This window comes from Pistacia vera, unplaced genomic scaffold (genome assembly GCF_008641045.1).
Source record: "Pistacia vera cultivar Batoury unplaced genomic scaffold, PisVer_v2 Contig246, whole genome shotgun sequence".
NCBI classification, from domain to species: domain Eukaryota; kingdom Viridiplantae; phylum Streptophyta; class Magnoliopsida; order Sapindales; family Anacardiaceae; genus Pistacia; species Pistacia vera.
Window position 1 is genome coordinate 855,817 of NW_022196053.1, and position 60,948 is coordinate 916,764.

The 60,948-nt window shown below is 32.5% G+C and overlaps 3 protein-coding genes and 1 pseudogene across 5 annotated transcripts; 1 reads left to right on the forward strand and 3 right to left on the reverse strand.

The window, feature by feature from the left end:
- The first annotated feature begins 17,494 nt into the window (after window positions 1-17,494).
- On the forward strand, window positions 17,495-23,220 carry LOC116131925 (ankyrin repeat protein SKIP35-like). 2 transcript variants are annotated; one of them, XM_031417593.1, is made up of 4 exons: window positions 17,495-17,551; window positions 17,827-18,928; window positions 20,947-21,379; window positions 22,106-23,220. In XM_031417593.1, exons 2-4 carry the CDS (start codon window positions 18,315-18,317, stop codon window positions 22,910-22,912), a joined length of 1,854 nt encoding a protein of 617 aa, XP_031273453.1. In that variant the 5' UTR covers window positions 17,495-17,551; window positions 17,827-18,314; the 3' UTR covers window positions 22,913-23,220. The 2 variants fall into 2 exon arrangements, with proteins under 2 accessions (XP_031273453.1, XP_031273451.1); XM_031417591.1 differs by having other exon boundaries at window positions 17,508-17,611.
- An 18,482-nt stretch (window positions 23,221-41,702) lies between these two features.
- On the reverse strand, window positions 41,703-60,427 carry LOC116131916 (desiccation-related protein At2g46140-like). The gene is made up of 3 exons (XM_031417570.1): window positions 60,328-60,427; window positions 58,351-59,297; window positions 41,703-42,038 (listed from the first exon to the last, which is right to left on the reverse strand). Exons 2-3 carry the CDS (start codon window positions 59,293-59,295, stop codon window positions 42,033-42,035), a joined length of 951 nt encoding a protein of 316 aa, XP_031273430.1. The 5' UTR covers window positions 59,296-59,297; window positions 60,328-60,427; the 3' UTR covers window positions 41,703-42,032.
- On the reverse strand, window positions 43,029-43,978 carry LOC116131968 (annotated as a pseudogene).
- Window positions 49,972-52,671, reverse strand: LOC116131915 (RAP domain-containing protein, chloroplastic-like). 2 transcript variants are annotated; one of them, XM_031417568.1, is made up of 4 exons: window positions 52,515-52,671; window positions 50,534-52,370; window positions 50,349-50,431; window positions 49,972-50,204 (listed from the first exon to the last, which is right to left on the reverse strand). In XM_031417568.1, exons 2-4 carry the CDS (start codon window positions 52,344-52,346, stop codon window positions 50,112-50,114), a joined length of 1,989 nt encoding a protein of 662 aa, XP_031273428.1. In that variant the 5' UTR covers window positions 52,347-52,370; window positions 52,515-52,671; the 3' UTR covers window positions 49,972-50,111. The 2 variants fall into 2 exon arrangements, with proteins under 2 accessions (XP_031273428.1, XP_031273429.1); XM_031417569.1 differs by having other exon boundaries at window positions 49,973-50,204; window positions 50,534-52,230.
- Window positions 60,428-60,948: the final 521 nt, after the last annotated feature.

Here is a 60,948-nt window from a genome sequence, read left to right on the forward strand (position 1 = left end):
TTGTTACACACTTGACAGACAAGTTTGTTCTTGCCATTACCTCAACCTCTACCTCTATAATAGGCTATGAAACCAAGATGTCTAGGATTGAACATGTTAGCACCATAAGTAGGACAAGGTTGACCAGTTGGACCAGAAGAATGATTTTGAGAAACTAGCACTACATAATGTTGCTAGTAATGTGGATTTCCAAGAAAGACTAATGAAGGAACGAAATTGTTAAAGAAACTAGAGGCTTTCAAACCATTCTAATTAGAACTATCACTATTAGCTTGATCATCAAGATTATTAGTTGATGCTATGTTTGCAGAGCTATTGTAAAGATCGATGGAATTGAACTTTTCAAGCTTGATTTCATATTTTTGCAATAAAAATTGCTCCTCTTGTAATGTGATAGAATCAACTTTTGATTCAAGTCTAGATGTAAGATTCACAACAACGGCATCATATTCAGGTTCTAAGCCATCTAATATATATTGCAGCAAATCCTCATCAGACACAATCAGACCACTAGCTAAAAAACTTTCACAAATTCTTTCATTTCCTTGATGCACTCACCAATACTAAGATTACATTTATGAGTAGTTTGAAAAAGATTCTTAAGATGTAAAGCTGTAGCCTTAGAATCTGTAACAAACTCATTCTCTAAAGCAAACCAACTTTCAGTTGAATAATGATATTTTGACACATTACCAAACATGCTCTCAAATATGAAGGCCAGAAACCAGCTAATAATAAACTTATCAATTCGTTTCCACATGACATAATTAGGTTTTATTTTGTCACTTACAGAATCATTGCTAGCCCTAAGTTCTCCTCGAATTTGACCTGGCTCATTGCCAATTTCAGAATCAGACCCTATGAAAGGAGGAGGACACGGAATTTTACCAAGAAGATGATCTTCGAGCTCATGTGATCCAATGGCAAACAAAACTTGAGAGCTCTAGAATCTGTAATTGTTCTGTGTAAGCTTGGTATTGATAACTTGCAAGCTTGAAGCTAGTGCCAAAGTGGAGCGATTACAAGATTCTTAATATATCTTCGATGATGTTAGGCCTTTGAGAGGAACCAAAAGTCTTGGCCATTAACGTAAGTTGTGGCTCTGATACCATGTGACTGTGAAGAAGAAAGAGAGAATTTTCTAGAAGAAAAGCTACTGTAATTTGTGTGTTTTTTTATTTTCATTGAATGAATTACAAAGAGGGAAGAAAAATATGTTATAAGCTTCTTACTTAGCTTGAAATGACGGCGTATTAACAGACTTTAATCTACTCCTTTATTAATGCTAAACTTGCAGTTTAACCCTTTTGACTTCTAATGGTCAATATTTTGTTCATTCGCTATGTGTTTGAGCTTTTGAGGCATGTTTATATCTGTCAATGGTTATAAATATTTTTTAGTGTCTTTTTCAACTTTTACATTATATAATAAAATATATTTACATTTAAACCCTTTATAAAGTTAAATTAAATGATCTTATACCATTAAGTGTCATATTTTTGTCCTTTAATAAATTTTTGTACCTTTTTAATTGTTTTTATAAATATGTTTCCTACTTTGATTTTCTCCCTTTATTTTATGACATTTCTACTATGTAACTTGTCTATACCTATATGGTCAGGATATAATCTTTGATTACATTCCACGTTGCTAATTAATTACAAATTAAATGACTAAAATAAACATCTATATCAAGTAATAATCATAAATTTTTTTGTGAGGTAAGACTAATTTTAATTTATATATGTCCCTTGTCATTTCTTTCTTTCTTATTTAATGAAAATAATAACAATAATAATAACAGTAATAACAAGTTGTAATGTGATAATTTAACGTTTTCTAACCATATTGCAAACAAGAAAATTACATTTGCACTTACCATAGTGACCGGAACTGATGAGATCTTTAATCAATTTAACACCTTTATCATCATCCAAACGTACTTTTGTTGTTGACAGAAGAAATTGAATTGTTCCCTTGTGGCCATATTCTGCTGCTGCATGAATTGGAAGATAACCATGCCTATGTTTGGAAATTCTGTGTGCCTAAGGACATAAGCTTTTGCAGCCTTTCTATTGCCATAAATAGCAGCCTGGAATATAACGGATATGCCATCTTCTCCGCTCAAATACTGATCTTGAATGCAAGCTCCTTTATAAGCCAAGTGGGGGCACCTGATAGATTAATTATGTGAAACATGGTATCCCCATATTCTGAAACATTTTTCAGTCAAGGCCCCAGGAGTCCTATCTACCAAATCTTGTGAAAGTCTCCAATTACGCTCATGTACAGCCTGATTAGTGGCCTGAACCGAGCATTATCAACTGTTATCACCTCAGTCCTTTTGTTCTCTGTCAATTCCAAATAATGTAGATGTGAAAATGTATGTAAAGGACTTTAAAATTTATTATGAAATTTCAATTTTTATCTGAGTCACATACGGACATTCATTTCCCTTTCAATACTGATTTATGACTCTTTTGACTTTTCAACTTTTTGGTTTTTTTCAGTAAGATCAATTTGACCTTCCAAATTACGTACACACCAGAAAAAAATTAGGAGGTATAAGTACTATCTACATAGTCTCTAACATACCTTCACTTTCAAGTGTTGATTCATCACTCGATTCATCACTCTTTTGACTTTCCGAATTTTTGGTTTTTACATCGGGATCATAAGCTTGCTTCGTTCCACTAGTGGTTGCCTCTCCCTTTTTACTAATTGAGTTATTGGATGGTTGAACACTATCAGCTCCTGTACACTTTCCGTTTACCATTAATTCCAAATTATGTACACATAAGAAAAAATATGATGTAGAAGTACTATCTATATAGTTTCTGACTTACCTTTCCATTTCAATACTATTTCAGCACTCTTGTGACTTTTTCCGTTCACTATTAATTTCAAATATATTATGTACACATGATAATAAGTATGAGGTAGAAGTACTATGAATCTATGTATCTATCGATATATAATATTAGTTATTGAAAGATATGATCTATTAATACTATGATCTGCATCTTTTACTTACCTTGCGCTGTCCCAGATTCATGAGCATTCTTTTTGCAGTTCAATTTCGTAGTTTCTTTATTGGAATCAACTTGCATCGTCTCAGATTTTTTGACTCCGGAGTTTAAAGATTGAACATGATTCATCTATTCACTTCTTTCGCTTTTATCAATATAACAAATACAATGACAATCAAAACATAAGATTCAGGACTCACAAAGAAAATATAAGAGTGATGAATTGAGGGTTTTCTAGGGCCAAGTCAAGATGGAGGTGGATATATAAAAGAAAATTTTTAATAAAAAGAAAAAGAAAAGAAAAGAAAAGTATATATGAATGCGTAACGAGAGAGAGGTGATTTGCTTGTTAATTTAGAAAATTCCGGCCACCCGTAGTGTCATATTGAGATCGATTTTTTGAAAAATAATTGGGTCCGTTTGTTTTTTTATTTTGGATAGGATTTCGGCAATAATATTGGGTAGTTGAACAGGGGAGTATTACGAGGTAAAATTTAAAAATTAACAAAAAAAACCCCTTAGGTTTGCTAATTTAACTAAACATCCCAATATATAAAAATTTTGTAAAATGACAAAAACACCCCCACCCACAGTGCTGGATTCCGGCCACCACCGCTGGAATCTGGCCGAAAAATGACGTTACGACGCAGATCGATCGGATCTAGTGGGTAGGGCATCGATATGGCCTTTTCCGGCCAGATCTACCATGGATCTGGCTAGAAAATGCCAGATCTGACCGTCAACGGCAGCAAAAGTCCAAATTGACGGCCATTTCTTTGGCCGTCGCTGACAGTTAGATCAATGAATTACCAACCAGTTTCGGTTGTTTGTAGGCTATTGTGACAGATTTCGACTACCACCGATGGTGATTGCCGGAATCTGGCAAGTGTGGGTGGGTGGGAGTGTTTTTGTTAATTTTTAAACTTTTTTTGGGGGTATTTAATAAAATTAATAAACTTAAGGGGTCTAAAAATATATACTAATATTTCCTAAATAATTAAACAAACAAATATTTTGGGAATAGGATTAGGAATATGGATAGAAAATAATAAGCCAAACGGAGCCAATATATCTAAATACTTTTCTTAACACTTTGAAATATAAGTACTCAATTGATAAGTGAATTTGTTGTATGATAATCAGTGCGTAGAACATATCAAGGTCTACAGTCAAATAAGATACTAGAAAAAGTGCTTGACAGACACGAAGAAAGTATATTAAGCTGTTCTGGGTGCTTCCCTTATATGAATTATTCTACTTGCTATTGCCAAGTGTCATGTTAATAAGTCATCCCCCCAAATCTTATATCAAAACAATACTATACTACATGAGCACAGGAGTTGTGGTATCGTGTGTTTCATATTTAGTTGGAGAGCTAATTAAAAATTTCGTGGAAAAGTTCTACTCAACTTCAACCATTTCCATATCATCTATAGAGACGTCTAAACCAATGGAATCTACATGGGGTCATGGGCATCACATCGAAACATTGTTGAGAAGGAAAGGTCAATGGCATTCATTGACAAATATATTATATTAATTGTATATTTATTTAATTGCCTTTCATACTTAGACTACCTAGAATAGATTAGCATGATTGTAGGACACATTTGTTTTGTTGTCTTTTATATTTAGACTACCTAGAATAGACTAGCATGATTGTTGGAAAACTTTTGTATAAAGCTACGCCTCCTTATTCAATAAAATACAATTCAAAAGGCATATATTTTTCTCATCTTTTCAAACATCTTTCTATAGGATGTTTTTCTAGTCTTGAGATTGACTTAGCATTGTGATATTTTTTCTATATAATTTTCGTTGTTACATTTAAATGTTGATGGAATAAACTAGTAGTGTCTGTTTAGCTACATTTGTCTATAGGATAAAAGACAAGATTTTCTTGTTGGGATGTTGCAATTAAAGACGAGTTTTATACCTAGTTCAATAAAAGCCAAGATTTTTTAGTTACTCAGAGACATCCTAATATTTATTTTGTCAGGATCATGCTTAACTCTAGTTGGAGTCAGCTTATTGTATTGAAATCATATTTTACAACTCAAATTCAACGATACACATGCATATTTACGGGTGAGTGGTTTCAGGTACCCTGTATTTTTCGAAGAAACCGAAATTGGAACCACATAATGCAGATTCCCAAAAAAAGGAACCGGAACCTGAAATGCAGGTTCTGGTTCCTTACCAGGGTATCCTGTAAAAAATAATTACCCCTATTAGTTTAAAAAATAACAAAAATACCTTAAAAATTTATAAATACATCCCTAACAAATTAAGAAAACCTACATTTAGTAGTTTTTAACTTTTGATTACTCATTCATTTGTGTCCGATGTGACTCAAATCCTCTAATCTCTAGGCAACATTTAAATTCAATCAATTCATCACAATTCACATAAAATTTCAATCAAAACCAAAACACAAACAGATTCCAAACAGGTTCCAAGCCGGGTACCCACTTCAGGTTCTTTTCCCAGGTTTCGATTCTAATTCTAAAACTTGTAGGAACCAGAACCGAAACCATACAGTATCGATTCTAATAAAATAGAACCGAAACCTACTCGCACAATATAAGTTCTAGATAGGTTCTGATTTCAGCTCTACCCGCTACACCCCTATGCATAGTCTTCATAAAATTATGTCAGGATATCCTGACTAGTTATGTGTGTATATAATATTACAAAACCAATTGGAACACTCACTTTGTCACTTTCTCATTCACCATTTAACACATGTACAAATGAAAAAAAAGATAGAGCAATAAAGAAGAAGACTTCATTTATTTCTAAAACAACTTCATTTATAACAAAGAAGAAGACTTTACTCTTATTAACTTAATTTATGTCAGACAAAATTGCAGTTCCAGTACTTGAAATTACTCTCATAAATTTCCATCTCAATTTGTATCATTTTTTTGTGATATATAATATAGTTTGTTCAATGAATCAAATAGTATAAATTGGTCTACCTAACAATATTATTAGACTTGTTATATAATACGTTATAAGTTACAAGTTTCATGTATATTTTCTGACAATGTTACTAGATACTATTCGATGCACTTTTTAATGCATTTTGTGTTGCAAAATTTGCAAATTATATGTAAAAATAAAAAATACTGTGTAACCAAGACAATAAATCAAATATATCATGTCAGGTTTAAGCAGTCTTAAGGAGGTAATTGACAAGTTTTGATTTCTCACACCTTTGGAGGTGTGAGAAACTAAATCCCAAACCTCAAGGGACACAAGGATATGAGCCAGGTTTTTCTAAACCAAAACGTACTACCACAGACATCATTGAAAAAAAAAAAAATTATTTCATGTCTACAACGTAAACACTCAATTTGGGTTTGTGTGAGAAACAAAAAAAACAAAAACTAGATCTTAGAACATAAATTTATTCTCCATTAATTATTAATTAATTCATTCAAAAAATTACCAACACACGTTGAGTCAAAGGTTCAAAGTTAATTTTACAGATACAACAAATTTGTTATGTAAAATAGAGTAAAACCATAATCAACTGTTATTAATAAAACTATTTTATTCCTATCAATTCCTTAAAAAAATAAATAAATAAATAACCCATGTGTTAATGCATGGCAACAAACCCATATTTTCAAAACCCTTTTGATGCAAAAACCCACAAAAGTTGATTGAAAACTACGTACAAGAAATAGTGCTTGGCATATTGGATGTACTAGACGAGTGCTTGACACAACCGATGTCGCACTAGACAACCATATAATTGAATATGTAGAGAATTTCTACTTAATGATGAATATAATGTCCAAATGGGGATAATTCGGATAATTTAAGTGAAAGTACTATTCAAATATATTTATTTCAAGCAATAATGTTATACTTACTCATAAACTTACTAACCTTGGTAAATATAAAATATAGTAAGGGTACCATAAGCATAGTACGGGTACCATATGTAATTTTAACAAAGGTGAGTAAGGTGGTTAGTAAGTTCGTGAGTAAGCATAGCATTATTGTTATTTCAAGAGTCACCCATAATTTATACTAATAAAATATATCATATTCAAGTTCTAGATAAGTGCATAGACAATTCTAAATATGAGTTTGAAATTATTCTACACTATATAGTAAAAGAGGGTAACTTAATTAAGCCCAATTTTATAAGCTTCTTAATTTGATTAACATCAATTAAGTAGAGTAATATACCATCTAATTTCCATTTTTATTTGGAATTTTTCTCTTCTTTGTAATTTTAAATGGAATCTAAATTTTTAAGTATTAACAAATTATATTTATTATTTTATATTTGTAGATAATTAGTTTACAAAATTATCACTGATTTTTATAATATATATCAAACGGGCCTTCGTCTTGGGCTAAGTTAACCATTTAATTTATCCAAATGGGCTATATTGGGCCTAGTAATATTGAGACAAAAGCCCATGAAATTAGGCCACTTTTAAACCCAAATTAATGGCATAGAGTTAAAAATTCTATCTGCCAATTGATCAATTCATTAAAACCAGAAAACAAATGAAATAAAAAACTTCATTTATAACTTACTTTAACTTACTTTTACTCTGACATCTTCAACAACATGAATGGGCATGTTTTGGCTTATTATTTATGCCTTATTCTCTAAATAATATTGGGCACATTATTCTAAAAATATTATCTTATTTTTTTAATTACTTTTAGACCCCATAAGGTTATTAATTTCATTAAATATCTCCTAAAAAAAAGTTTAAAAATTAGTAAAAACACCCTCATGACCCATACTTGCCAGATTACGGCAACCACCATCGGTGATAGCCAGAATTTGTACAACGGCCTACTTATCGACTAAAAATAGCCTGAAGTTAACCGATCTGACTTTTTTCGACTAGATCCACCACGGATCTGGCCGTCGTTGACCATCGTTGATCGAAAACGACGGCACAACCAAAGATGGCCGTCGTTTTGGCCTTTTTCGACCGTTGTTTTGGCCTTTTCCAGCCGTCATGGCCACAGCAGGCCATAACGATGCGTTACGACACAGATCCGACCGGTCTGTGTCGTAACGCGATTTTTCGACTAGATTTCGACGGTGGTGGCAAGAATCTGGCACTGCAGATGGTGAGAGTGTTTTTATTATTTTATATATTAGGGTGTTTAATTAAATTAGTAAACCTATGGGCTTTTTCATAAATTTTTAAATTTTACCTCCTAATACTCTCCTATCTAACTACCTAATATTATTCCTAAAATCCTATCCAAATAATAAACCAAACGCACCAAAAAAATTCTTATTGGGATATGATGTTGCAATTAAAGAAGTATAAGTAGTTCAAGTAAGTTGTTTACATCGTGATATTTAATTTATTTTATCAAGATCATGCTTAAATCCCGTTGGATTCAGCTTATTGTATTGAAATCATATTTTATAACTCAAATTCAATGATATACATGCAGTCTTCATAATATTATGTCAGGACGTACTGACTATAAAATTTCTACGTATATATAATATTACAAAAACAATTACTAGAAACGCTCTCTTTCTCACTCTCTCATTCATCTTTTGACACGTATACAAAAGGCCAAGTAATAAATGATCGCTTTTTTCATTTCTTTTGTCTTTTTGTACACGTTTCATATGATTCTCTTTAATCAATTCTTTAAAACCTGAAAACAAAAACAAATAAATGAAATAAAAACTTCATTTTTATCTGCAACAACTTCATTTATAACAAAGAAGAAGATTCTACCCTTGTTAACTTAATTTATGTCTGACAAAATTGCAGCTCCAGTACTTGAAATTACTCTCATAAATTTCCATCTCAATCTGTAACATTATTTCGTGATATATAATATAGTTTATTCAATGAATCAAATAGTATAAATTGTTCTACCTAAAAATATTGCTAGACTTGTTAAATAATACGTTATAAGTTACAAGTTTTATGTTTAATGGTGTATATTTCCTGACAATGTTACTAGAATTACCAACACACGTTTAGTCAAAGGGTCAAAAGTTATTTTACGGATACAACAATTTTGTGATAAAATAAAGTGCATAGACAATTAAATATGAGATTGAAATTATTCTGAGACTATATAGTAAAAGAGGGCAACTTAATTAAGCCCTATTTTATAAGCTTCTTAATTTGATTAACATCAATTAAGTAGAGAAATATACCATCTACTTTCCATTTTTATTTGCATTTTTTCTCTTCTTTGTAATTTTAAATGGAATCTAAATTTTAAAGTATTAACAAATTATATTTATTATTTTATATTTGTAGATGATTAGTTTATAAAATTATCCCTAGTTTTTATAATTTTCATCAAATGGGCCTTGGTCTTGGGCTAAGTTAACCATTTTATTTATTCAAATGGGCTGTATTTGGCCCAACAATATTGAGACAAAAGCCCATGAAATTAGGCCAATTCTAAACCCAAACTAACAGCATAGAGTTTAAATTCTATCTGCCAATTGATCAATTCCATAAAACCTGAAAACAAAATCAATAAATGAAATAAAAACTTCATTTATAACATTCCAGTACTTGAAATTACTCTCATAAATTTCCATCTCAATTTTTTGTAACATCTTTTGTGATATATAATATAGTTTATTCAATGAATCATATAGTTTCATGTTTAATGTTGTATATTTTCTGACTATGTTGTTTGTTATTACTCAATGCATTACTTAATGTGTTTCCTGTTTCAAGTTTCATACATTATATGAAAAAATCGAAAATATTGTGTAATCGAAACAATGAATCAATACATTCATGTCACGTATGAAATTTTGTCTCTTTATCGTCTATATTAACTATTTAGCTAAACACCTCATACAATAAAACATTAAAAATTAACAAAAACACGTCCACCCACCCATTAAATACAGGCAAATGGCCACCACCATCGGAGGGTGGTCGGAAGTCATCGTAACGGCGCACAATCGGCCAAATCCAACCGGTTATGCGTCATTACGACGACTTTCGGCCACCCTTCGGCAGTGATGGCCAGCTGCCGACATTTAATTGGTGGGTGGGTATGTTTTTGTTAATTTTTAATATTTTATTATAAAAGGTGTTTAGCTAAATTAACAAACCTATGGGGTATTTTTATTAATTTTTAAATTATATCCTTGTAATAACAATCGAACTCAATTTTTTCAAAAATACTATTTAAAATAATAAAACAAACACAGCCCAAGATTTTTCAATTACTTAGAGACATCCTGATATTTATTTTGTCAGGATCATGCTTAAATCCCGTTGGAGTCAGCTTATTGTATTGAAATAATATTTTACAACTCAAATTCAATGACACAAATGCATAGCCGATTGCTAGGAACACTCACTTTCTGACTCTCTCATCCACCATTTGGCACATGTACAAATGACAAAAAAGATAGAGCAAGAAATGCTCACTTTTTTATTTTCTTTATCTTTTTGTACACGTCACACGGTGAGTGAGAAAGTAAGAAAGAGAGTGTTCTTAATATTCATCTTTAATCAATTCTTTTAAACATGAAAACAAAAATAAATAAATGAAATAAAAACTTCATTTTTATCTACAACAACTTCCTTTATAACAAAGAAGAAGATTCTACACTTATTAACTTAATTTGTGTCTGACAAATTGTAGTTCCAGTACTTGAATTTACTCTCATAAATTTCCATCTCAATCTGTAACATTATTTTGTGATATATAATATAGTTTATTCAATGAACCAAATAGTATAAATTGTTCTACCTAACAATATTATTAGACTTGTTAAATAATACGTTATAAGTTACAAGTTTTATGTTTAATAGTGTATATTTTCTGACAATGTCACTAGATACCATTCGATGCACTTTTTAATGAATTTTGTGTTACAAATTTTGTAAACTATATGTAAAAATAAAAAATACTTGTGTAACCGATACAATAAATCAATATATCAATTTCATGTATGAATACTTTTAAGGAGTGACAAGTTTTGAAACGTGAGGGGAGGTGAAAGATAATTTCTCACACCTTCGGAGGTGTGAGAAACTAAGTCCCAAACCTCAGGGGACACTAGGGATATGAACCCATGTTTTTATAAGCCAATATCGATACTAACCAAAACCTTAGTTGAAAATGATATTTGTAAGTATTTTGTTTTGTTAACTTATTTATACGAATTAGTGCACAATTTATTTAGATTCAATTTAAAGGTGTTCACAACAGAATCGCAATGATCACAACACATCCAATAGATTTATTTTTAATTAAAGTTGTTTTGAATATCTATCGTAATTAAATTGTGTTCCTGTTTATAAAAGATTTTATGTTGATATTAATTGTTAAACGGGAAAAGTTTTATTCTAAAAATAATCTTCTTCAGGAAGTCTTTTCTTATAAGGAGATTATAGATTAAAGAATCATTTCCTATAAAGGAGTCTATGATCTCAAGAATCATTTTCTTAAAAGGAGATTATGAATTTAGGAATCTTTTTCTAAGAAGGCAAATAAAAAAGGATTCTTTCTTGTTGTCACATGTATATATATTGTCCTTTTATTATCTTAACTTTTTAAGAAGCCATATTATTTACCTCCATTATTCTTTAAATATTTTTCTTTGAGGTTGTTTAGTTTTTGTAGGTTTTCAATATGCTTTGGTAGACTTTGAATTACCGTGTTTTATCTCTTGCTTGTATGAGTTGATTCTGGAACGCTGTTCTGTGTTGAGATCTGGATGTGTTCGAGCTGCTACTGCCGAAGTAATTCGTCATTGTTGAAACTTGAGAGGAGCTCAAGTGCAACCTGGTGGTCCCGTGAAGGAAAAGCTAGACTATGAAGGTTTGAGATTCAACCAAAGAGGGAAGATTAAAGTATTGTCCAAACAGGGCGTTTTTACAACTGATAATTATTTTTATCTTTGTAATTGAACACATAATTATTTCATAATGAATTAGCTTCTTCTGGACTTGGTCCCATGGATGTAGGCTTGTTGCCGAACCATGTAAAATTGAGTTGTGTGCTTTATTTTATGTCATAAATGGTTTATATGTTTAATCATTAGTTTAACAACTCATTAAGCATAACGTGAATAAGTAATCTTAATTCTGCATAAGGTTTAATCAACATAATAAGAGTTTAAAACTTTCAATATTTATTTGATGTCAAAACAAGTAAAACAACAATTTAGGGATTTGTTTTAAAAAGTAAACAAAATAATAGACCATTAAAAATTAAATTTATTCTTCCTTAATTACTAACTAACTCGTTCAAAGAATTACCGACACACATATAGTCAAAGGGTCAAAAGTGATTTTACGAATACAACAATTTTGAAATAGAGTAAACCATAGTCAACTGGTTATCAGTAAAACTATTTTATTCTTATCAATAACCAAAAATGATAATAATAATAATAATAATAATTTGACCCATGTATTAATGCATGGCAACAAACCATATTTCCAAAACCTTCTTGGTGCAAAAGCCCACAAAACTTGATAGAAAAATGCATACAATAAATAGTGCTTGTTTCACTAGATGTACTAGACGAGTGCTTGACAGTTAACACCATTGATGTTGTACTAGACAAGCATATAATCGAGTATGTCGAGAATTTCTATTTAATAATGAATATGATGTCCAATATGATAATTCCGTCTACTTAAGTGGGAGTATGACTCAAAATACGATTATTTCAAGAGTTATCCAGAATTTATTGTGATAACATATATCATATTCAAGTTCTAAATAAGTGCATAGACAATTAAATATGAGATTGAAATTATTCTGAGACTATATAGTAAAAGAGGGCAACTTAATTAAACCCTATTTTTATAAGCTTCTTAATTTGATACATTAATTAAGTAGAGAAATATACCATCTACTTTCCATTTTTATTTGGATTTTTTCTCTTCTTTGAAATTTTAAATGGAATCTAAATTTTAAAGTATTAATAAATTATATTTATTATTTTATATTTGTAGATAATTAGTTTATAAAATTATCCCTAGTTTTTATAATTTTCATCAAATGGGCCTTGGTCTTGGGCTAAGTTAACCATTTTATTTATTCAAATGGGCTGTATTTGGCCCAACAATATTGAGCCAAAAGCCCATGAAATTAGGCCAATTCTAAACCCAAATTAACAGCATAGAGTTGAAATTCTATCTGCCAATTGATCAATTCCATAAAACCTGAAAACAAAAATCAATAAATGAAATAAAAACTTCATTTATAACATTCCAGTACTTGAAATTACTCTCATAAATTTCCATCTCAATTTTTTGTAACATCTTTTGTGATATATAATATAGTTTATTCAATGAATCATATAGTTTCATGTTTAATGTTGTATATTTTCTGACTATGTTGTTTGTTATTACTCAATGCATTACTTAGTTTCAAGTTCTATACATTATATGAAAAAATGAAAAATATTGTGTAATCGAAACAATGAATCAATACATTCATGTCACGTATGAAATTTTGTCTCTTTATCGTCTATATTAATAAACAATACAAGTATTAGTTTTTCAAAAGAATATATACGTAAAATGTATTCATTGATTTGTTATTCTAAGAACATAATTCTTTCGGTCAACTTCTAATCTTAACAATCAAAGCAAACCCTTTCGCTTTAACGTTCTGAATTATTTGATTTGGAATGAACCAGATCTCCTAAAGTATGATTCAGAGTTACGACTAATTCTCAGTTTATATCATTGAACTTCACGAGAAATAACAGAAGTTCATATATTATAAAATTTAATTCCCATTCTCAATCCACAACCAATATGAATTCAAATTTTTCTTCTTAAATCTTCCTAGAAAAGCTTTTGTTTAAGACAAAAGTATTGAACTTTTGCAATTATGGAGTCTAATTTTTGACAATGAAGGGAGTTGAAAAAAGTAATTGTTAAATTAATATATGATGTTGGCCTCTGACCTCATTTAATTTTTAGTGAAATTATAAGTAAAATACAAAGGATTGAGTAGTTCCCATTGCTTTGGACAAACCCACCTAATCACATGAAATTATTTATTGGGCCTATTGATTTGGTCTCACCTTATAATGAATCTAATTCAACTAATGACACCACCACCAATAATTCATAATATATATTCTTTGAAGACGGTTTTGCCCTTTGTTTATTTAATTATTTATTTTTAATTTATTAATGAATAAAAATGGTTCAATTTGAAAGTGAAATAAAGAGCATAGTTTCAGTGCATGTATATAATTTATGTTGATAGAAAGTAGTAATCATTCACATAATATAATACTAGATAATATCTCAAGGGTTAGATTAAAAATAAATTATTTTTAAAAAGGATTTTTCTTTATTCCCTCATTAGAAGGGAAGGATGGAGATAAATTTTAATGATATATTCATAAAACGAAAAAAATTAAAAAGAGAATACATATTTACTAAAACAATTAAAAAAGGACACAAGTTTTCAAAAAAAAGAAAAAAATGACATTTAACTATATAACACCGTTTAATTTAACAAAAAAATCAGTAACAATATGAGAAAAGTAAATTATACTTTCATTAATTATTTTCTATGATATTGATTATTATGACATGGTTTCAAAATACAAAATAATAAAATTTCAAAAAATAAAATTAAAATCTTTTTAAATAAATTGATTTTACTTTGATTTGTATTCTAGGCTCTAGCATGTCAAATGGCTCTTTATTTTCTTTTTAGTAAGACATTGTATAATTAGTATAATCTCTTCTATATTGATTTTGAGATTTTATATTTTATTATTATCATATAATTAATATTTTATTATGAAAGCAAAAAAAAAAAAAAAAATCATTTTTAACCCAAGAACATGGAAAAAAAAAATTATGCAAATACTTGATTTTTTTATTTTTACCTTTTTTGTTCTGTCCTTATGTGTTTGGGCATTTGACACATGTTTATCTCTCAATGGTTATTTATATTTTTTAATCTCTTTTGACTTTGACATTATGTAATAAATTAATAAAATAGATTTACGTTTATACCCTCTATGAAGTACAGTTAAACGGCCTATACCGTTAATTGTCCTATTTTTGTCTTTTAATAAATTTGTGTCCCTTTTTAATTGTTTTTTATGAACATATGTGTTTATTTTGATTTTCTCCCTTCATAAAATGATATAAAACATCATCTAATACACTATTCAAAATATCCAAATTACCGTTAATATTAATTATTTAAAAATAGGCATTTTATGTCTTTTAACATTTCTAATAAAATTTGTTTAACAAATTGCTCTTTAAGGAGGTAAGTGACAATTTTTGAAATGTGAAGGGAGGTGGGAGATAGTTATTGATACCTTTGGAGGTGTGAGCGACTGAAACCCATACCTTAAGGGACACAAGGGATATTAAGCCTTTTTTTATATGTCAACAACGATACTAACCAGGAACTTAGTTGAAAATGATACATATTTGCTGTCAAAACAACATAAAACACCAATTTAGGGATTTGTTTAAAAAAAAAAAAAAAATCATTCAAAATCAAATTTATTCTTCCTTAATTATTGACTTGTTCAAAGAGTTACTAATACACGTTTAGTCAACGTGTCAAAAGTATTTTTACGGGTACAACAATTTTGCGACGTAAAATAGAGTAGACCATAATCAACGGTTATTAATAAAACTATTTCTTTCATATCAATAACCTAAAACAAAAAAAAAAAAAAAAAATGTATTAATGCATGGCAACAAACACATATTCCAAAACCTTACACAGTTACACCCTCAACTTTTACCATAGCCATAAGATTATAACCTTGTTGGTGCAAAACCCACAAATGTTGACAGAAAAATGCATGGCTTAATATGTTAATGTACATAGAATCAAGGTCTAAAGTAATTAGACTCAAATCAATAGTTATTAATAACACTATTTTATTCCTATCAATAGCTTACAAAATCCCACATTAAATATATCAATTTATAGTAGCAAGTCTATATTTTCCAAAACCCCATATGTCCACCCTAAACTAAAAGAATATTCTGTGTAAAGAATGTACATACAATCGGTCAATGAGAGTGCATTATGTTGACACAAGTACCATATAGACTTACTCTTATTGATTGATTGTATGTGTATCTATTGTATATAAATCTTTTTCCTAATCTCACAGTCTTTTAAACTTTTAACATGGCAAAAACATGCAAATATAACCCTTTTTGTGCAAAAGCCCCCGAAGGTTGACTGCAAAAATGTATAGCTTAATATGGTTCATGGCCTAAAGTACACTTAAAAAGAATGAAAATATTAGACTATAATTAATGGTTATTAATATACCTTAAAAACCCACCTATATATCCATTTATGGTAACAAATTCTTATTTTCCAAAACTTCGACATCAACCCTAAACTTAGAGAATACGTTAAGTATAATGACTACACATACAACTAAACGATGAGAGTATACCACATCAATGCGCGTGGCATACACATGTGCTCTCGTTAGCTAGTTGTATGTACATGCTTTGTACAAAATGTTTCACATAAACTCATTACTTTTAACATTTTGACATACATGTGCTCCTCATTGACTGGTTGTATGTGTTTTGTTTTACATTAATATTTTTATCCAAAATTCGCAACTCTTTACTTTTAGCATGGCGAAAACATGCAAATATAACCATAAACTTAGAGAAAACCTTTTGTGTAACAAATGTATATATAATCAGCTTATCAAAACGCATTATATCAACACACATGAATACACATATGCCTTCAGTGACTAGTTGTATCTACATTCGTTATACGTATTCTCCTAAAGTCACCATCCTTAACTTTCTGAAATACAAATGCGTTATAGTCAACATATTGTACATGTATCCGTCGATGCAAGTAAGTTTTCACTTTCCAAAACTCAGAACCCTTTAACTTTTTGACATGACCAAAACATGCAAACACAATCCTTTTGGTGAAAGAGCCCACAAAGGTTGACACAAAATTGCATTGCTTATAGTGTTGAAGGGGGGCTTAAGTAGACACAAAGAAAAAGGGGATGAAAATGGTAAATGCAAACCCCATTTGGGAAGAGCAAAGGCAAAGAGTGAGAGGATTTTACACATAAAAAATAAAACAAAGTACATGTGGTAATTAAAATAAAGTAAGAAGAAGAAGAAGAAGAAGAAGACAAAAGAGAAGAGGGTGGAGATTGAAGAATATGTGTAATGATTGTAGTGGGAGTGTATGCATGGTTGGGTCCTCCTTTCATGACCTCTTCTTTTTTTGTGACTCTCATTTTCATGACCCACTCTTTTTCTCTCTCCCTTTGATTTTCCTTTATTTAATTTTAATCAAAATATTCTATCAATTAATTTTAATTAAATAATTTTCAATTTCCTACACTTTACTGTTCAATTTTGGAGAAAAAATATTAATAATTAGAAATAAAATAATAAATATATAAAATAATTTAGCTTCATAAATAAAAAACTAAATTAAAAAAAAGAAAGAATACATCTATTTTGGTATCTAAAATTCTCTCCTCTCAAAAACCACCCCTAAACAGAGTGAGTTTCTCTCTCTCTTTCTTAGTTTCATTTCTCTCTCCTTTTCAATCTCTCAATCAGGTTAGCTGCTGCTTCTCCTTCTTCTTCTTCTTCTTTTATTTTTGGTATATTACTTTTTGGAATTTTTTTGTTTCCAATTTTTTAATTTTTTTGGCTTTTCAGACAGGACCTTTGGGTAGCTTTATATCTCGTGATTTTTGGGATTCTGTTTTTGGGTTTACGTGTTTATGTGTTGATGCAAATTGGTTTTCTTTTTTTTGGTTTTGTTTTTGCAGGATTGGTTTTGGATCTTTGAAGAAAAGCCACACTGGATTTTATGAATAACAGAACAGGGTTTCTAGGGTTTTTTTTTTTCTTTTTTTTTTTTTTAATTTAAGTTGATGGGTTTGAGTTGTGTGCTCATTTCATTGTAGATTTCGTATTCTTATATGGGTTGGTTTGTTTTGATTGTTTTGATGCTTCTTTAGTGTAAATTTTAGATCTTTTCGGAAGCGCTAGATAATATATTGGTTGTATAAGTAGTATAATATTTTTAGGGGGTTTTTATGTCTGTTTGTTGGAGAGAAGATATAAGATGATAAGGTTGTCGGATTTTTAGACGATAGACATTTGCTTTGATGGAATAGGATTTTGGGGGAAGGTGTATGTTGGAAGAATTAACAAGGTGAGGTGCTTGGATTTGTTTGTTTGAGAGGATTGAATGCTTGTTTGATTAGAGCTTTTTTGATTTTGGAGAACTGGTGTGGTTTTTCATTGGTTAAAAATGGTGAAGGAGAGAGTTTTTGTACCAAGGAGTGAGAATGTGTATTTGGAGGATGTGTTTAATCGTGAAGAACCGTCATGTGCTGAAATGGAAATGAATGACAATCATGGTTTTGCATCTGAGGAAGGTGAGGGAAGTAACATGGTGTTTCCTACAGAGCCATCTCTTATTAGTAAAGATTCAAGAATATCTAGTGCTTGTAGTTGTCTTGCAAAGAATCTGAAATTGAAGAGGGTGATTCCGGCAGATTCCGAGCTTTCTAAAGACAAACCGGGGCATGAAAAGAGACTCAGTAAACAAGACAGGATTGAGTTAGGCCAGTTGTTTCAGCGTGCAATGAGTTCCCATGATTGGGAGCTCTCAGAGAGTCTAATATCATTGGCAGATCCACAAACCCTGAATGATGCGTTGTGTATTACGCTGGACTCTATTTGGTTTTTGAGCTCAGAGCAGGAGCTTCATGGGGTAACAGGATTGATTAAGAGCATAATTTCCCATGGTGCTTATGACTTCACAAGAGCTGCCCTCAGAACTTCATTTCTTGCTTCATGTGTTTCCGCTTGCCAGAGCAGAACAATGAGTCTTGCTGACACAGTAACTGTGATGGCCCAGAGGTAATCAAGCTCATGTTTTTTTAGTGGTTAGTTTTGAAGATAATCGTGCAATATTTGGTTCCCTCTTTTAGCTCTTATGTTGACTTGGTCTGCTGTTTCTAATTCTATTCTTATGTTTGGTTTGAAAGAATTTCTTATCTCTTAGTGGCAATGTTTAGTCTATTCTCAGTAGAGTACTATAGATAATATATGTATATGCATTCTCAGAATTTTGAGAATTCAGAACTCTCTATAGTTCATTTTTGTTCGTCGTTAATTCATTTCTTCAGTTAAGCATGTTTTTCTAGTAGCTGTGAGACATTTTGTGCATGAATAATTAGTTTTAGTAGATTGTAGTAATGACATGTGAATATTTGTTTACCTTAGTCTCTTTGTGCATTTCAAAAATTATAAACAGCATAGGCATCAATGTATTGCCTATATTTTGATTAAAAGAAGGGATTGCAATTCTTGTATCTGAAACATTTTTTTTCCTGTGTCATGATGAAGTGCACTCCCTTTCCTCTGTATATGAGTGTGGTTTCAGGTAGCAGTTTCTCTGTGCTGCTTGTAGTTAATCAAAATTTGATTTTTATAGTTGTATACATTCTATAAAATTATCTGCATACAGAATTCCCTTTAATATACATAAAGAGTTATTATTTTTGCCAATTATCAGAGGCTAAAGTTAACTGATCGTTGCATCTTTATCGATCCAAGAAGTTCAAGTTGAAGATAACTAAGAAACAACTGATAAATGTCAAATTGAATTTGAAGAGTGTGTAGCCTTGAATTCTTATTACAACTAAGGAAGCAAAGAAAACCGGAAGAGCCAATTTTTTCAATAAAAAGTAAAAGAACTTCCACTTACACAGTTCAGTATTTAGTCAGTGTAATTATAGGAGTACTTATATTTCTTTCTAATGTTCTTCAAGAAGTATATGAAATGTTGTCTTTTGGAGTCAAGATTATTCCAGTCAGCTTTGGTATCATTGAGTTTTAGGCTTTCTTGCAGGAGGAGAGGTGGTGGGATGGGATAATGTCCAGGGATTGATAGGATGAGGATTGGGGATTTAGAAATCGAAAGAAAAACGTCTGTTTGCAATTTCGTTGAAAGAATATGCAAATAATTAAGATTGCAACGAAGGGAGAAGCAAGAGATGAAAAGGAAAAATGGGTGCCTGAATTGTAAACCAGATGGCTCATAATAATATATTAGTTTTCACAGTAGAAGAAAAAATAGATTACACAGGTACTTCTAAACTTTTTAACTATTCCTCTTCTGACAACTAGCTTTTCTAAATGCTGAGTTTGAACAAAATCTAAGAAAACAATTATAGTCTCTTCAAAGTTCATAGAAAATTGTACACTTGAACCAGCTTACAATTTCACCAGGCAAGCTCAGAGCCATCAAAATTAATAAAATCAAAATCAACAATTGATTTGATTTTGGACTGATCACAATTTTATCTTCAAAATTATGCAAGGCTGTCATGATCACACTTCATCTGAGATCCCAAACAATTGAAAATTTCTGTCAGTAAAATAAAAGAATAGGGAAACTAGCAACGAAAGCCTTGGTTGCTTTACCAGAGGTAACATGTGGTTGCTACTTCTGTGTCTGTTTTTCTGCAATTGTTATTTGTTCCCTTTTTATGGTTTGAGATTCTCTAGATGCAGCAAACATGAATGATAGGGTTTCTTGATTTCTCTCAGATGTGGGTTAAAGTTTTAGCATTTGTGATTTCATTCCTGTTGACATGCTTTCTGCAAATCTTTTCTTGTTTATGTAAACATTATTAGTAGACGTTCATTACATTATTCCTACAAGTTAGCGCTTACTTTACTTTTGGAAAGGTTCTCTAGTAGAAAAATAACTTTATCTATAAATTGCACAAATGAAATTGCAAAAATTCGTGTTACCTTAGAAACCTGTTAGAAGAAAGCAAAACAAAGTTTTTACCGCTTGCATGCTGATTGTTATACTGGATTTTTGCATCATGTTAACTTTCTGTTATTTCTTATTTGCTTCCTGTCAGGCTGCATGAGCGTCTCCAGGAGTGCAATGGGGACGAGGTCTTGAAGGCAGAAGCTGGTGCTAAGGTTCAAAAGTTTACTGAATGGGCTCTGAGATGTATAGGCTTCCATTCTCGCTGCCATGGGAGTCGGGACAGAGTGAGTCACTGCACTGCTGTTGAGATCCAACTCCAGCTATCTGCATTCAAGACATTTCTAGATCTGTCAGGCAATCAGCTAACAGGGAAAGATTTCACAGAGGCTTTTGATGCAGCTTGCTTTCCCCTTACTCTTTTCTCTAGCTCTTTTGACCCTGGTTGGGCATCTGGGATATCAGCTACTGTGATCCAAGGATTGCTGGGTCTGTTGGTGGAAGGTGGTGCCGACAATGTTAACCAGTGTTTCCTTGAAGCCTCTCGATTTGGGAGTACAGAACTCGTGCGTATTTTGTTGCAGGTAAGTCATTTATATGCACTCCCTTAATCTCAAACTGTCAACTTTCCTGAAGGCAATCTTGCAAAGTCCAAGTTTTTGGTGTTTCCTAGGAAAGAATTGCTTATGAAAAAGGTAAAAAAACTTTAGTCTTCATGGGAAAAAGATCTTCAGACTTTAGCAAGACATTGAAAAGGAGAAAGGATATGAGTTTTGGAGGTGTGAATATTCTCCTTTTCTTGGTTGTAGTGAAGGCTTCAGAAAGAAAGCTGTTGTTTAATTGTATAAAAGTACTTAAGAGGGTTAATAGTATGCCATATTCTTTGCATATATATGAGATTTAATTATTAGCATAGGTTGGGAAGGTGTGTAAGATCTCTATTTGTTTGATAATAAATTTTAGTTACTTGGTTACCCCTTAAGTGTGTCTATAACCTGAAGTGAAAGGAGCGTAAAAGATATAAGTGTGATTTATATAGGAACAATTAATATACTTCTGTTTGATTTCTGCATGGTACCTGGAGAAACCAGTCGTGTCCTAAAATTTAGTGGTAACTTTAATCATTGGTTAAATCATGTACTCCTTTCTCTTATGTATAAGATTCAGAAACCTTAAGCAGAGAAAGTGCTATTCTAATAAGACATGCTCAATAGTATGTAACTGTGATCAGAAGATTTGTCATGCTTCACAGCTTGCTTGGGTAATATTTTATTAATCATTCTTCTTGCTTTGTGGGATTTATCTTTCAGATTGCCCAAAGGAACAGTTTGGATGTTGATGTTGATCTGGCCCTGGGTTTTGCTTCACACTATGGCAAGATTGGCACGATGGAGTGTCTAGTAGAAGAGGGTAATGCTGTGGCTTTCTTGGGCCCTTTGATGAGAGCTGCTGAGAGAGGTTGTATGCAGGTTGTCCAATGGTTTGTGAAAAGGGGTTGCCGTGATATGGATCTGTGCCTTGCCCTTACAGCTGCCACTTCCAGCAGCCAAGTTGAAGTTGCTGCCTATCTGCTCCCCCACGTCCCTCAGCATGTTCTTGCAGCTCTCAGCATTGAGATTCTCAAGGCTGCAGGTGAAAGAAGTGGTGGCTCTCTTGATGGTGTGGCATTCCTGCTCCATTCTGATTTCTTAAGTGACCCAGCTGCTACATACGCAGTTGCAGACAGCATTGCTAGGTCTGATGACGAGGCTGTTGCCCCTGACCTGAAAGCTTTTCTTCGGGAGCATTGGTCTGAGGCAGCTTTCTTGGACGGATTAAATCAAGGGCAAGAGCATTACATGAATCTAGTTAGGATTTTGAAGTGGGGTGGATCTCCTATTTGCCTAAGGGATCTGCCAGGTCCTCTGAGGGTGGCAATTGCCTACCTGCCGCTGTATAGGGAGTGTATTAAGGTAGGTGGTCGCTTGCTATCACAAAGGTTAAGGGGTCAACTTGTTGAAGCCGTGAAAAGGCTTGGAGGTGGGGTGTTGGGAGAGGTGAGCCAGGGCAAAGAGCTCTTGGCAGTTTTGGAACATCACCTCCCTCCATTTTTGGTCCACGCTCCCTTCACTGGTTAGCAAAAATTAACCGTTGGATATTTCACATTTTCGCTTCTCTTTTTACCTCCATATCTCATGTGTCATAGATAATAATAATTTACATATTACCTGTGGTTAAGGTGACGAAGCTTTTAAGGTTTGTCAAATTTTCCTACCATCATGTGGTTGGCATAAAATCTTGGTTCTCTCTGTAGTCTCCTGGGTTTTTTTTGGCTATACCATACTATGTTCTCTCTTAATGGCTTTGCATTTTGACCTTGTTATATGTAAGTCAGAGAGTAATTATTATCACAAGAGTTAATATATGATGGGAATGTATATTGTAACCTCTTGTGTTCATTGCTCATTTTTCAATCTTTTGTGAGAAAATTGACTAGATCTCCCGGTTCAAGTGGTTAACTGTACCATGATCTGACCGTCCACATGCAATGGGGTGATTCATTTTAGCATGTTATAAATGTTTACTTGAAGAAAAGTGGCCACAAAGTCAGAGACAAATCAAACTTTCCAAGCTTCTCTTATCTATGCTTTGCTTGCAAAAGTTGAATTTGAAAAAAAAAGGCCTTTTGCCCTGTAAGCCATATGTAGTTTTACTGTGGCCGACTGGGTTGGCATATATTCTTCTGTGTCGATTTTGAATAGACAAATTTGGTCATCTTCCTCTTTAAAAGAGTATTCTTTGCCTAAAATAAATGATGTTCACATGGTGTTTGACCGCAGCCAAATGGGGAGATATATGATATGAAATGAAATGAAATGAATGTGACCAATGCTATGGTCTAAAAGATCTGTAAAATTATTCTGCATTAATGGTGAGTATAAAATGTGAGGAATAAAAAATTTGCTTTTTGGAAACGTTGCCTACATTGGATTTGGGTCCGTTTGGTGAGAGTGGGAGAAAAGATATCATCTCATTATCTCATCATCTTCTTCTTCAATTGGATGGTTATTATTATTAAAATGGTTTCCTTCCTTTTCTGCAAAAGTTTCCACCATTTTAGGCAGATGAAGATCAACCCTTTTTCCATTATTTTAATGTCCATGTTTGGTCAACAATGATGCAAGTGACCAAATCATAAGGATATGTCATGTTCCATTTACCTTGGATGCTTGCCATTGCTAATGCTTCATGCCATGATCTTCTCACTTGCCATTTCTTTATTTTATTCTTCCATGCTATTTCTTCAAACGTCATCAACTCTCTCATTCACCCTTTTTTTTTATTTAATAGACATTTTTTTATTTCATTGTCGAATAACGTTATCAAACCAGTTTCTATCGTCAAATTATTCTCCTTATTTATATCCTTAACGTGAAAATTATCGATAAAAAAGTACTAATCTTTATTTTATATTTACAATGTAAAGTTCGACATGTATTCTTCTATTTCTTTCTACAACAGTTTTGTGATTGAATCTCAAGAAAATTTTAGATAATTAGAAATATAATGCACGCTTCAGAAGAAGGGACCTGTTATTGAGCTATCTATTTTATTGAGAATAAGAAAAAGGAAAATGATAAAGTTATCGAAAATTACACACCGAATCTATGCACCGAATGTCGTAACATAATCATGACCGTTGATTAATATTAACTTATAATGAATCAACGGTCATTATTGTGTCACTTTATTCGATGCACGAATGCGGTGCATATCCTTCAGTAACTTTAGTATTACTCTAAGGAAAATATATCTGAATACTTTTACTGATCACCTTCATATTATTGATTAAAGTAAAGAATTAAAAATATTATGTTTACATAACATAATTTATTGTCTTTTACATATATAAAATATTGTAAACTTTTTGGTTCTCATTGTACCAAGACTTATCTTGAGGTTTTTCTCTTATCCTAATGAAACATGATAAATGTTAAATGCATAATATTTATGGTTGATCAAAACTAATGCTTTGTAAAGTTGTTTTAGAAAAATAAAAATGTTTTTGAAATATATGGATCGTTTCATAATGTACTTCAAAAACAAATTTTTAAAACAAAAAATAATCAAAACATGTCTTGAAAATCTAAAAATCTTTACAATGTTAAGAGATTGCACTAAAAAAAAAACATATACTCGAGATAAATAATATATGAATAAAACTATATTATTTATAAAGACACGATATTTACCTCATTCAGCATAAACCATCTTATACTATATCTATGAATAAGAGAAATCTATTATAGTTTCATGAACATGATATTCTTATTTATAATTATTTTCTTCATTAAATAATTTTCTAAATACATACAATTTTATATAAAGTAAATAGGAAAACGAGTCGTCGTATCCCAACACAAAAACTTTTACGTTTATATATATATATAAGAAAACTGTTAGATCTACAAAAAGACTTAAAATTAAGTTGAAATAGACTCGATAGTCTTACATCAAATACCCATTTACATTAAACTTGCTATAAATAAATCATTTATGATGATGGACAATTTCTTCTCCAAATGCAATGTATTTTCTTCTATAAGATCATAAAGAAATTTAAGACTAAAATAAATACAAAAAATAAAAAAAATTTCTTCATCAAATGCATTGTATGACATTTTTCTTTTATGTTTAGTTAGACTGTTATTATCAGTGAGTCACATGCTACCAACGAGATTCATGGATCATCTCAAAATGAAAACCCCCATCTTGCCAAAACCTTGTTTTTATTTTGAATTCAACAAACATCAAGGTATATATACAGCTGACCTACTGAATCTAACATCAAACTGTGTGCTACAACTGGTTTCTTCTTATGGCAACCAAAATAAAATAAAATATCCCTACACATTTTTCGATGATGAACAGGACTCCGAACATGAAACACCATTCTTATAAGATCGCATATAGAAATTATAATCAAAATTATAACATTTGGTCCAGTTTCGCTATAAAAACGCATAATCGATATTGATATCAAAGTGTGAGATTTATTGAAGCATATTATGCAGCTTCCCCGACACATTTTCCGGCTATGNTGAATTCAACAAACATCAAGGTATATATACAGCTGACCTACTGAATCTAACATCAAACTGTGTGCTACAACTGGTTTCTTCTTATGGCAACCAAAATAAAATAAAATATCCCTACACATTTTTCGATGATGAACAGGACTCCGAACATGAAACACCATTCTTATAAGATCGCATATAGAAATTATAATCAAAATTATAACATTTGGTCCAGTTTCGCTATAAAAACGCATAATCGATATTGATATCAAAGTGTGAGATTTATTGAAGCATATTATGCAGCTTCCCCGACACATTTTCCGGCTATGAACAGGACTTGAAACATAGAACATCATACTTGTATATCACATATGGAACTTATAATATCATAGAATGATAGAATGCCAGACTTGTAACAATTGATCGAGTTTGCTACAAGAACTCTTAGTCATGCTGATATCGATATCAATATCAAAGTATAAGATTTATTGAAGTATATTCTGGAGATCTTGAGTGACTACAATGGTTGGACAAAACATGAAGCAAGAAACAAACCTATGAAACTTTGAGGTGATGATCATAAGAAATGAAAGAACAAACTTTATCCTTTTTTTTTTTTTTTTTCCTTTTTTTAAACATTTTGAGAATTGCAAAAGTTGTATGATCAAAAGGGTGCAATTTTTTAAACACCATTTACACATATGTATAAGTTATATCCCTTACATTTGAAGGCATGAAAGCCAAGACCATGAGCACTGCTAGAATACCTATAGGAAGCAGAAGCAGCATGAATGGAGGCGGCGGCAATGGTGGAAGTATCAATGGAAGGATCAGCAAAGATGCAGTTAAACATACGAGCAAGAGCAATGACTCCAAGCTGTAATAGTTTGCTGGTAAAAATCTTCTTGAGGTTCCTTGCGAGTAGCTCCGCTGATACTCCATTTTTCTCCTTTCCACAACAGGAGTTGCAATCTTTCTTACTCTTCCATCCATAATGCTGCTTGAACAATGATCTTGCAAGTTTATTATCGCTCCTGATAGTCTGAGTTTTGATTCGGAATACTCAGAATTCATTAAATTTTCTCAGTTTCGCCGATCACCAACACCCCGAACTAGATCAAAGTCCTCTTAATCAACAACCAAAGCTTCAATTTGCAAGCAAATCAAGAGAAGACTCAATTGCTGACACCAAAATAAATTGCAGTGACTGAAGCTTAACGCAGATGACAAAATGTGGCCAAAATTAAGTCCTGAACAACAAACTTCCTTCAATCGCCACAGACAATCACTTCGAATTACAGAGATTGAAGCACAACCCAGATTCTAAAATGTGACCAAATTTAAGAAATGATGATCACAAATCTTCTTTCTTTCTCACAAACTGAGGAAAATGCCTTCGAAACGATCCGAGTTCCAACCACATTCTAAATGTGCCAAAATTCAACTAGCAACCCCAATACTACAAACTTGAAAGCAACTATGGAAACTAAAGATTCAATGTGCAAGGGGGTTTTATACTTGAAGAAACTTCTTATAGATCTCAAATTGGAACTTACAGCCACAAATACTATAAATGTGAGCAGGATTCTAACCCAAAATCGGAAGAATAAAGAGATTCAATCCTCCATGAGAGAGATGACATGCTACAAAAACTTATCAATAACGTGTATCTCCAGCTATATCTATCTGGACTTCAGCTTGAGAGCTCAGCAGCTGAACCATGAAAAGTCATCCCCAATAATCCGACTGGAAATAAAAAATTACCAAACCATAAGAGTCAATCAGAAAGATGGAACATTTTCACTCCATATAAAACCAAATCAAGAACTAAAACAAGCTATAAAAAATGATTTAAGCCCCTAAATAATATATCAAAAAATTGAAAGAGAAGACTTTGCATCCGACCCAGAACACAAATGAGAACAAAAAACAATACCCAGATGCTAAATTTAGAAACTTTACAAGAAAATCACATAAAATTTCAATCAAAAACGGTAAAAAGAATAATACCCCGTGATGTTGCAGAGTTTGAAGGTGATGATAAGAAGAATAGCAAGACAACTTCAAGCAGAATCCTTGGAGCAGATTTTGCATCTCAAGACTCTAGCTCAATCTTTTTCTTCTTCTTTAAAAGATCAAAACAAGAATCAATCTTTGATGTCTCTCTTTGAAGAAATGGTAAAGCAGAAGGGAAGGAGAAAAGAATGATTTAAAACACCACAAAGAAAACAATAACGAAAAAGAGAGAAGGGGATTTAAAAAAGGAGGTGAAGTTTACAAGGAAGGAATGAGGAAAGTGAAAAGAGAAAGAAAGAAATGAAGTAGTTTCAAGAATGAGTTTGAAAAAAAATTGATGGCTTTTAGGCTGTTTCATTGGATTTGTTAAGTATTAAATATACAACTAGAACAAGTGAACAACAACAACACAAACAGAAGAATATGTTTTGATTTTCTCCATTTTTAAATCCATTTTCATGTTATTAATATAATTAACATACAGAGAGCTAAGCTAGAAAGAGAGAAGAGAGAGAGAGAGAGGGAGTTTAAAAGTAAGGTTGGGTTCAGTGAATACCAAAGAAGAAGTGGGCCAAAGGGAGAGTTGCTGGTTTTGGAAAAATGAATAAGAAAGAGAGACTGTGTATTCCAAGGTTCACCTCCCTTGGACCTTTCTTATCTCTCTCGAATTTCTCCTTTTATCCTTTCTTATTTCTTACGGTATTTTGTTTTGTTTTTGCTCTTACCTCCTCCCTTCCCAGTCTCACCACCCACTTTTTTTTGCTTCTTCTTCACACCTTTGGGTCCCATTTACTATTTTTATCCTCTTGATTTTCTATGAATTACCTTTTCAATATCTCTTGTTTATGTAAACTTTTCGTGTATATACATATATATATATATATATACATATATATATATATATATAAAATTCATGTATAGATGTTTATATTCTTTTAAAATATAAGATTTTTGGGTTATTCTATGAGTAAAATGATAAGAAGGATTCTCATTTTGAGCTTTTGTCTTAACGTTAAATGATTATTCCATTAGTAATAAAATCATAAGTTAACGAAATTTACAAAAGATGAATATAAATTTTCTGTTTGCATTTTTTAGTTGGGATCTATGAATTCTTCATGTATATATGTACTAACTAATCAAATAATATGATAAAATGGATTATATAAAAAATATATACATATGTTTTATGATAATTTTATAGAATAAACATATAAATAGCGTGATATACGTTCTTAAGTAAGATGCATCAACTTTTTTTTTTTCTTCAATTACCTTTTCCATTTGGATTTGAATTTCTAGTATGGGTCCATTTGGATCGATATGGTGGTTCATTTGATATTCTTAATGTAACTTGTGTTTCTTGGTTTTGTTTATACGTTTAATTTAAAAACACTTGGAACTGAAATAGACCTAATTTAATAATGTTGATTAACTTTTNCTAGTATGGGTCCATTTGGATCGATATGGTGGTTCATTTGATATTCTTAATGTAACTTGTGTTTCTTGGTTTTGTTTATACGTTTAATTTAAAAACACTTGGAACTGAAATAGACCTAATTTAATAATGTTGATTAACTTTTCGAGAAGTTTAGATTGTTCTTCTAATTATTGACGTATTAGTTTATTAGTATAGACCCAATCAACAAGAACTTCATGACTTTGAAACTATAAAAAAGACAAAAATTATTCTATAATCTTTATAAATATTAATGTATTAAATTACATATAGTGCAAAAACGTCTAGTTTTTGCTTTTGTTTTTGATTTTTTATTCTATAAATAGAGAGCCCCTTCCATTAAAACCTTTGAATTTTAAGTTGAAGTTTAAACTCATTTTTTTTCTAAATAATAAACTCAACTTACATATTTCTATAGATATGTTATCAAAGACAATATCGAACCATTTAAACCTGTATTTTCTAATAAATCCAAAACCACAGTAGGTCCAATATAATTATATATCTTTATGTTGTATAATTATTTTCAAATATATATAAAATGCAACTATGGATTAAATTAATTTTTTTTTAAACACAATATCGAACCTATTTAAATCTAGATTAAACTTGTATTTTCTAAAAACCAAACCGAATATAATTATACATCTTTCTGTGGGTATTGTATAATTATTTAATTTTCAGATATTATATATATAATGCAACTATGGATTAAAATGAAATAATGTTTGATTAATATTCTCAACTTGTGTTATGCACACGCCACTTGCCCTATAAAATTTTATGAAAAAAAAATGTTATCTGGTTAGGCTAATAGGGCTCAAGAAAAATGGCTGTCCATGATAGTTGCATACAAAGATGTAAGTCAAGTGGACCAAAATTTAAAAAAATTAATTAATTAATTAATTAAATCTGTGTTCATGTGTTTGTGAGATGAATGAATGAATGGTTTTGTTAATAATATGAATTAATAGGTGACAAGAAGATGCTCTCTTCAGATGGATTCATGAGATTGCCCACGTGTTATGCTTCTCTTTCATTCAATGCATCTCCATGCATACTTCAAATAATTCCTCGTACAATAGTGACAATACAATACAATACAATATACATATATATTTATTTTATGAGTTCATTTTTATATAATATCGGATCCTTCCTATTACATCTTATATTGCTAATGAAAGAGAATAGTCTAAATCTATTTATAAATCATTAAATTTTCTCAAATAAGTAAATGTGTTTAGGTAACAATCGTTTATGTAAAATCTAAAAATAGATTGAAATTGAAAATGGAGAAAATCTATTCACTTATGTGCAAATTTGGTTGAAAACGGATAATATCTATTTAACTAGATACAAACTGAATCGAAAATAGACAATATCTATTTAGTTGGGTATAAACTCGACCAAAAACAGATAATATCTATTCAATCGGATACGAATTAGATGAAAATGACTGTTCAAGTAAGGACAAACAAGATTGAAAACATAAAATATCTATTTAGTTAGGTCCATATTTACTATTACCATGCTAGTGGTAGTACATTCATAGTTTCTGGCAATATTCAAAACAAGTTGCTAGGAAAAAAAATATTGAAAACAAGTTGGTGGGAAAAGGGCAAATTCATGAATTGAATAAAAGTGTGGATGGAGAGGAGCAGGACTATGCATGCATCAAGGAGAATAGGAATAATTATAAACAGTGGATGTTAATTTGGTCAAAATCAAATTAATTGTATTGGGATAAAGAAAAGGAGAAGAAGAAGAAGAAGACTAATTGATTAGAAAGAAAAAAGTAGTAACGTGTGGTTTTGGGGGTTTTGGTTAAAAGTAAGGAAGAAAGTAGAAATAATTAAAGGAAATCACAAGGAAACAAACCAATCTTAAATAGGACTAGACGATTATCAACTTGCATTACGGTCTATTGTCAAGATAATGTTTGTTCTGGGTCCATTCAGACTCGTACGGCTTTGTATTTGAGTTTTACAAACGATGTGAGATATGACACCTATCATTATTGATTTAAAATATATTACTATTAGCGATAGAATATGTTGCATAAATTGATGCTTATAATTCATTTACGTGGGTATCGTAAGAGAATGTTATGTGTACAAATATATACCATTAAATAGCAACATTAAGCATTTAACATGAGAGATTTTCAATTGGGCAATTACACTTTATAAATTTTAAGCTATAGAACATGTTGCATAAATTGATGCTTATAATTCATTTACGTGGATATTGTATGATAATGTTATGTGTACAAATATGTACCATTAAATAGCAACATTAGGCATTTAATATGAGAGATTTTCAATTGGGTAATTACACTTTATAATTTTTAATAATTTTTTTATTTGTGGTTATACTCAACTAGCACATTCTAGAGTATTCTTGTGTTTGTTTCAATTATTGTACAATGCATCTAAAGCTTAGATTCTTTGCGTATGAATTAGAATAATTTAATTTACTTTCTCTTATTAAAATTAAATTTAGACTTTCTTGGCTGCTCATTAATTTATGATCTAGTTGTAGTTATTTATAGAGATCAAATTAAAAATTAAATATTTTCAATTTTTTTTTTCTTGGGAGGGATCAAATGTAAAGGTTTGAATTGATAAAAGGATGAATTAAGTTATCCAATGTGAATTTGTTGATTTGCTTTTAACTTTTGGTTCTATATATTCAACTGTACACCATGCTCGCCGACAAATAGTCGTATTTTTCTTTTCAAAAGCCATGCTTGAAATTTTTGCAAACACTTTCTGCGGAATTATTTTTGGCGAATTTGACGGTACGAGAAAAAAATATTTAAGAAAAAAAAGGAACATTTAATCAATGAAACGTAACGAATTTTACTACTCTATAAAACAATGATACAAACATTTCAAAATTAAGTGGAGAGTTGTGACGTAAATCTTTTAAAAACTTAGATGTTCATGTTAGAGAATTTTTATCCATTTTGTACTTATTTTCCTACCTAACGATTATTACAGATTAACGAATGTTTATTCAAGAAACATGAAACATTTAATCAACAAAACGTAACGAATCTTACTTCTCTATAAAACAATGAATCAATTATACAAATATTTCAAAATGGAGTGGAGAGTTGTGATGTAAATCTTTGAAAAAATTTGGAAAATCTTATTGAACACTTAATCAACGAAACGTAACTGATAGAATTTGAGGTGAACTTGATTTCTCACCTAATAAGGCTTTATTAAATGGGAGGATTACACCTTCTTATAACTTAGTAGGCTTGAACGTGTCTAATTGGTGGTAGACTTTAACAGTAACGAATTTTACTTTTTTATAAAACAATGATACAAACATTTCAAAATGGAGCGGAGTGTTGTGACGTAAATCTTTTAAAAATTTAAATTTTCATACTTGAGAATTTTTATCCATTGTGTATTTATTTTCCTTATAGATGTTTTTTTTTTTTTTTTAATTTATTTTTGAAAATTTTCCAAATTCCTATCAACATTTTTTATGAAGACCATTTTTTAGTTTTATCCAATTTAATATTATAAGAAGAACTTATCCAAAAATAAAAAATGTAAAAAAACTTAATTGGGGGAAATCCAATGAAGTATGAACATAAATAGAAATACTTCAAAATGGTGTCGAGATTAGCCGAGATTAGATTTTTCTCAACCATAGATGTTCGTAATTGAGAATTCTTACTCAACTGTTTTATTTATTACATAATCACCTTCCGAATCAAAGATTATATATCAAAGTAAACTCCCTCCCCACCCATCACACTTTCAATTTTGCTTCATAAGGTGGGTCCTTTTTGCATTTCTCTTAGGGAACCAATTTTTATTTTTCTTTAATATATTAATGGAGATCACAAGATTGGCTTGGATCAGTTAAATCAATCTACAGGATTTGTTTACTTTTCAGAAGGAATTAAATGGTGAAATATATTTTAGTCTTTTTTTTTTTTTTTTTTTTTTTTCCAATTTTGTTGGCTTGCTGACCCATTTTTTCCGCGCTTGAATTAGTCTAGATTTTAACTCTGAATTTTTTTTCCAAAGGATATCTTCATTTTGACTAGGTTTAATTTCTAATTAAGTGGTGTTTTCTTTATTAAGATGGGTAAAATCAATGGCATCCTTTGATTATTTTTTTTATTTTGAATACGAAACATTTAAGAAACGTGAGAATTTTTTTTTTTTTTTTTCCTAATCTTAGAAAGAATATCAAGAACTCCATTTTGATGGCTTTGGTATTTTTTTTTTTAAATAATTTAATATCGACCAAATAAATATATATTGGAAGCCTTTTTATGATTTTTTTCATTTTAGGCAAAAATGTTGTCAAATACATTTTCGTGGATTAGGATCAGGATCTTCTTCTGATATGATTATTACTTGGACAAAATACAAGATTGTATTTAGTAATTAATAAAAATATAAAAACAAGAAATAAATATTAATCACATATATTCTTTGGGATACGTTTGGTTCAAGGAATATTATATTATGGGAGAATGTTATATTATTGGAAATATAGATTATCAGGGAATCTTTGAAGAAACGTGTTCTGTTAGTTGAAATAAATTGGTGGGTATGTTATAATAATATGTTTGGTTGGGATGATAAATGAGTGGGTATGTTATGTAGATTATTAAATTGCCCTCATTTTTAAATAATAATATAATAATATTATTATTATTTTATTCTATTATTTTGTAAATTATTTCTTTTAACCCCCTATATTCGAAATTTTGCTAAAACACCCCAACTATATAAAACTTTAATTTGTAGCAAAATCACCCTCACCTACCCCAAGCCACTACTAGCAGCCAGTCAACACCGTCGGCAGCCACCGTAATGGCACACGACCAGTCAGATCTGGCTGGTTGTGCATCGGTAAGGCCTAATTTGACCATAGATCTTTGATCCATGGCAAAAAAATGGCTAAATCTAGTTGTGAATATGGCCATTTCATGTCCAAAGATCTGGCCTTTTCATGGCAGATTTATGGTGTTTCACAGCCATATCTTTGGTCGTGAAACGACCAGACCTAGTCATTTTCGGCCATGGATCACAAATAAATGGCTGGAAATGTCTTTACCAGCAAGATCTCATCGGTCTTGCCCCTATATGATGACTTTCGCTGGTGGCCAGCAGTGGTGGCTAGCGGTCGACGGTAGTCTTGGGTGGCTGGGGGTATTTTGTTAACTTTTAAACTTTTTTTGTGGCTGTGGTGTTTTAACTATATTTTCAAATGTAGGGGGTCTGGGTTAATTATTATTTGGTAGACATATGAGGGTAAATGTATCCGAAATGATAAAAGATTAAGGGCAAAATATGGTCAAAATTAAGATTACCTCGTAATCTTATATTAACACCTCTTAGGAAGGTAATATAATTACCTCAAATATTATAAACAGTAAACACTATTTGTAATAAAAGATTACGTAATATTTTATTACTTGACAACCAAACGAGGAAATCTTGAAAATTAAATAAAGATTACATGATTAATCTTATATCACCCCGAACCAAACGCAACCTTAATGTACACATGTTATTAGATATGTATTCTCGAATCCCAAATACATATAATTTTTTTTTTTCCTCAAAAACACTTTAGAAAAACAAAATCAGACACAACACAACTTTGTTCTTGGATTTGTAAAATCTGGGTTGTGTCTTTTGAAGTTTGTGCAAGATGTTTCCTTGGACATTTTATGGGTTTAATCTGAAAACAAATCTTTAATTTGTTGACAAAAAATAAAAATGTGAAATCAATAAAGTTTTGGCATTAAAGCCTACAATTTTAGGTTGAAGAATCCATTTTTGTATTCAAATAAGTCAATGTATGGATCTGAAATATCACAGAAATCTTATGCAACCCTTTTTTATGTTTAAGGGGAGATGTATCAAGACTTTGAGATATAATTTAATGTGATTATTTTTTTTTTCTTTATTATTTAAAGATGAGCTTTAGTATCTAATCTGGATTTTGTTCATTATTTTTTTGAAACACCCAATACAAAACATTTGAGAACAAAAAAANTGATTTTTTCATTTTAGGCAAAAATGTTGTCAAATACATTTTCGTGGATTAGGATCAGGATCTTCTTCTGATATGTTTATTACTTGGACAAAGGAAAATGATAGAATTATCGAAAGTTATACACCGAATTCGTGCACCGAATGACGTGACAAAATCATGACCGTTGATTAATATAAACTTTTAATGAATGAAAGGTCAGGATTTCGTCACATCATTCGGTGCACGAATTCGGTGTATAACCTTTGGTAACTATAGCATTATTCCTTAGACAAAATACAAGATTCTATTTAGTAATTAAAAAAAAATATAAAAACAAGAAATAAATATTAATTACATATATTATTTAGGGTGCGTTTGGTTCATGAAATATTGTATTACGAGATAATGTTATATTACTGGAAAGATATATTACTAGGGAATCTTTGGAGAAATGTGTTTGGTTAGTTGGAATAAATTAGTAGGTATGTTATAATCTGTTTGGTTGGGAGCATAAATGAGTGGGTATATTATGAAGATTATTAAATTGCCCTCTTTTTTAAATAATAATATAATATTATTTTATTCTATTATTTTTTAAATTATTTCTTTTAACCCCCTATATTTAAAATTTTGCTAAAACACCCCAGCTATATAAAACTTTAATTCATAGCAAAATCACCCCCATCCACCCCAAGCCACTGCCAGCAGCCAGCCACTATTGTCGACAACCGCTGTAATGCGGCACGACCGACCGGATCTGGCTGGTCGTGCACCGGTAAGGCCTAATTCGACCATAGGTCAAAGATCCATGGCAAAAAACTGTTAGATTTGGCCGTGAATATGGTTGTTTCACGCATGGCCAGATCTTTGGCATTTCATAGCCACATCTTTGGCCGTGAAACGACCAGATCTGGTCGTTTCCTACCATAGATCACAAATCCATGGCTGAAAATGTCTTTACCGACACGATCTCGTCGGTCTTGCCTTGATATGATGACTTTCGCCGGTAGCCAGCGGTAGTGGTTAGCGGTCGACGATGGTCTTGGGTGGCTGGAGGTATTTTGTTAACTTTTAAACTTTTTTATGGCTAGTGTTTTTTAGCTATATTTTCAAATGTAGGGGGTTTGGGTAATTGTTATTTGGTAGACATATGAGTGCAAATGTGTCCGAAATGATAAAAGATTAAAGGCAAAATATGGTCAAAATTAAGATTACCGAGGTAATTTTATATTAACACCCCTTGGGATAGTAATCTGATTACCCTCAATATTACCCACAGTAAACACTATTTACAAAAAAAGATTATATAATATTTTATTACTTGACAACCAAACGAGGGAATCTTGAAAATTAAACAAAGACTACATGATTAATCTTATATCACCCTGAACCAAACGCAACACATGTTATTAGATATGTATTCTCGAATCCCAGATACATATCAAATTTTTTTTTTTTCTCAAAAACACTTTAGAAAAACAAAATCAGACACAACACAAGTTTGTTCTTGGATTTGTAAAATGTTGGTTGTGTCTTTTGAAGGTTGTGCAAGATGTTTCCTTGGACATTTTCTGGGTTTCATCTGAAAACAAATCTTTAATTTGTTGACAAAAAATAAAAATGTGAAATCAATGAAGTTTTGGCATTAAAGCCTACAATTTTAGGTTGAAGAATCCATTTTTGTATTCAAATAAGTCAATGTATGGATCTGAAATATCACAGAAATCTTATGCAACCCTTTTTTATGTTTAAGGGGAGATGTATCAAGACTTTGAGATATAATTTAATGTGATTATTTTTTTTTTCTTTATTATTTAAAGATGAGCTTTAGTATCTAATCTGGATTTTGTTCATTATTTTTTGAAACACCCAATACAAAACATTTGAGAACAAAAAAACGGAAACATATTCATTGTTTTCATGAGATCATAAACCCTAGACCAGACAACAAAAAATATTTTTCTAGATGAATAAAAATAGGGAAACATAATCCACATTTTAGATTATATTTTAATTTTTTATTAAAATATAAACCAATAACGGAGATTTAGTTCAAGGAAAGGTTGTTTGTATCTACCAAATAAAGTGCTTTTCACACCTGTTTTTTAAACTTAAAATTTCACTTCACATATGCTCATAATTCCACTAATCAATATAGAATAATTAGCAAATTAATTAATTTAATATCACTAAAAATTAATAATAAATGGAGTGTAGAAAAAATTGTTTCAACTTTCAACTTTCAACAAGCATAATGACGGTAATTTATTGAATCCATTTAACAAAAGTAAACTTTCTTCTCTTTTTGTGTGCTTATTGATCTACATTTTATTACTTTAAAATTGTTCATTCCAGTAGAAATTAAACTTTTGATGTGCATGCATTAAACATGTTTGATTTCTTATTCAATTACAAGGTTGAAGAAGATGGTTTTTTCTAGAATAAGAATTATAATGATCACTATTTTAATAAGTGATATACGAAAAGAGTCGTGATATATTATAAATCTGGTTGAATCTCGAAAATTCTACGTTGAATGATTAAAGAGAGTTTGAAGGTTTTATAATTAGGAAGATTATTCCACCTAATAAGGCTAATTTCTAAGGTTGGAAATTTGGATATGTGGACTTTCGAAAAGTCGAAAATTTTGTTCTAGAGTGAGATTATTGAGTGTCCATTTGGAGTTCCACAAAGGAAGATGATCACTTAATAAGACTAAACATTCATACAATCATAATAAAGTTTCAAAAAAAAAAAAAAATCATTTTATAAATATAGGATAAAAACTCTTTACAAGTTATTTTCTTAAATGCTTTTTTTTTTTCTTTTAATTGTAAAACAGCCCATGAAATGAAACCCTCTCCATGCTTGAATTTATATATTGTTTATGAGATAATTAAGGTCAATTATCTACATTTTTTTTTCTTTCTTTCAAGAATATCATATAGCAAGTAGAATTAAAATTATAAAAAAAAAAAAAATTCAACAAAATTATAATCATCAAGGGATCAAATCACTTTCCTATCTAACCAATTTGAATGGTTCTTGCTTTAAATTCCACTTAACCAAATTCGTGAAATCTGTGTCCTTTCTACTTTTTTATTGTCTGTAAATATTTAGTAAGGTCTTCAATGGAAGAGGCTTTTCAAAAAATTTGGTCCATAGAAATAAAAATAGCGGGGGGCCTAGCTCCTAAGTAGACAAGACCCAAATAATTATTACTTTGGTTGGGAATTGGGTTTTAATCATTAATAAATTCACTCCTAGCTTAGCTTAGCTTAGCAAGAATCTATTTTTATAGCAATCAATAGAGATGAATATCAGCAAGGATCATGCACCTCATCTATCACCATCATATGACCCTTTTGAAAATTTTAAAGCAAATTCATTCAATTTGCTTATTATATTCATTGAAATCATCAAGAATGGTGATATGAAATTCAAAAAAAAAATATAAGGTTTATAAAAGAGAATGTGTAGTAATTCTCTGGTGTGGATGTCTGTAAGTTTTTAATGTGCAAACCAAAATGTAAAAACTAAACTAAAACTGGTTCCTTCTCTTGATCTATAACTTAAATTTTGAGAACGTTTGCTATTGAATTATAATTTCTCTTACATCATTTGATTTTGAACGTGAAAAGAATTTGGATTCTAAACACATCTTATTTTTCTCTAAAAATCGTTTATTACAAATCTTATTAGATTATGAGCGAATCTTATTCAACATCGCTGACAATAAAATGAATATAAATTATTTCAAATCTCATATAGATGTTAAAAGGATTGCTCCAACAGGGAGATGAACATGTGCAAGAACTTGGAAATGTGTTGATTACTTTACCCTTTATAAGGTGGATTCAAAAAAAGATCAAATCACTTAACCCTAAAAAACCAATCTTACTATTTCTTGTTAAAATTCTACCTAGCCAAATTAGGGAATTCTCTACCCTTTCTTTTTCTTTTATTTATAAATGGGTATGCAAGTCTTTTAACCTTTAAGCAAAGTAAATGACTCCAATGGAAATAAATAAGCATCAAAGATATTGGGAATCTAATAAGTAGTGAAGGAACCAAATAATTCCCAATTAGCTTAGCTTACCCTACCCTCTTTGTAACTTAGTGAGTCTTTGAATTTTGCTTGACTTTCTTGCATTATTTTTACTTGTAAGATGGGACTTGATGGTTGAAAAAATGATAATTTTATATATAATGATGTGTTATTGGAAATATTTTGTTTGTAATGGAATAAATTTAAGCCTATAGCTTCTTGTTAATTACAAGACAAGATTAAGAAGCTTCATAGTTTGGAAGGTTTATAACTACAACTCCCATTATTGTAGATCCTACAATATCTGTATTTACATCAATAAATGATATGAGTTTTACATTCTATATGATAAACTTTACGTTGAATATCGAGGTTATTATCAGTTTGGAGATCTGCAAATTATAATGCTTAATATCGTGGTGGGAAGCCATAAAAAATGTAATGGTTTCTGCTAACTATGAAGAGCAGAGAAAAGTGATAATATATTATTATATGTATTGGCCTACAAGGTGGACTAATTTGTTGAGAAAAGTGATGGAGTGAGGCCCATTCCCATTCAAACTCTTGTTAGCTGAAGCTTACAGTAACATTTACGTCACCTGCTTACTGTTGGAATTATGCCTGCTAGCTCTCTCTTCCATACAAATCCACAAATGTCATGCCATTGCCAGCCTTGCATGCTTCACCTCCATTCTTATTTTAAGCTTTTTATGTTCCTTCACGCTTAAGTTCATGTGAACCAATTATTGATTTCATATCTGCAGCCTGCAAATTTAATAAACGTTTCGTTGAATAAGTCACTCAACTCGTCATCTTATTGCCATAACATTTACCTCAAGTTCAGTGATTCTGTCTTGAGCTTTTACAGATTTATCGACACTTGTATGTTAACGAGCATGTGTGGTTAGGATCTGTTTATTGTTTTTATATATTTTATGCTGATTGCTCACAATCTGATCGAAAGCATTCACTACAGCCAAGCTGATATTTGCTCATCTCACGGTTGTATAAGAAAACAAGATGAAGATGAATAAGCATGATTACTCATTCAGCTGTTAGTGCTGGAACTGATAAAAATGGTTGTCATTGCATGTTATTGATATGATAATATTACAAGACTCGTAACAACCGTCGGATTAATTTAGATTGAATTGAATGATTGTTACCAATTTGATAACGTTATCAGATTGATAAATAATGAATGAATTCCCTTATAGAATAGACAATAACAGGCTAAATTAAAGTTAGGGAGGAAGTTTCCTCCATATTTCTTTGCCTAATTGCCTGTTTTGGAGGTGGAATTTTGGCATATACACCCATCATGCTTCCAAAATTGCCTCTTTAGGTGGTGGAACTTGGCTCCATCTGCAATTCCTTGGGAAACCACTGTACATTTCTTTCTTCTTGTTTTATTGTTGATTCTAATTTTGTCTACCATGGAATTCAATGGAAGAGACACTTCTTAGCTTTGGTCCATGAAAATGATGAGAGCTTGGACAGGAACCAGAACATTATTAAGTAGAGAGATTGCTTGTAATGTTCCTCATCCTACAAGAACTCGCACCCTTCTATAATCTGTTTTATTTATATCTAGGCTATCTATTTGGGCCTTCTAAGTTTTTGGGTCCAATAGGGACTTTGAAGTCAAACATTGTTTTAAAATCCAACTCGTTGTAAGATCCGATAAGGTGATCGGGTCACAGGTCGACCAGTTCAACAAGTTGGATTAGTGACATCAACAAAAATGTTATTTTTAAAAAATTATAATTAATCCTTTAAATTTTAGTATATTACAAAAATACCCCTAAAACTTTTAAATTAGTCCTTCAAATTTTCATTTACTTTAAAAACCCCCCCCAAAATTACTAGTTAATCCCTAAACATTTGACATATGTAAAACACCCCTAACAAATTTTAGTTAGTCCCTATAAATTTGAAATATTACAAAACGCCCTTAAAACCTGAACTGGACTAGTGAAGCTGCTGGCTCCTGATCAAATTGGTCCGATCGGCAAGTCCGGGTTTAAAACAGTGCTTTCAGGATGAATTTTGCTCTTGAGGAGATTAATGGTAATCAATATCCCTCAGTTGAATCTACCACTCTTCTATGAGAAAATAATTCATCTCCTCAAGGAAGTTCATAGCCATGGCGCAAGCCTCAACTTGCTGCGCTTTTGTAATTCATTTCCATGAATAATTGCACACAAAAGCACGCTACTAACAATATGTACAGTTTCACCATAAATTATTATACTCGTATTAAGATTGTAAAAGGAATCAAGAGAAGATGAAGCACACTCATCTAATAAACATAACAACTGGTCTAATATCGATAATACTGTTCAAAGTGATTGCACAAACAAATCCAATGACACTAAGGAGTGAAAAACAACTGGTTCTTAATATCTATCAGTTAAGTGGCTATGCCAATAAAAAAACGAGTGCCATATTGCAACACTGATCACAATAACAACTGCATACATATGCATACACCGACACCAACTTCTTCACCAATGAAGTATGTACGAAGTTGATACTTTGAATTTAAGTGTCTACTTATCTATTATTATAACAAACCTCTGGTAATCAAACAATAGATAATCATATGAACCACACTCCTGTTGATTCCTTATTTAATCCTGCAATGAAATATAAAATATTCGGTTAAATACTCAATAAAATGCATCATCAAGAACACTGCAACGATTAAGTCTAATCTGATACTCAAAGATATGATGCAACGTGTATATGTACAGCCCGAGAATTTCATTCACTGTATTTCTGCTTTTTTAAGTTTTGAAGTGAATAGCACATTCCTTACAGCCAGAGTTTATGCCTTGCACGTAAGAGATTCATTGGATGTCACACCATCAACTTATAACCAAACATCTATAGCATAGTTCATATATTTGCACATATACATATATGTATCATGATGATAACAACACACACACACAGAGATTATGTATACGGATCTGGATATTCCTGTTCTGTAGACACTATTATTTACACAGTTAGTCATGTTCCTTCAGCATGGTAGTTCATATATTGCACATATACATATATGTATCATGATATAACAACAAACACACAGATTATGTATAGGCATCTGGATATCCCTGTTCTGTAGACACTATATTTAATACAGTTAGTCATGTTTCCTTTACACTGGTGTGTAATGAATCTTCATCCCAGATAGAAAGTAATTGTAAAATTCTCAAAAAATCTCTCACCTTAGTAATTTTTTCATAACTAATAACGATTTGCTATAAGAAAATTGAAAAATTGCTTAAAATATAGTAGGCATGGTATCTCACATAGTTTCAACTCACTCATTGATGATATGACAATCAAGAGAAGTAGAGTTGTCTTGGGAGAAAAGATTTATTGAGAACCACCAAGCAAAGGATACAAATAAAGAAAAATATACACATAAGATTCATAATTATATGCCTTAGAATCAAAGTGAATGGGTATTTGCATGATTTAGTTTTCTATTATTATCTACCACATAAAAATTATAATTATAACATGCAATTTAGAACTACATAACCGTAACAGCCAATGATGAAATGACGAAGTTAAATAAGAAAGAAAGTGATTTAATGTACCTCCTCCTCATCATCTCATCACCACCACCACCATCTTCTTTGTTCTTCTTGAGGCGGTGTCGTACCACCCTCCTTGCTGATGGGTAACTTCATAGCCCCAAAGGTGTGTCTACATCAATATGTCCTTTCATGCGGTAACCAGTACCTTTTCCTCTAATCATGTCCCAAAGTGCAGAGCCAAGGTCCTTGGGCCTGAAGGTAACTGGAACTCAAGATAACTGATTGCATTCTTATCAATTTGGTCGATTTTGCAAGCTCAGCACCCCCAATGCTCTGACCCCAACCAAACCTCATAATCTAGTGAATTGAGGCCCAAGTCAACTCTTCTTATTTTCCAACTTCAAATGAAGAATTGCAACAGTTTCTTCAAATGAAATCTATCAAATTTATTTTTTCAACATCAATATCGGGCTTGTAAGGTATGGGGATCTCCCCAGTTTTCTCAAGGGAATAGTTATCCTTCCAAAGACAGGCACATCTACAATCAGGTCTACCTTGATCTTGTATGGAATAATGCTACCAGGCTGAATTTCACTATATGTGCTTTTTATGTCATCAAATATCAAACTAACTGGGATTTGATGTCTCCTCTCCACGTGCGTGAATAGTTCCAGAATCCGGGATTAATCCAGAACTAGTTTCCTTCCATCACTTTCAATCAAGTAGTTTATGTCGATCAGAGGGATTGGTACCGGTTTGGGTTTTTAATGAGCACATCAACAACAATATCTGCCTGCTCAAGATTAAACTTCGGAATGTGATCCCACTAACTCAGCAGTTGGCTCCCAAATCCAATTGTTTCCTCAATCTTCTCACCAATATCATGGTAAATCCTTCACCTTATCAATAAATCCGCCCTCTCTCTTCTTTGTCATCCTTCTTCTGCCCCCTTTCACATTTTCAGGCTTATCCGATGATGCCAACCTTTCATAGACCAACATTAAAAAGTTAGATTGTACAATAACCATGGAACACAACACAAAACAACTTAAAGAGAGCAATCAATTCCATGTACTCTCAAACAAAACCGGCCATGAAAGCCCCTAAACAGAAGAGCTAAATTATGCCAAATTTAACAATTCAATTCAGATCTAGAGATCAGTGACTTTATGATTGAAAAAGTATAAATGCAATGTTATACAATACGAAAGCTTAAATTCAACATCAGCCCCTAAAGCAATCAAAGAACACTGATTTAGGACTTATGAAATCAATCAAAGATAAATAATAAAAAAAAAATATCACTAGGGTGGTCGTTGATAATGGATCATGATTCATAATCATATCAAAAAAGATGCAGATCACAAGTTAACAAAAACAAAACCAATCCCATTTGCTTAAAAGAGTCACAAATGCACACATCTTAGTTCAAAATCAATCAAAAAGTACTGATCAAATCAAGCCAACAACAACAGCGTCACCATGTACGTTCATTCTATATTTTAAAATCAAAGTATGATCATATTCATATTACAGAAGACGCAAACTTGATCACATTTTAACATAACAAGACCAGTAAAATTGCTAAAACAGTCAAATTTGTCAACATCCATACATTCCATGAAAAATCATGCAAAAAGTATCAATCAAACCAGATCAACCAACATAGTATCACTAGCAGGCTCATTCTAATACTTTAAATGAAATTCTGATCACATTCATCACATAAAATGTAAAAGTGATCACAATTCAAAAAAAAAAAAAAAAAAAAAAGAAAACCACCCAAAACTTCCAATGATCTACACATTCCACGAAAACCAATGCAAAAAGCAACAATCAGATCAAACAAAAAACGAACAGTATCACCATGAAGGCTCATTCACATACGCATAGATATATATACAAACACATCAGATCTACAAAAAGAAGAAACAGATTCGATAAACAGAATCAAGTTGAAAAGGGGTTTGATTTACCTTAAAAATTGTGAAGTAAACGATCAGGTTCTGAGACGAGTTTAAGACAGGACAACGAGATACAAGAGCCACCAAGAGGCTTTAACACTTGGCAGATAACATTTAATACAAAGTGGTTGTTTTTAATTATTTAATTTTTGGTGGGTTCATCAGGAAATAATTAAAATAATGATTTGCTGACAAAAAGGGGGAACATTTTCCAATCAATCAAGATCTGTCCTATGTGTGAATAAGGTTAAACAGAGTGTAATTTGGCTTATGTTAATGTGACTCACTTCTTTTATTCTATATTTAATGATTAATTTAACACCTGAATTCGTCACAGTAGAGGTGTCTATTGGGTCGAATCAGCAAAAGTCTAGCATATAAAATGGGTTTAGCACGAAGTCAATAATGGGTCGGATTTGGTTAGGTCATTTTCAAATTTTAGACACGAAAATTGAATAAATCCTTATTAGGTTCAATTAAAAGGACAAACATTGTGATTGTGATTTCCCGCCCAAATAAAGGTCTAATCATACTTTTTTATCCAAAATATTTCAAAATATAATTTTATTACCCATAACAAATTTTTGTTAGTAAATTTCATTGTAAAGAGAGGTAAGATGATAAAAAATTTGTTAAAAGGAAGGGCAAAATGGTTACTTAATATTTTGCATAAAAAAAATCAAAACTTTTAAATTCAAGTGTAGGTAATTGTAAGGCTGAATCATTGCCACGTGTTTTTTTCTCATCCTTCTTCTCTCATTCTCTTCTCTTTCTTTCCTATTTTTTTTTTTTTTTTTACTTTCGTCGTCCTTATTCTTTTTCCTAAGTTTTCTTAGGGGGTGTTTAGTTGCTAATTATATAGGATTATTGAGGTTATGTTATTTTATATCATTTGATTACTATATTTGATTGTCGAATAATATAAGATTCCGATAACCTTTTAATACTAATACTAGTTATTATTGGTAATATTGGTGGTAATCTGATAACATCCATTTTCTTAGATATAGTAAGATTACTGAGGTAATTTTATTTTTGTTACAATTATATTCCTTATTAATAAAATTTTAGGACAATAATACTCTTAATTTTAAATTAATTTACATGAATTTGGCTTTTACTATTTCACCCTAATTAATTAACCTTTTAGACAAAATTACCCTTGAATTTAAAACAAATTGCAGCATACCCAAGCCACCACCCCTACTCATCTGCTACTGCTTGCCGCACGCCAAACCACCGCCGATCGTCTTTGGAAGTCGCCCAAAGAAGCTGAAAATCACCGTGAGTAGCCCATCGTCATCGAGAGGCTTCGATATGACCGCTTTTGATCATATTGATGGTCGAAAATGACCATATCGGAGTAGATCTGGCCAAAAATTGTCATATCTATTCTAGCCATTTTCAACTAGATCTTTTGCTTTTATCGACCATATCTGGATGAGATATGACCGTTAACGGCCACATCTATTTTGGCTGAAATAGATCTAGTTGTTAACAGCCAAATCCATGAATGTTAATAGCCATATCTTACCAGATATGATCGTTAAAGGCCATGGATCTAGTTGTTAATGGCCAGATCCATCGATCTGACCGAAAATGGTTAGAATAGATTTAGCCATTTCCGACTATATCTACTCCAATATGGAATTTTCGGCCATCAATATGACCAAAAATGACTATATTAGAGTCTCTCGGTGTCTCTCGGCTACTAGCAACGACTCCAAACGACTTCCAACTACTTTCGACAACGGATGGCGCTGGCAGGTAGTGGCTTGGAGTGGTGGGAGTGATTTTATTATAAATCAAAGTTTTATATATACGACGTGTTTTAGCTAAATCTGAAATATTAGGGGTTAAAAAAATATTTAAAAATTAATAATAAAAATATTATTATATTAATATTTAGAAAGAATGTAATTTATTAATTTAAATAATACATTTACCAATTTATTTTTTTAAATCAAATATAATAATATAATATATCAATCAATTTATTCTAACCACCTAAACATATTTATTTTTTAATTTTCAAGAATCTTGAGCTAACGTAACTTTCCAGTAGTGTAACATTTTTTAACCACACGTAACCTTAATGTTTTCTTTCTCAGATCCGAGCCAAAGCCAAAACGGCCAGTCCTCTCTCACTTCTCCTCTCTTCACTACGCCTCCCACTACCTCCCTTCCACTGCTTCGCCCACCTCCAATTTCCTCGCTCCACTTCCCCACCACCTTCCCTTCCCGCATCTCCCGCATAGCAGCACCAACCCACCCACTTCACTTCTCACCGTTACACCACACCCGTCACTTGCTCTTCAAAACCCACCCACACATCGACCACCCTTGCTCGCCGATTACCAACTGCAGCGCTGTGATTGTTGTTTTGTATTTCCAGAGTTTCTTGCTATGGCTTGTTTTTTGATGTTGATGGAGTAGTCTAGAGTTTGTATTGAAGTTTGGGTGTTGTTTGGTTGTTTATTTGGAGTGTTCTTGTGTTTGTTCTTGCTGGATTAAACCTGCCAGTAACCGCCCTTCACTCCCCAACGCAGGCTGCACACCACCTATTCGTTGAAAATCCGCACCCGGCTAACTTTTCCCTATTGATTTGTTTGGATGGTGAGAAAATTGAAGACTTTTGTTTTAGAAGGGAATTTTGATGAGAATTGTTTTTAGGGAGGCTTTCTTTGGTGACAAAAGAAATGTTACTGAAAATGTTATTCTTGAGTAAGTAAACTAGGAAGAAAATGTTTAATAAAATTTAAAAAAAAAAAAATGAGAAGAACTGATATAAGAAAAAGAGAAAGAAAATGTAAATGAAAGGGAGAAGAAAGTTAGAAGAAAGAGAAGAGGAGAATAGATGGAAGAAAATTAAAAAGAAAAAACAATTTGGGGTTTTTTTCTTAACAAAAGAAGGGAAAAATAAATTGCCAATTTATGTTATACGAAGGTATATTAGTAATTTCATATTTAAAATTAATAATTGACATTGACAATGACATAAAATTTAAGTTAAATAATAAAAGGTTTTTTTTATCTTCACAATAGATTCGTTGTAGTTAACAAAAATTATTAATTAAATATAACTTTTGGCTAGTAAAATTGTACTTTAAAACGATTTGGATGGAAAATGTGGTAGGCCATTAATTGGATGGGAAAAGTCATTTACTAACAATTTTTAGAAAATTAAGCGATGAGGAATAACCTTACTTTATATGACACGGTATGACGCATTTTAGGATACGGCAACAATTAATTTTCTTAAGGGGGAAACGACTAATACCTACCCAAGGTTTGGTGAAACGATGATTGGTACCTAAAAAATTTTAAAATAACAAATAAATACCTTTCGTTAGTGAAAAGACTAGAATGCCTTTTAAGAAATATTAGTTTATTTTTTAATTACTTTTAGACCCCTTAAGTTTATTAATTCTATCAAATATTTAAAAATTAACAAAAACACCCCCATCCACCCATACTTGTCAGATTCCTACAGTGGTAGCTGAAATCTGTCACAACGGTCTATGCCACCACCGAAAATGGTCGGTAATTCACTGATCTGTCATTTTTCAGCCAGATCCACCACGGATATGACCGAAAAATGCCAGATCTAGCAGTTGACAGCCGCAACACTCCATCTTTGGTTGTCGCTGACGACCAAAGATGTGGCCGTCGTTGTCTGTCAACAATGGCCAAGATTTGGGCGCCGTTGATAGTCAACGACGACCATTTTTTTGGCCGTCACTTTTCAGCCATATCTGGCATTTTCACGTCAGATCTGGTCGGAAAAGGCCAGATCGGTGAATTACTGGCTATTTTCAGTGGTGGCATAGATTGTTGTGATAGATTCGGTGGTAGCCGAAATCTGGCAAGCATGGGTGGGTGTGGGTATTTTTGTTAATTTTTAAACTTTTTTCTGGGGGTATTTGATGGAATTAATAAACTTAAAGGGTCTAAAAGTAATTAAAAAAATAGACTAATATTTCTCTAAGGGCATTTTAGTCTTTTCACTAACGGAAGGTACCTGTTTGTCATTTTAAAACTTTTTGGATACCAATGATCGTTTCGCCAAACCTTGGGTAGGTATAAGTCGTTCGGCCTTTTCTTAAAATCACAAGTCTTCCCTCGCATGTACTAGATCTCGACTTAATAGATCCTCTTTAATTTAGTTGGCAAATTATCGTAACCTCCCTAATCTTTGCTATAAATTTTGACACTCCCTCTACTTTGGTAAATCCTATTAACCTCCCAAGTTGTTATTGGTCTCCGAGGTCAGGTAGATATGTCTCACAACCCCAACTAGGCATGCAATGTTCCCCGGGATTTTGGGGACCCGTCCCGCCCTGCCCCATATGGGGTGGGGAAGCCCCAGTTTTTTTGGGGATAGGGGCGGGGGTGGGGGGTGTTTTAATCCCCGTCCTCGGGGATAGGGTAGGGATGGGTGATGTCTTTCCCTGCCCCACCCCACCCCGCCCTGTATATAATATATAAAATTAAAAATTAAAAATTATATATATGTATATACTTTTCACTAATACCCTTATATTTTACCTAATTACACAATTATCCTACCTATATAAACCCATATTTTCCCAATTTCCCTCATCCTAAACAATTGAACAAAAACAAAATCTTACCCATATTTATGTATAATTAATTATGTTTAAATGATCAAGTGTTTATCGCGTGGACGAAAATTAACTATTGTGTTTGGTGATGTTCAAATTAATTTATGTTTATATAAAATTAACAGGGCGAGGACAAGCCTCCAACATTCCCCTTTCGGCCAAGGAAGGGGAATTCCTGTTATCCCGGTAACAGGGATGGGGGCGAGGGTGAGGAGTGATTTTGAGGGCAAGGATGGGTACAGTGAATGAGATCCCTACCCCATTGCCATGCCTAACCCCGATAACATATCATCTCTTCCATCTAATGGTTGAAATTGATCCAATAGCGTTATCGAACCAGTAAGGTAGATTTCCTAGAAGGATATGACATCGTCCTAAACTGATGCACTGACCAGTCACCCCTATAAGAAATGAAGACACTGCCATAGGCAGGTAGGAAAAGAAGATTCAGGAGAGTGTTTTGAGAATGGATGATACATATAATCTATTCAAAGTAGTAATATTCCTTTACTTCCAAGTATCTACAAAACTTGACAACTTAACTTCATTGACATTGTAAGAACTCTTGCTGTTTATGCATTGCTGCTGCTGCCTTCACCAAGATGATCTTTGAGAATTTCTCTTAGGTACTCTAGCTGCTCAAAACTCCCCTGAAGTTCTTCCCACTACAGGGAAAGAAAAGAAAGAAAAACGAAGTATTAGATGATTCGTTATATCAAACAGACAGAGAGTCTCAATTAGTTTCAATCCATGCTTTCCATCGAACCATGTAAAAAGTTTGACATTCATGTTCCGCATAATAAGCTCACCTCTTGATGAGACAATGACACCACCTTCCAACCAGCAGCAGCAATGTACCGGCGTTTCAGCATGGTATGTCCTAAAGGTACCCCTGCAAAGAGAAATAAGAAGATCAAAGGAAGTGGAGGTGATCTGTTGACTGGATCAAATATCAGAAAAAACATGGATGCTGGATTGTTACAAAGACACATACCTGTGTTCCTCGAGAAATGAGTTGGTCCATCAATCTCAAAAGCAACCTTCTTATCGACTAAAACGGCATCAACAGTATATCCATCCACAACATATTCTCTAACCCAATCAAGGCCAGTGCTAACAAGAAGACGAGCAACTTCCTTCTGGAATGATGAAGTCACTTTTTGATTAAACCTCTTAGTTCTCCCGGCACGAGCGATTTTTTCCTCAAGATCACTATTGAGAACTAGCTGAAGGTGTGGATACTCAAGTTTTAAGCACTGGTTCACAAGATGAACCTGGGTTGCAAACATGATATCCTCCCTATACTGCTCCGAAATCCTTTGCTGCTCGAAACAGCTCATAGTTTTCCATACATGGGAGAAGAAAATCCGGTCCATTTGTCCCAGAACAGCATATGACCAAGCTATATTCCCAAGTTGATCCCTGTTAAAGCTGAGCACCGGAGAGACTAAAACTCCTTCGCAGTTGAGATCTCCACTACGTTTAGATAATTCTTTATTTAAACAGCATTTGAATTGGTTTTCATCACTGAAAACATTATCTAGAGATTCAAGTAAAGGTTCAGCTGGCTCATATAATGAAGCAAAAGCCCACAACACCTGAGCAATCTCCTTTTCTTGAAAAGTGTGAATTATGTCTGATGCTCTTTTCGCTAATTCTGAAAAGAGATCAGGAGCAGAGTGCTGCATCGAAGCAAAAGCACCGGCAACATTAGCAACATTCTGTGAATTGAACTCCCCAACCTTGGTCAAGGCTACCTCGGCAACTCTATCCATCTCCGACAAATAAAGCAGCTCACCGCCAATCTTCGACAATGCCCATGCAATGTTCGATATACCTTGTGCTGAACATTCCGGTAAGGCTGTCATTGCAATAGCCACCAGCATTGACATCTCCCTTTGTCTAGAAAATGTCAACCTACGAGTTCTCAACATTGAGACTTTCTCCATGTTCTTGGCAATTCGATGTAGAGCAGTTGCAATGTTCAAAGGTGACAAAGGTGAAGGGGTCAAACCTTTCCCAACTGCTACAATCATCTCAGCAGTAACCTCCAACACCTCTTCTGCAGTCTGTGCTTCTACAATAGCTTTGTTCAAGTTAATTTCCTTCCTACGATCAGATGGCCCCGAGAATTGCGAAAGCCTCTGAACAAACTCCTCCATTGTCTTCTCCTTCTTTTCTTCAAACATCCCACCTGCCATCATACTCACCGTCCTTCTAAGGTTACTAGCACTATCATCACCATCACCACTATTCATCATAATATCATCTATTTCCATATCATCCTCCGAATCAAAATCCAAATTTTCTTCAATCACCTTCTTTTTCTTACCAAACTTCTCTAACTTTTTCTTATTCTTTTTCTTACTCTTCTTTGTACTAACCAAATCTTCCATCGAACTACTCAACCCCCTCGCCTCAATAGACTTAAGCGCAACTTTCCTTGCCCTAACACACCAATCCATCCCTTCACCATCATCTATCATCTTATCCTTCTCTTGCTTCTTTCTCTTCTTCGGAGCTTGATAACCGAACGGATCAAGCTCCCCAAGAAACTCCATTTCCCAATCCATGCTCTCTTCACTTCCACCCTCTTCCTTCTCAACATCACCCTTAACTCTCGTCCCCCTAACACTACCATCTCTCTTCAAATTCAAACACTTCATTCTCCAAAAACCAGCCTCGAGTTTTCTGGTAAAAACCCCATTTCTCAGTTTAATCATAGGAAAATTATGAACTATTCTTGGATTAAAAACAAAGGGTTTCACGCAACTTTGGTGAGTGAATGCGTTTAGCAATCCCTCCATTATTGTAAATTTCTATTTTACCTACTAAATAAAGAACAAAACAATGAACTGAAACAGTAACTAACAGTTAAAACAGAACTCAGAACTTTATATCTTCAGCTACGTACAGATATTAAAAGTGGATAAAGAAGAGAATTGAGAGAGTTTAATGAGAAAAGGAGAGCATACCCATGTGGAAAATCCACTGATTCTCACAAAGAAATGAACTTTATAAGGAAGTGAGTGGAGTTCAGAGGTTTAAGATGGGGTTTTTGCTTGCAAGGAAGCAAAGCTTAACCGAACTGGATAAGAGAGTTAACATTGGAGAGACGAAGTGACCAAGTATGTTTTGTGACTAACGCTGTCGTTTGATGGAGGGATTGTGAAGTAAACGATCAGGTTCTGAGACGAGTTTAAGACAGGACAACGAGATACAAGAGCCACCAAGAGGCTTAACACTTGGCAGATAACATTTAATACAAAGTGGTTGTTTTTAATTATTTAATTTTGGTGGGTTCATCAGGAAATAATTAATAATGATTTGCTGACAAAAGGGGGAACATTTTCCAATCAATCAAGATCTGTCCTATGTGTGAATAAGGTTAAACAGAGTGTAATTGGCTTATGTTAATGTGACTCACTTCTTTTATTCTAATTAATGATAATTTACACCTGAATTCGTCACAGTAGAGGTGTCTATTGGGTCGAATCAGCAAAAGTCTAGCATATAAATGGGTTAGCGAAGTCAATAAGGGTCGGATTTGGTTAGGTCATTTTCAAATTTTAGACACGAAAATTGAATAAATCCTTATTAGGTTCAATTAAAAGGACAAACATTGTGATTGTGATTCCCGCCCAAAAAGGTCTAATCATACTTTTTATCCAAAATATTTCAAATATAATTTTATACCCAAACAAATTTTGTTAGTAAATTTCATTGTAAAGAGAGGTAAGATGATAAAAATTTGTTAAAAGGAAGGGCAAAATGGTTACTTAATATTTTGCATAAAAAAAATCAAAACTTTAAATTCAAGTGTAGGTAATTGTAAGGTGAATCATTGCCACGTGTTTTTTCTCATCCTTCTTCTCCATTCTCTTCTCTTTCTTTCCTATTTTTTTTTTTTTTTTACTTTCGTCGTCCTTATTCTTTTCCTAAGTTTTCTTAGGGGTGTTTAGGTGCTAATTATATAGGATTATTGAGGTTATGTTATTTTATATCATTGATTACTAATTGATTGTCGAATAATATAATTCCGATAACCTTTTAATACTAATACTAGTTATTATGGTAATATGGTGGTAATCTGATAACATCCATTTTCTTAGATATAGTAAGTTACTGAGGTAATTTATTTTTGTTACAATTATATTCCTATAATAAAATTTTAGGACAATAATACTCTAATTTTAAATTAATTTACATGAATTTGGCTTTTACTATTTCACCCTAATAATTAACCTTTTAGACAAAATTACCCTTGAATTAAAACAAATTGCAGCATACCCAAGCCACCACCCTACTCATCTGCTACTGCTTGCCGCACGCCAAACAACGCCGATCGTCTTTGGAAGTCGCCCAAAGAAGCTGAAAATCACCGTGAGTAGCCCATCGTCATCGAGAGGTTCGATATGACCGCTTTTGATCATATTGATGGTCGAAAATGACCATATCGGAGTAGATCTGGCCAAAAATGTCAATCTATTCTAGCCATTTTCAACTAGATCTTTTGCTTTTATCGACCATATTCTGGATGAGATATGACCGTTAACGGCCACATTATTTTGGCTGAAATAGATCTAGTTGTTAACAGCCAAATCCATGAATGTTAATAGCCATATCTACCAGATATGATCGTTAAAGGCCATGGATCTAGTTGTTAATGGCCAGATCCATCGATTGACCGAAAATGGTTAGAATAGATTTAGCCATTTCCGACTATCTACTCCAATATGGAATTTTCGGCCATCAATATGACCAAAAATGACTATATTAGAGTCTCTCGGTGTCTCTCGGTACTAGCAACGACTCCAAACGACTTCCAACTACTTCGACAACGGATGGCGCTGGCAGAGGTAGTGGCTTGGAGTGGTGGGAGTGATTTATTATAAATCAAAGTTATATATACGACGTGTTTTAGCTAAATCTGAAATATTAGGGGTTAAAAAAATATTTAAAATTAATAATAAAAATATTATTATATTATATTTTAGAAAGATGTAATTATAATTTAAATAATACATTTACCAATTTATTTTTTTAAATCAAAATAATAAATAATATATCAATCAATTATTCTAAACACCTAAACATAATTTTTAATTTTCAAGAATCTTGAGCTAACGTAACTTTCCAGTAGTGTAACATTTTTTAACCACACGTAACCTTAATGTTTTCTTTCTCAGATCCGAGCAAAGCCAAAACGGCCAGTCCTCTCTCACTTTCCTCTCTTCACTACGCCTCCCTACCTCCCTTCCACTGCTTCGCCCACCTCCAATTTCTCGCTCCACTCCCACCACCTTCCCTTCCCGCATCTCCCGCATAGCAGCACCAAACCACCCACTTCACTTCTCACCGTTACACCACACCGTCACTTGCTCTTCAAAACCACCCACACATCGACCACCTTGCTCGCCGATTACCAACTGCAGCGCTGTGATTGTTGTTTTGTATTCCAGAGTTTCTTGCTATGGCTTGTTTTTTGATGTGAGGAGTAGTCTAGAGTTTGTATTGAAGTTTGGGTGTTGTTGGTGTTTATTTGGAGTGTCTTGTGTTTGTTCTTGCTGGATTAAACCTGCCAGTAACCGCCCTTCACTCCCCAACGCAGCTGCACACCACCTATTCGTTGAAAATCCGCACCCGCTAACTTTTCCCTATGATTTGTTTGGATGGTGAGAAAATTGAAGACTTTTGTTTTGAAGGGAATTTGATGAGAATTGTTTTTAGGGAGGCTTTCTTTGGTGACAAAAGAAATGTTACTGAAAATGTTATTCTTGAGTAAGTAAACTAGGAAGAAAATGTTTAATAAAATTTAAAAAAAAAAAATGAGAAGAACTGATATAAGAAAAAGAGAAAGAAAGTAAATGAAAGGGAGAAGAAAGTTAGAAGAAAAGAGAAGAGGAGAATAGATGGAAGAAAATTAAAAAGAAAAACAATTTGGGGTTTTTTTCTTAACAAAAGAAGAAAAATAAATTGCCCATTTATGTTATACGAAGGTTATTAGTAATTCATATTAAAATTAATAATTGACATTGACAATGACATAAAATTAAGTTAAATAATAAAAGGTTTTTTTTATCTTCACAATAGATCGTTGTAGTTACAAAAATTATTAATTAAATATAACTTTTGGCTAGTAAAATTGTACTTTAAAACGATTTGGATGGAAAATGTGGTAGGCCATTAATTGGATGGGAAAAGTCATTTACTAACAATTTTTAGAAAATTAAGCGATGAGGATAACCTTTATATGACACGGTATGACGCATTTTAGGATACGGCAACAATTAATTTTCTTAAAGGGGAAACGACTAATCCTACCCAAGGTTGTGTGAAACGATGATTGGTACCTAAAAATTTTAAAATAACAAATAAATACTTTCGTTAGTGAAAAGACTAGAATGCCTTTTAAGAAATATTAGTTTATTTTTAATTATTTTAGACCCCTTAAGTATTAATTCTATCAAATATTTAAAAATTAACAAAAACCCCATCCACCCATACTTGTCAGATTCCTACAGTGGTAGCTGAAATCTGTCACACGGTCTATGCCACCACCGAAAATGGTCGGTAATTCACTGATCTGTCATTTTTCAGCCAGATCCACACGGATATGACCGAAAAATGCCAGATCTAGAGTTGACAGCCGCAACACTCCATCTTTGGTTGTCGCTGACGACCAAAGATGTGGCCGTTGTCTGTCAACAATGGCCAAGATTTGGGCGCCGTTGATAGTCACGACGACCATTTTTTTGGCCGTCACTTTTCAGCCATATCTGGCATTTTCACGTCAGATCTGGTCGGAAAAGGCCAGATCGTGAATTACTGGCTATTTTCAGTGGTGGCATAGATTGTGTGATAGATTCGGTGGTAGCCGAAATCTGGCAAGCATGGGTGGGTGTGGGGATTTTTGTTAATTTTAAACTTTTTTCTGGGGGTATTTGATGGAATTAATAAACTTAAAGGGTCTAAAAGTAATTAAAAAAAGACTAATATTTCTCTAAGGGCATTTTAGTCTTTTCACTAACGGAAGGTACTGTTTGTCATTTAAAACTTTTTGGATACCAATGATCGTTTCGCCAAACCTTGGGTAGGTATAAGTCGTTCGGCCTTTTCTTAAAATCACAAGTCTTCCCTCGCATGTACTAGATCTCGACTTAATAGATCCTCTTTAATTTGTTGGCAAATTATCGTAACCTCCCTAATCTTTGCTATAAATTTTGACACTCCCTCTACTTTGGTAAATCCTATTAACCTCCCAAGTTGTTATTGGTCTCCGAGGTCAGGTAGATATGTCTCACAAACCCAACTAGGCATGCAAGTTCCCCGGATTTGGGGACCGTCCCGCCCTGCCCATATGGGGTGGGGAAGCCCCGTTTTTTTGGGGAAGGGGCGGGGGTGGGGGGTGTTTAATCCGTCCTCGGGGATAGGGTAGGGGGGTGATGTCTTCCCTGCCCCACCCCACCCCGCCCTGTATATATATATAAAATTAAAAATTAAAAATATATATAGTATATACTTTTCACTAATCCCTTATATTTTACCTAATTACACAATTATCCTACCTATATAAACCCATATTTTCCCAATTTCCCTCATCCTAAACAATTGAACAAAAACAAATCTTCCCATATTTGTATAATTAATTATGTTTAAATGATCAAGTGTTTATCGCGTGGACGAAATTAACTATTGTGTTGGTGATGTTCAAATTAATTTATGTATATAAAATTAACAGGGCGAGGACAAGCCTCCAACATTCCCCTTTCGGCCAAGGAAGGGGAATTCCTGTTATCCCGGTAACAGGGAGGGGGCGAGGGTGAGGAGTGATTTTGAGGGCAAGGATGGGTACAGTGAATGAGATCCCTACCCCATTGCCATGCCTAACCCCGATAACATATCATCTCTTCCATCTAATGTTGAAATTGATCAATAGCGTTATCGAACCAGTAAGGTAGATTTCCTAGAAGGATATGACATCGTCCTAAACTGATGCACTGACCAGTCACCCCTATAAGAAATGAAGACACTGCCATAGGCGGTAGGAAAAGAAGATTCAGGAGAGTGTTTTGAGAATGGATGATACATATAACTCTATTCAAAGTAGTAAATTCCTTTACTTCCAAGTATCTACAAAACTTGACAACTTAACTTCATTGACATTAAGAACTCTTGCTGTTTATGCATTGCTGCTGCTGCCTTCACCAAGATGATCTTTGAGAATTTCTCTTAGGTACTCTAGCTGCTCAAAACTCCCCTGAAGTTCTCCCACTACAGGGAAAGAAAAGAAAGAAAAACGAAGTTATCTGTAGACACTATTATTTAATACAGTTAGTCATGTTTCCTTTACGCATGGTGTGTAATGAATCTTCATCCCAGATAGAAAGTAATTGTAAAATTCTCAAAAAATCTCTCACCTTAGTAATTTTTTCATACAACTAATAACGATTTGACTATAAGAAAATTGAAAAATTGCTTAAAAATATAGTAGGCATGGTATCATCACATAGTTTCAACTCGACTCATTGATGATATGACAATCAAAGAGAAGTAAGAGTTGTCTTGGGAGAAAAGATTTATTGAGAACCACCAAGCAAAGGATACAAATAAAGAAAAATATACACAATAAGATTCATAATTATATAGCCTTAGAATCAAAGTGAATGGGTATTTGCATGATTTAGTTTTCTAATTAATTATCTACCACATAAAAATTATAATTATAACATGCAATTTAGAACTACATAACCGTAATCAGCCAATGATGAAATGACGAAGTTAAATAAGAAAGAAAGTGATTTAATGTACCTCCTCCTCATCATCATCATCACCACCACCACCATCTTCTTTGTTCTTCTTGAGGCGTGTCGTACCACCCTCCTTGCTGATGGGTAACTTCATAGCCCCAAAAGGTGTGTCTACATCAATATGTCCTTTCATGCTGTAACCAGTACCTTTTCCTCTAATCATGTCCCAAAGTGCAGAGCCAAGGTCCTTGGGCCTGAAGGTAACTGGAAGCTCAAGATAACTGATTGCATTCTTATCAATTTTGGTCGATTTTGCAAGCTCAGCACCCCCAATGCTCTGATCCCCAAGCCAAACCTCATAATCTAGTGAATTGAGGCCCAAGTCAAACTCATTCTTATTTTCCAACTTCAAATGAAGAATTGCAACAGTTTCTTCAAATGAGAATCTATCAAAATTTATTTTTTCAACATCAATATCGGGCTTGTAAGGTATGGGGATCTCCCCAGTTTTCTCAAGGGGAATAGTTATCCTTCCAAAGACAGGCACATCTACAATCAGGTCTACCTTGATCTTGTATGGAATAATGCTACCAGGCTGAATTTCACTATATGTGCTTTTTATGTCATCAAATATCAAACTAACTGGGATTTTGATGGTCTCCTCTCCACGTGCGTGAATAGTTCCAGAATCCGGGATTAATCCAGAAACTAGTTTCCTTCCATCACTTTCAATCAAGTAGTTTATGTCGATCAGAGGGATTGGTACCGGATTTGGGTTTTTAATGAGCACATCAACAACAATATCTGCCTGCTCAAGATTAAACTTCGGAATGTGAATCCCACTAATATCAGCAGTTGGCTTCCCAAATCCAATTGTTTCCTCAATCTTCTCACCAATATCATGGATAAAATCCTTCACCTTATCAATAAATCCGCCCTCTCCTTCTTCTTTGTCATCCTTCTTCTGCCCCCTTTCAACTATTTCAGGCTTATCCGATGATGCCATACCTTTCATATACCAAGCATTAAAAAGTTAGATTGTACAATAACCATGGAACACAAGACACAAAACATACTTAAAACAGAGAGCAATCAATTCCATGTACTCTCAAAACAAAAACCGGCCAATGAAAGCCCCTAAACAGAAGAAGCTAAAATTATGCCAAATTTAACAATTCAATAATCAAGATCTTAGAGATCAGTGACTTTATGATTGAAAAAGTATAAATAGCAATGTTATACAAAATACGAAAGCTTAAATTCAACATCAGCCCCTAAAGCAATCAAAGAACACTGATTTAGGACTTATGAAATCAATCAAAGATTAAATATATAAAAAAAAATATCACTAGGGTGGTCGTTGATAATGGATCATGATTCATAATCATATCATAAAAAGATGCAGATCACAAGTTAACAAAAACAAAACCAATCCCATTTGCTTAAAAGAGTCACAAATGCACACATCTTAGTTCAAAATCAATACAAAAAGTACTGATCAAATCAAGCCAACAACAAACAGCGTCACCATGTACGTTCATTCATATATTTTAAAATCAAAGTATGATCATATTCATATTACAGAAGACGCAAACTTGATCACATTTTAACATAAACAAGACCAGTAAAATTGCTAAAACAGTCAAATTTGTCAACGATCCATACATTCCATGAAAAATCAATGCAAAAAGTATCAATCAAACCAGATCAAACCAACAATAACGGTATCACTAAGCAGGCTCATTCATATACTTTAAATGAAATTCTGATCACATTCACATCACATAAAGATGTAAAAGTGATCACAATTCAAAAAAAAAAAAAAAAAAAAAAAAGAAAACCACCCAAAACTTCCAATGATCTACACATTCCACGAAAACCAATGCAAAAAGCAACAATCAGATCAAACAAAAAACGAACAGTATCACCATGAAGGCTCATTCACATACTCATAGATATATATACAAACACATCAGATCTACAAAAAGAAGAAACAGATTCGATAAACAGAATCAAGTTGAAAAGGGATTTGATTTACCTTAAAAATTGTGAAGTAAACGATCAGGTTCTGAGACGAGTTCAAGACAGGACAACGAGAAACAAGAGCCACCAAGCGGCTCTAACACTTGGCAGATAATATTTAATACAAAGTGGTTGATTTTTTATTATTTAATTTTTGGTGGGTTCATCAGGAAATAATTAAAGTAATGATTTGCTGACAAAAAGGACGAACTTTTTTCAATCAATCAATCAAGATCTGGCCTATGTGTGAATAAGGTTAAAAAGGATAAACAGAGTGTAATTTGGCCCACTTCTACTATTCTATATTTAATGATTATTTTATCACCTGAATTCGTAACTAGAGGTGCCAATTGGGTCGAATCGGCAAAAGTCTAGCATAGAAAATGGAAGTCAACAATGGGTCGGATTTGGTTAGGCCAGTTTCAAATTTTAGACACGAAATTGAATAAATCCTTATTGGGTTCAATTAAAAGGACAAACATTGTGATTGTGAATTGTGTTTAATCAATTTATGACTAAACGGCATTTTCTATTCAAATAAAGGTCTAATGGCACCTTCCCATCTAAAATATTTTAAAATATAATTTTATTACCCATAACAAATTTCTGTTAGTACATTTCACTGTAAAGAGAGGTA

Bases quoted from the DNA above. Each gene is read 5' to 3' on its own strand.
- LOC116131925 (XM_031417593.1), top strand. From the start codon at position 18,315: ATGGTGAAGGAGAGAGTTTTTGTACCAAGGAGTGAGAATGTGTATTTG. The intron at 18,929-20,946 runs GTAATCAAGCTC...GCTTCCTGTCAG, and splicing joins GTAACTGTGATGGCCCAGAG to GCTGCATGAGCGTCTCCAGG. The intron at 21,380-22,105 runs GTAAGTCATTTA...TTTATCTTTCAG, and splicing joins TCGTGCGTATTTTGTTGCAG to ATTGCCCAAAGGAACAGTTT.
- LOC116131915 (XM_031417568.1), bottom strand. From the start codon at position 52,346: ATGGAGGGATTGCTAAACGCATTCACTCACCAAAGTTGCGTGAAACCC. The intron at 50,432-50,533 runs GTATGTGTCTTT...TTCTCTTTGCAG, and splicing joins TCATTTCTCGAGGAACACAG to GGGTACCTTTAGGACATACC. The intron at 50,205-50,348 runs GTGAGCTTATTA...CTTTCCCTGTAG, and splicing joins TGTCATTGTCTCATCAAGAG to TGGGAAGAACTTCAGGGGAG.
- LOC116131916 (XM_031417570.1), bottom strand. From the start codon at position 59,295: ATGGCATCATCGGATAAGCCTGAAATAGTTGAAAGGGGGCAGAAGAAG.